General features: G+C 39.3%; 1 protein-coding gene across 2 annotated transcripts; it reads left to right on the top strand.

The window, feature by feature from the left end:
- Positions 1 to 20,834: 20,834 nt before the first annotated feature.
- On the top strand, positions 20,835 to 71,332 carry CPEB2 (cytoplasmic polyadenylation element binding protein 2). Of its 2 annotated transcripts, XM_086463981.1 has the most exons (11): positions 20,835 to 22,256; positions 25,020 to 25,298; positions 35,985 to 36,075; positions 44,979 to 45,029; positions 51,943 to 51,966; positions 55,712 to 55,882; positions 57,525 to 57,614; positions 63,813 to 63,931; positions 64,228 to 64,342; positions 66,213 to 66,394; positions 71,053 to 71,332. In XM_086463981.1, exons 1-11 carry the CDS (start codon positions 20,835 to 20,837, stop codon positions 71,278 to 71,280), a joined length of 2,772 nt encoding a protein of 923 aa, XP_086320107.1. In that variant the 3' UTR covers positions 71,281 to 71,332. The 2 variants fall into 2 exon arrangements, with proteins under 2 accessions (XP_086320107.1, XP_086320108.1); XM_086463982.1 differs by lacking the exon at positions 51,943 to 51,966.
- Positions 71,333 to 72,089: the final 757 nt, after the last annotated feature.

The raw sequence follows: 72,089 nt of genomic DNA, 5'->3' as shown, positions 1-72,089 counted from the left end.
GAAATATTTTTTTCCATACAATTCACAGCTACACTGTACAGTTTATTGTTACAGGAACATTGTGGCTAACAAAAATATAAGTGGTTTTAATAAATAATTATTACAATCTTTAGAGAAAGGATTCAGCAAGGGCTAATAAATATATAATGCGCTTAAATCTACAGTTTAAGTAGTGTGTGCATTGCACACAGCTGGAAATTGGGGGATGTATGACTCCATGCTTGTCCTATTCTCACCCCTAAGAAACAGTTAAGAGACCATAACCTCTTCTGATTTAGTGTGGCCATTCTTATCCTATTATTTAGGCCCAAAAGCCAGCAGTTTCATGATCTAATTATATCTGCCTTCAAGAAACAACTTATATTTGGCTTCTATTTTCAGCACGAGGCAGGAAAGCCATTAATTCTTTCTTGCAATAAATAGGGGCTGAACATTGCTGGCACAATTATTAACTCCTTCCTCTGTACTGCTGCAGCAATCCCTTCTGACTTCAGAACAAACTCTGCTCCCTGCTTACTCTTCTTCATCTGACTGTGTACCAAATTGATCTCTCATCTTGTTCTTCATTATATTTATCATATTGTACTCTACTGATTCTTGCATATAGAGGAAGCTTTTGTGTTCTGTTAGACATCTGAGAGTATATTGCATATAACCTTTAGTAACATTGCATTGCATTTAAAAGCAATATATCCAATTCTTTTACATTCTGCAGTACGATTTTATTTTCTGAACTGACTTTTATTCAGCTTTGTCTCCCTGAACATTTCAGAGAGTGAAAAAGTACAAATCATTCCCAGGATGTCATATGCACATACAGGTAATATATATCCAATATCATAGTCACCAAAATATTTCTATCAACAGTTTTATTGATCAGGTACTTACATTTATTTCTAAGGTTATGAAAAGAAGGTTTTAATTATAAAATCAGCAGTCAGATGGATACATGAAGCTGCAGTTAAAAATGGAAGAGGGAAGAGAGCTGCAGTGTGCTCAAGCTCTAAGGCAGGGTTGCGCCTTAGCACTAATGAGAAGGCAAGGTGTGCAAAACCAGCCCCGTCCACTTCTCTCCCCTAAGCAAGCTTATGCACAAATTAAACTGGAAGAAAAACAAGAGTTATAGATAATGACTAAGCTTTTTAATAGAGTTTATATGCTTCACTTCCACAGCATTTTAATGAAATTTGAATGCCTTATTCTTCTGGGTTCTTTTAAAAAACCCCAGTCTGCATCGCCAGATGTATACTGAATGCTTTCTTTTAACGTTTCCTAGTCACAGGACAGATGAACCTGCAATGGGTCTGCATGGCAAGGTTTTGGTGGGGGGGGTTACAGGGGTGGCTTCTGTGAGAAGATGTTAGAAGCTTCCCCTGTGACCAATGCAGCCAATGCCAGCCGGCTCTAAGGTGGACCTGCCACTGGCCAAGGCTGAGCCCATCAGCGATGGTGGTTGCGCCTCTGCAATGATGTGTATAAGACAGGGAAAAAGCGACTGTGCAGGAGCCATTGCAGCTGGAGAAAGGAGTGAGAATATGTGAGAGAAACAACTGCAGATGCCAAGTCAGTGAAGAAGGAGGGGGAGGAGGTGCCCCAGGTGCTGGAGCAGAGATTACCCTGCAGCTTGTAGTGAAGACCACGGTGAGGCAGGCTGTCCCCCAACAGCCCATGGAGGTTAACAGTGGTGCAGATATCCACCTGCAGCCTGTGGAGAATCTCACGCTGAAGCAGATGGATGCCTGAAGGAGGCTGTGACCCCATGGGAAGCACACACTGGAGCAAGCTCCTGGCAGGACCTGTGGACCCATGAAGAGAGGAGCCCACGCTGGAGCAGGTCTGCTAGCAGGACTTGTGAACCCATGAGGGATCCACGCTGGACCAGTCTGCTCCTGAGGGACTGCATCCCATGGAAAGGACCAACGGTGGAGCAGTTTGTCAAGAGGACTATCTCCCATGGGAGGGACCCCATGCTGGAGCAGGGGAAGAGTGTGAGGATTCCTCCCCCTGAGGAGGAAGGAGCAACAGAAACAATGTGTGATGAACTGACCACAACCACCATTCCCCATCCCTCTGCACCTCTTGGCGGAAGGAAGAAGTAGAGAAATCAGGAATAAAGTTAAGCCTGGAAAGAAGGGAGGGGTGGGGGGAAGGTGTTTTTAAAATTTGGGTTTGTTTCTATTACGCTTCTCTGATTTGATTGGTAATAAATTAATTTCCCCAAGTCAAGTCTGCTTTGCCCATGATGGTAATTGCTGAGTGGTCTCCTTGTCCTTATCTTGACCCATTTTCTCTCCCCTGTCCAGCTGAGGACGGGGAGAGTGATAGAGCAGTTTTGGTGGGCACCTGGCACCCAGCCAGGGTCAGCCCACCACAGAACCACATACTGTATAAATTATAAACTGCATTTACAACAACCGAGTAAAGTGCAGGAAGGCCTGGATTAACGCAAAACACAAGGGATGATTTGTAAAAGCTGTAGTTCCTGACTGGCCTTCAGAAGGCAGACAGCAAGTGAATAAACACCAGAAGGCTGGTTCTCAGAATAAATCAAAAATTCATTTCCAGAAACTTTGAGCCTTTAAAATACTGGCTTTATAGCAATAGAAAGAGTGATACAAGAAACGGGTATTTTACTGCTTCAGTGAGTGCAAACTGCTCTGCAAAGCATGTGTAGATGCATCTGTCACAGGGCAGAAGCGCTGTGAGCAACAAAGGCCAAGAGGAAGGGTTAGCGAGAGACCTTGCAGAGTAGCAGTCCTCCAGAGAGGCTGAGCCCTGTGAACACCAGGAACACGGGCACTCCAAATGACGTCACCCAAATTCAGGCTGACCTAGTTTTGGTTTACTTGCTCTGAATAAACAACCTTCAAGGCAGAGGTTCTCTAACACCTTAAGAATAAAATGCTCCATCTAAATTCTGTACATCCTGTAGAGTTTGGGTAAAGGAGGGTGATTTTTAGGGTTGGAGGCTGTTACAACAAGGCCAGATGCATAAGCCAAAGATGAACATCATGAAACACACAAGTCTGATGCCTTTTATATTTTTTTTCAGCAGGTCTCTATTGAGAGATTGATTCCGATGCTTTGAATAAACACCATGTTAGCATACTCTGCTTCTTCATTTTGATAATTAATGGGAAGCTTCTCAAATGTTGGCTGAAAATTTTCCTAGGCAGATTTTTTTTTCAGCTTGGCTTCCTGAGGAAATGAAGTTTGCGTGCATCGCACTGTCTCTCTGTCATGTCTGTTCAGCTTCAACCAAACTGAACAGCATAGTAATTTTTGAAACAGTAAGATCATACAACAGACCTGTACAACATTCAGCACATCACGGAAGGCAGCTCCCAAAGTCACTAATTTTGTTGCCAGCAGAAGAGAAGGGCAGTCGATTAGGTTCAGCTGGTAGCAGCTGCTGACCATCCTGGGCACGTACAGGTTGCCCACCTTGCATGCATGCATCTCCAGAACAGCATCTGCTGGGTCATTCCCAGTCATTAGGCCAAGCAATAGTAGCTAAAAACCAAGGAAAAAACTAAAAGTGCAACACCGTGGCAGAGGAGCTAAGGAGAAGTGAGGCATCTCACTATGGGGAGACAGAAAGATTAGAAGGTACCACAGCAGAGGGCACTTCAATGTGACAACATGAGCGTATTACACCTCAGAAGTTTCAAAGCCAGAGCAAACCAGTCCTCATTAGTTCTGCCATTCAAGGAATGATCTGGATCTGTTGGGGTTTTCCCCTCATCTGTCTCAATCCACCTATCTCAAATTTTCCAGCCAGAGTCACCTTAGCTTGCCGCTTCTGTGTACAAGCACCCCTGTACAAGCACACAGAGCTACAGATAGGTAGTCACTTGTTAGATGATGGCACAGGATAAGCCCATGATTAAACACATATATATATATATCTCACATGCCAATGTTATATGTGATGCAAACTGACGACATATGATAAACCATACTGTAGATCATGTGTAAGGTGACTCATGCAATAAGCCAATATGATTACTTACACAAGCAAGGGCTAGCTCCACTTGCACACAAGTAGCAATTGAAAATGTGTCCCTCCATTGGACCCACAAAAAGAATACATAGGGGCTCATGTAAGATGGAGGCTGCTTTTTCTTCACATCCTTAAGAACAAAACACGCTGATGTTGATGAAACAGTAGGTCTCTATTCACAACTTCACGGGACGATAACAGGTGTCTGTTGACAGCTTCCTGTGCGGAAAGCAGGATTATCATCAAGCATGCAAGGACTTTCACAAGTGTGCAACAGAGAGTAGTGTAAGACCAGAGCTACCTGCCATCACAGCCACCAGGCAGAATTCTGGCAGACCCATTTACCTCTTAGGAGATGACGATAACGTATTGGAACATTACTGGAAGCCTGGCTTCCAGTAACTCCTGACAGCTCTCTTTCCGCTCACTGTCATTTGCAGTTCAACAGAACAAAACAATAAGAAAAGCCACTGCATCCTCCCTCTCTGGTACTGCAATATTAGTAAGGCTTCTTATTTTTACTTTGGAGGGGCAGGTTTTTTAAACAAAAGGCAGGTCGGGCTGCAGAAGGAAAGCGAGACTCGGAGGCCACACTGCTGCAAGCACAGCAACCTCTTTGTTAGCTGCTGCACGCAGCCAGTAAAGTGGCACTCGAGCAGCCTGCATGGCAGCTCTGCAACTCCATCAAGCATCACGACTGGCATCAGCCCATTTTGAAAAAAAACCCCAGTATTTATCATCTATAACTCTTACTGCAACAAAAATAAGCCAGCAGGATCTGCATAAATCAGTAGAATTTAAACCAGAACAGTCAACCTGCTGTCTTGTACGTGACATAACACTTCACCCGTTTACCACTGCTTTCCAGAGTGAGTAGGTTATGCAAAAAAAAAATAAATTCAATCTTGAAGAAATTAAGCTAATACGAACGCCAAAAAAAGGCTGGGATGCCTCTGCCCCAGGCTCCAGTAATGATACTGAGTTGATTATATGAGATATGCCCAAATGATCATAATTATGATCTCAGATATGCCTAGATGTCATACTGAAGAGGAAAGCAAAAAGTCCTCAAAGTCCTTGCTACCCTGACTTAGGGAGGAAACTGTCAGCTGGAAGACAGCAGCTATCTAAAAGAGAGGACTCCTCTTGACTGCAGAGAACTCACCCCGTCTCTCCAAGGTTTTATAACCAGCCATGCCTGTCCCTAAGGCTTCAGATAAAAATGAAATTTAAAAATCCAGAATTAACCTAGGGAATCAGCCTTTCGTCTTCTGCAGGCTGCCAGCTGTAGCCCTGAAGCATGAGACTTTTTTTCTTTAGTCATTGTCTTAACATAGAGCTGAGCGTGTGGAACATGTTGAGGGCAATGAGAGCTCTCTGTTCTCCTCAACAGTTTATAAAAGAAGGGAGTGACAAAGAACAAATATAAATTCGCAGATGTACAGATTGCACAGAAGATATGACCTCCACAGCCATCCACAGAGATGCTCACAAGCCTGTTCCCAGAGTCAGATTAAAGTGTATCCAATTGGATTAAATTCCTAGCAATGGCAAGCTTACCACCTACCTACACTGGGAAATTATTGCTATGTGTAATCACCCTCACTGCATCTTTATAGTGATTGAATTTTTCAAGCTTTGATTTCCAGCCGTTGGATCTTTTCTGTTTTTTTCTGCAAGACTGAAATCTATACTTGATTTAGCTGTTCTTTTGTTCCTAACACATGGGTAATACCTTCTTATTGTCTTAAACTCTACTGGCCAGTAATAATTCCTTATTACCTTTATCTTCTCTAAAAGCCATTTACATTTTGCAGATTCAATTTTTATTCCCAGTTATGCCCCCCTTTTCCATACTTAACATTGATTTCGTGTTTAATTATCACCTTTGTGCCTTCTTTACTAGGCTAGCTTTCCTCTCCAAGGTAACTTACTTGTGTGCTCATTAAAACGTAGCCTTTAGAATACCCAGCAGGATTTCCTTGAGAAGTCCCATTTTCCATTAAAACTTCCCCTTTTAGCACTCAGTTAGGGAAACAAGTTGTTCTGATGAACTGGTTGATTTTATGTTTCACATAATAGTGCCTGGTGCCAGAGTTTGTTTCCACAAAACAGAGGACACTGCAGTACCCGTGAGATTTTGGCGATCAGTGGCTGATGCTGCTTGGTGCAGTAACACTGATTTATTTCACGCTTGATGCAGACATTTCCGTCTCAAAATATCCTTGAGATTTTGCTGAGATTAGATCTTTGGAAAATGTAAGGCTCTCTTTTCCCTAACGATGTTCAAAAGAAGTCCTCATTCTGGATTTACCAGTGGCAATACATCTTCTCTTCGCACATTCTGGACAAGTCCTAGAAAGCGCTGCTCTCCATTGCGACAGAATTTGGCCCCTGCATGCTTGTAACAAACACCCAACCGCCCTGTGTTCTGCCTTGCTGTTAGTGAAATGGATGGAAATTTGTGCCATTTCCATGCTACACTAGAAATTCCAAATTAATTATCCTCACTTAAAATTTTGAAATTATTAATTTTTTAATCTTTAAAAAGTACTATGGAAATATTATTTTCCTTTAACATACTAATAAAATTAAAATTATCATTGTTCTTCATACTTTGATATCTGCAAGTGCAATATAATGCAAAGAAGTCAACTGCACAATTTTTATTGTGCAAGTAAACTGCCAGTCTTAATGGTGGTGGTTTTGTTTGTTTGGGTTTTTTTTTCATTCTGGCACTTGGATTCCAAAATAAAACAAGAGCAGCAATGAATATTGATCAACTTTTTATTATGCAGTACATCAAACATTATACCCAAGTTGCTTTTGTTAAAAATCTGTGGTACTTGAAAATATTTTCTAGGTATTTCCTGGCTCCTAGGAGATAGATTTCTTATCCCACCACAAGTTACTATACTTATACACAAAGCTACATGAGGTACTAAAAGAATAAAAAGGCCCAAGTGCCTTTAGGATAAATACCTTTTTTTTTAAAAAAAAATCAAATTTAGGTAGCCCCACTTACTCACCAGCACTACCAAGATGAAGCCATTCAAAACATGACTAATCACTTAACTCCAGGCAAGTTCATTCACATCAAAGGAAAGAAACAAAACACAAAGACCTAGTATGTCATAAGGATCACACCGGAGCTGGGCAAACAGAGTTTCTTCTCAAAAGTTCTGGGGAATTTCTCCGGACTTTTGTATTTCTGAAGCAAAGCAAGAAGAGAAGAGAGTGCACAAATGACAAATAATCCCCGAGGAGGTATGACACCTGTAGTCCCTAATCAAAGAAACATCAAAAGTATATTAAACAAAACTATCGCTGTGGCAACAGGGCAGTCTGAAGGAACCTCAGAATATGTTGTGGCTTGTTACAGCCTCCTCCTGAGGGCACCGCTCAGGGTTGTGAGCAACACAGGTCCAACTCTTCAAAGGAAGAACTGAACCCAGGTCTCCAGTACTACAGGTGAAGGCTGAAGTCATTGGGCTTTAGGGTAAAATAAGGAGAGCACCTCCCTTTTCTTCCAGAAGCTTTGTGAACTTCTGTGCTTCGCTTTCTTTATATGCAGTCAAAAATGAAATGGTATTATTGGGCGTAAAAGGACGCAGGACTGCTGATGGATCGCAAGCTGAACATCAGCCAGCCTGGTACTCTTGCATCAGTGAAGGTAGATGGCGCAATGGGTTGCCTCAGTAAGTGTGCAGCCAGCAGACCAAGGGATGGGGTAATTTAACTCTCCTCAGCACTTATTAGGCCACATCTGGAATACTCTGTCCAGTCTTGGTCCTTCTAGCTCAAAAGGGACATTTAAAAATTGGAGAGTGTCTAGCAGAGGGCCGTCAAAATGATTAGAGGACTGGAGAACTTGACAGATGAAGAAAGCTTGAAAGAATCAGGTTTGTTCAGCATGGAGGAGAGACAGCTGGGTGTTGAACACAGTCTTCCAACACTCAAATGGTTGTTACAGAGATCCTCTTCAGAAAGATTCCCAGTGACAAGAAGCAATAGGCACAAGCTGCTTCAGGGGAAACCCATCTGGGTACAAAACTAAATTCTTCGCCATGAGAGCAACCAAACTTTGACCAGGTTGCCCAGAGAAGTGTGGAGACTCCCTGGAAATCACTGGGCTTGGCCAGCCCCTGATCATCTCATCTAAGGTCCTGCTTTCAACAGGAGCTTGGGGCAGATTATCTCCAGAGCTCCCTTCCAACCCTATATGATTCTATATGATTCCATAACTACCAAGGTTTTGTTCTGACTAGAAAACACAAAACAAACAAAAATATTCAGTACTACTAGAAATACATAATTTTCAGTTAGGACTCCAGACTGAAAAGCAGACTTATCATGTAGTTTTAGTTTCGTTTCATCAACGCGTGCTCTCTCCATTCACCTTCACTGAAGACTTCTGCTATAAACTTTGTCAGTAAACACAGAAAGAAAAAATTAGCTGACTTTTAACGTCTTGTATGTTATGTCTCGAATTGTTGATAGGCATTTATTCAATGAAATCCTACTTATTTACAAACCATGTACAGTATATGCTGTTTCCCTGAACACAGTAGGAAGCAAACAGCAGGAGTTTCTTTACTCACAATTTCAAGGACCTCTTTCTCAGGGTCATGTTGCAAGCAGTCCTCAAGCTGATGGGCTTTCTTGCTCCCTTTTCTGTGCATTTCTGTAGTACTCCTGCTCCTTGCACACATCCACACATCCACACAACCACAATAAAATTGATTCCATTATTTTCAAGACATCAAAAAAATTCCTGAGATGTTCTAGCTAAGGCTTTACCATGACTAGCAAACAGCCTGCTCTGAGAGACAGTTGAAAACTGGAAACTATTGCTAAGAAAAAGGAAATTTAAATATTTTTTCAGGCACAGCAGTCCTGAAACATCTTCCAAGTGACAGGGTACAACTGCAAAGCCATATACTTACAGGCTTGTAAAACACATACCAAACCATTGCACGATGGTGATTACATGCTATGCAAAAAACTCTGTATTCTACACTAATTACAATATAGCTAACTTACACAGTTCTACTGGTAGCCAAAACCAGACTCATCTTCCATTTGCAACATTAGACTTTTTGGACTAATTCTACTCACTATCTTGAATATATTGGGTGAATATACAGGGCCATGCTTTGATGAAAACAAAAAATCAGTACCAGAAAATTTTACAGGTGAAAAATTGGCACAGCCACGCTACCTTGTAACTTGCTTCACTTTAATTCATGTCCACATGACAAATGTATACTTCATTAATGATAAAAATATTGGTTATACATGTTGGAACAATAAGTAAACAATATTTACAAACTTGGAGACTGTATTTTCACGTCTAAAAGAAATCTTAGCAGATAAAAAGAACATGAAGCAGGAAAGAAGCCTACCATTGTATGCAACATTATCCAGGGCAAACCCAAATGTTCTGATTATCACAGCAATATCACCTTGCTATACCCATCTAATAAGCCTGCCTTGGAAAAGCATGATATCCAATGGAAGCCCTTATAAGGCATCCCTCATAACAGGCTTGTGACAAGAAATATGACAAACTAAAATTTTGGTAGAGGCAATGTATTTGCCCTTACGTCTTCCTCCATGCTTCAAAACAGAAAGGCCAGAGCACGCTTTCATTCAGCTCGTAATTCTCTTATTAGAAATACCACTGCTGACAGCCCTGATGTCCTTACTTAAGCAGGATGTTTGAAAACTTGAAAGAAACTACAGGAAAAACTGGTGATACAGAAATCTTGCCTTATGGTTAGAAACTAAAGCACCTCAATGAGATTTTTTTAACAACAAAAGAGGGCTGAGATCACAGCTTTTAAGTATTTTCATTGAATGATGTCCAGTGCTAAAGGCTTTTTTAATCCAGCAAAGATTCAACAAGTTAAGTCAAAGCTAAATTCAGACCACAAATAAAACACTTCACCTGAACAGTGAGTGTTGGTATAGATGTGGTGGACTCTTTGTTCTTTGAACTTTTTAAATATGAACCAGACATCTTTCTAATGAAGTTCACCTTGAAACAATGATCTTCAAGCAAGACTTACAGAGTGATGCTCTGTGGTCAATGCTAAGGTCATTTACATTACATCACCAAAACGATTGGGCTCTTCTTCTCTTAAAGTCTATGCAGCAATTACATTGAGACATGCTTGTAATTCACTCTAAGCACATTTTGTAAATAATTATTAAAGTGCTACTACAGCCTTACAGATATATTGAAAGTTATTTTCATGTAAATGGGTTACTTTTGTAGAGAACATTTTGACTACTGTCCGAGGACTCACATATTTAAGGAATTACAATTTACCTGCCATATAGGAAAAATTCGCGTATAAAAATTCAATGGCTGATCTGCTCAGTGCTAGCTGTAGAGGTCCTAGAGAGACTAAAAAGTATTCAAGTAATTCTCCAGTGTCACATTTGCTTTAAACCCAAGCTGCTTTTTTATGAGAGCTAAGAATCTCTAATATTCTACCAGTGTTTAGCTATTGGGTATATTAGTTTATGAGGCTCAGCAAAGAACAGACCTTGTTTATTAACCTTTCACTAAACCCCTCACAAACTCAAACACCGGTGAGAAAATGAGAACGAAAATGCACATGAATGTTATCAGGAAACGTATATATTTATTACTTTCTGATTTCCCCAGCACTTGACAGTCTGCTTGACAACCATTGAATTTTCATTACTTTCATTGATTTGATCAACTCCTTTTAGTTCAGAACATGAATAAGCTGAAAAGTGAAGAGCTAAAATAAAGTTGCCTTTCATAAACCATTTGTCTTTGCACAGAATTCACCAGCATAATTACGCCCCTATAGTTCTGATGGTATAACTCCCCATGTGGATGCTTGAATTCTACAAGCATTCATGCGAGATTAAAAAGCATCCACAAGGCATAATTATATGACTACAGTCTCTGGTAAATTTCCTCGTATAAAGAAGACCTTTCATTGAAAAGAGAGGTTATTTGGGAGGAAAAAAAAAAAAAAGAAAAGAAAAAGCCCTCTGGTTTCCTAATGTAGAAATTTTACGAGGTTTTCTGCTCTTCAGTTACAACATACTATATATGCACGCATGAAAAAAAGATTACAAATATGAAAACAAAGATTCCTCAGATGATTCATTTTGACTGACCTCCAGCCAAAGCACATTGACCCAAAATGATATCACAATTACTTAAGGATATTTACCAAGGTTTGGGAATTTTTAAAGATCTAGGTAATTTTCCCTTTTAATATCATGGGTACAATTGATTTGTGGCATATGTGATCATCAATTCTGCAAAGTACCTTCTGTAAGCTATACTTAAGCAGCAAACTGTTTTGTGCCACTGCATAAAAATGGATCTGAGCTCTGAATACCATAATGAGAGAGAAAATGACAGAATTACAGTAGGTTTTGTGTTCTCTGTATAAAAGATTAACATAATAGGTCTGATCTTACCTTAGTTCCTTCACCTTGTAGCTATGTGGTTAGAGAGCCTGACTTCCAGTGCTCAGAGTTAGATTAAACTTAGAAAAAGCTAAAGGTAGTAATGAAGGTAGAGCTAACAATTAAGGCATCCAACCAACCATAATTCTTTTAAGTAAAACTGTGTATAAAGGGTTAAAAAAATCAGAGTCTGCAGAAATAAACTAAATTTAACTCCACATTTCCCTCAGGTTCTCATTACAGAAGAAAATTCAGGTTGTCTGGATGACTTTAACTGCGTGCTTTCGCTTTTAATATGTTTCATTTTATTAAAGTGCAATATTTTCATGACATTTCCTAGGTTTCAATTATTTTTTTGTATAGCTAATGGACTTCTAAAATATTTTAACATGAATATTCTAATACATTCAGCTTTTACGTAGTTTCTTGGCAGGGATTTTTCTTGGATTTCTTTTCTTTAACAGTTATTCAAATATGTTATACACGAGCACTAAGAAAGAGCCACACAGATAATACGGTTTTAGCAATCAAAATATACAGAGTGAAACCAGCATATTGCTTTTCAGTGTCTTCGTATCATCATAATAGCATGAATGGTCAAATGAGATGAAGCTTAACATTGATTTACAATTGATCATTAGATCAGAGACGTAAATTATTATGAGATGACTCAAGATTTCTTGTTTCTGAGTCCGCACTAGAGCTAGGTGTATTTAGAAGGAAGGGGGAGAACAGCAGGAAAAGAAGTGAAAGCTGCAGCATTGGTCACCCTGCACTTTTCAGAAATGTAACTTAGTAAGTTTAAAAAAAAAAAAAAAAAAAGCCAGGCTGAGGAAGGTGGCTGGGACACGACTGAGAAACAGCCAAGTGTGGAGAGAGCAGTCATCTGCTGTACGGCGGAGCTAAGTTCAACTCTGCGCTGCATCCAGGCCTGCCTCTTCTACCTCCCAGAGGCACAGCCTCATCGCCGGGCCAGTCTCATCATTACTGCCATGGGCGCTGGAATATTTCTTAGAAGATGCTGCATGCCCCCAGCAAATGGGAAGGAGAGCATCCTACCCTGGAGCAACCTAGCTACTCCTGACTAGCTGGGCTCCAACATGGCAATGGCCAGCCTCAGCACTGTTGATCCCACCTTGGTTACTGGATATATAGTCATAATTAGTCACAATGATATGGTTAATGGTTTTCTTAATTATAATCTGTATTTCTTCAATTCTAGCCTGTACATAAAAGTTTGATTAATTTTAGTTCTATGGTGAATCTGAAGGGTCTGTACTGCTGATTTCTGAGATAATTCCATATTAATTAAAGCAGCAAATTTCTTACAGAATCTGTTGAAAATAATTTTATTGAAACAGTGGGTGGTGGTGTAAAATTAAGCAACATCCATCTTACACTCAAAGAGGAAATAAGGTCAAGTACAAGAGAATATATTTTCACATATAAATCAGATATGTTGTCTTTGCTTTTAGTACAACACAGATGCTGTGGCTCAGAAGGGGAACCTGCTCCTCTATCATCTTTCAGAGGTTTAATAAGTAAACTTTAATAAATCTTCTTGTAGCAATCTAAAGCACTTACTTTAACAGCCTGCTGAGGTGCAAACATACACTCCTTCTGTTTAACTTGCTCTGTGGTCTGCACACTCCCGCAGAGGGGCAGACCTAGCTACAGACACATGCTCGCTCCCTCCTGCTGCATCTGTGATAAGGGCTACCTACGGGATTCAATGAACACTACTTCAAAGACTCTTTCCTCAAAAATTTCCAGAGTCTCCTTGAGTCTCCTACCTCATCTCCTAAATACGGTCAGACTACAGTACACAACCCTTCAGAACAGATTATTCCAACGCTGGAAGCATCACACAGTTATTCTTAGCACAAGTCAGTTACACGAGTTTCTGGACACCTATTGAATGATCACTGAGATCATTCCTTAACATTTCCGGGAGCCTCCTACATGACAATATTCAGGTACATAAATACCACTGAACATTCATGCAATTAGTAGAGATGTCTCATGCATTCTTTAAAGCAGAACCCGAACTTACCCCCAGAGCTGTGAACAACACCTTCATGTTTGGTAAACAGTGGCAGCTGCATCTGTGCTGTACACAGAAAAGAAGATGAGAAAATACTGTGCTCTGACTATAGCGGCACACACTGCTGGACAAACTCTTCTTCTGCACACAGCACATAGGAAAAAATCAGCAGTAAAACGTTAGTAGTTTTTATCTCGGAACTATCCTCGGAATAATTTTGGTTTATGTCCTAGTAACAGAAACAAATTAACCAGCCATATTGTAAGGACTGTTAAAAACACTGATAACATGAGTGCACCAGCAACAGCACAAGCTTTATAATTCCTACAAGCCATTTTGAGAAGTAAACAGAGATTGACAGTATCTTTATTTTGTAGTGCCAACTTTTGGAACACTTTGCATTTGTCATGAAACATATGATGGTGTTGACAGCAGTTCCCAGTTAGCACAGGTCCCCTTTGTGAAATCTACTGCCTAGATATGGTCTCATCCTCAACAAATTTGAAGTGTATTTGCTCCACTGGTGAATTATTGCTATCCTAGACAGGAGGTGGAAAGTATGCAGGATTCTGCGGCACACAGAAAATAAGCTCTTCACAGTTTTGTAGGCTGCACACACGGAGCCATTCTATCACTTTTCAGCAACTCCAGCTTACATTATATCTACAGACTTAAAGTAAGATGAGATAGTCACAGTATTTAAACCTTCAAACAATCTACGCTGCAAATCTGCCAGCCTCCTGTTCCTCAGAATGTTTCATCTCAGCTAAAAATTATCAGTTCAGAGGGATAAGAGCACAGAGGTATACAGCTGACTGTAATGCATTCCACCAGACAGCCTTTATGAATTTTTTAGCTGAACTTTCTTCTGTCCTTGTTGTTCTTGCCAACCACATGCAGAACATTTCAGAGACAATAGCAGTTCCCCAGAGGTTTACATGCACTATTCAATTCCCAACAATAAAAAAAAAATATATCTTTTTTCTAAACAGAGTTTCATCTCATATTTTCCTTCACCCTAAATTACAACTAACATCCAGAACTTGTACTGCATAGCTGAGAAACTAGCAGAAATTGCCACATTCAATTAGCACAGCAGAAGCAGCAAACTAGAAATAGGATTTCATTCACTTTAATTCACTAGTTGGTTGCCATAAATACTCGTCTGTAAAACATGGAATTCTGAATACTCCACAGACATTATTTTCCTTTCATGAAGATGTTTGTTTACTTTGGCAGCGATTCTCTTGGGAGAAACTCTAATGACTTCCACTACCAAAAAAAAACCCAAAACAAAAAAGAAACAGAAACTGCCACTAGCAAGCAAGAAAATATTAGTCTAATGTGCTGGTTAAACTCCAGGGCAAAAAGGAGAAAACACAGAGTAAACCACTGCTTTGCATTCTTGTGACCAGAACCCATAACCTTCAAGTCCAGCAGGCAGAATAGCTCTCGTGATGGAAGTCGGGCTTTGAATAAAGGAAGAAAGCTGCCCATCTCCTGTGAATTTTAAGATTTTAAGATCTTTACCTTTAAAATCAAACAAACAAAACCATAACATGGGCATGGGAAGAATAGAATAAAGCAAACTATCTCAGTCCCTGGAGTTAAATTTTCACCACTGCTTTTAATTTCATTCCAACACACAGTGATCTAACAAAGGTTTCTTTCCCGACTTTGTTATATCTGGACAATTAATATTTTTTTCTTTTAATAAGAAAAAACACCAGGAAAAACTATAACCTACTGTGACTCAACAGACTGCTCACTGCTGAAAAAAAATTTGCCTACCTCCTTCCTAAGAATGCATGATTACTATTTTCAGAATTTAAAAAAGTCAAGAACAGAAAAACAGTACACGAAACACATTGACATAAATCCTCAGACCTCTTTTCCTGTGAAATGTCCAACCTCATCATCTGCTTTTCTATATGAATAACCTGCTGTCCCAGACTGTTTTCCACGTTTCCATGGGAGGAAAAAGTCATTAACAAAAATCAGCTTTAAGGTGAAGAGGAAGCAGCTCTAGCAAAAGTACGTGAATCGTATACTTCTGTTACCAGCTAGAACAATGCCTGGAATGCATACACAAGCCCGTTTCAAAGCTTAAACTGGGGAACGAAGCAGACACGTGTCATAGACCACAGGCCAGCAGACTGTGTACTGCCCTCAACAGCCTGATCACAGGGCAGATCAACCCAGACCTCTTAGCAGAGCCCTTGTGGCCAGTGCGGGACAGCCAGAGCTACCTACAGAGTGCTGACAAAGAGCCCAGGAAGAGGAGAAGATGTGGAAAGGGAGAAGGAAAGGTAGAATAGTAAAGAGAAAACAACCGAACCAACCCCCCTGATTTTCTTGTAGCTGTAGAGCCTTGGAAGAGGGGTCAAATGGAGCAGTAAATCACTGTAAATTGTGAAAGGCCTACAAATATTGTGGGCCAAGGAAAGAACAATTTGTTTCATTACAAGCAGCCGATGAGTCTCTATGCTGAGCCACTCCGAAAGAAAAAGTCAGTACTGTCTGTAGTCATGTTTACTTTTAACTGTAACATGCAAAAATTCATCAGGAAAGCTGCTTTTAGTATTGGAATGAAAGCAAAGATAATTTTCATGTGTATGTGTTATTTGCAGCCCATATTCAAAATCACAGCCATGGTGGTTTTCAAGCTAGCCAATAGGAGGGAAAGAGCAGATTCTAGCAGCAATCAGAACTATTTTCTTTTTTATACGTTAGGCTCCTGATATTCTGGTGTTCATGTTAATTTACAGAATGAGGAAGCACAGAAGTAACTCTGCATGCACATGAAAGTCTACATACTGTATCTAAATTTTTTATCAGTTTCATGGTTTATTATATGTTCCCCAAAACAGTAACACTTGTTCAGCGGTGCCTGATTAGGAAAAAGTATGGACCCTACCCCCAAGAGCGTGCACTTTTTAAAGAAGCTAAACTCACAGAATGCTCTGAAGTGGGCAGCATCTTGGCCCAATCCCTTTCAATTCTTCTAACTGCTAAAAGTTTTTTTGTTCAAGCCAAAATCCTTTCTCATAGAATAATATCCTGTCGCTAACACTGGCCAATAGCAGTTGTACTCTCCTGGGTTTGTGAAAAGGAAGGCACTGAAGCTGTGCATGGTAATTTCTAGAAGAGACGATAACCACTCAGGGGCAAAATTCAGAAGGCACTGCCTTGATGATCCCTTTCATGTCACCGAATTGGCAGCCAGAAGAGCTGCTTTGTAATCCTTACAGTTATTTGATTTGTCTTTATATAGTGCTATTTTATATAATCTATTGTGATTTGTCTTTACGTTTTCTCTTCTGTAGCATCGCTGGCTCAATTCACCGCAGAGTTTAGCACACAGTGGATGATACAGAGCACCAGCCAAATAAGATGGTCTTTGTCTTCCAGGCGCTGACAAACCCAGGAGAGTTGTCAGCCCCAGCTCCGCCACAGGCTTCCCAGGTGAACTTGATGCCTGGCACGTTTGTTGCAATGAAAACACAGAAGTAGGTTGATTAACAGCTGAGAGAACCATAACTTAGGTGTATTTGGGGTTACCATTCTGACAGCTTGTTTTGCAACATCTGGTTTTATCAATTTGCATATTATGTACAGCGATATTGCATATGGCTTGGCATTCACTTCTCGTACCGTTTGCTGCCTAGTCTAAGCAACTCATCCCAGCTCCGTGACTCTGTAGCTTCCCCAAGTCATTCAGATGGGGGTGAGCTCTGCCAGCGTGCTCTCTTCTTCAGGCCCAAGCACATAGTTGCTTTCCAATAACAATCAGGGAACGTGGAGTCCAAGCATCCCAGTATCCCCTAAAGTCCGGAAAGGTAAATCTAGGAAGTTCCTGAGTTGGAAACGGTTGCGGTAACTGAAGGAAGCATTATATATGCTTAGCCTGTTCTTACACATTCATTCAGGCATCTGTTTTCAGACACTATTACCTTCCCACTAGCCCAATCCAAAAAAGCTCTCAAACCTTCTCTGGAAAGGGGCAACTAAGATACAAGAAAACAGGAAGGAATCAATGGATTACAAGGGAGAATAAAACATTGAAGCAAGCAGGTGTGAAGGCCAAATGGTCAAAAATCAAGAAACTGGGAACTGGAGAAAGAAAATGAACAGTGCCAAGGACAGGACTCAGCACTTCTGGATGGCACCAAGGTGCCAGTTAAGAGATCTGATTTGGTGGAGGGGAAGCCAGAATTTGTGGCCCCAATGTATACCAAGGGGTCTTGTATCAGAGGCAGAAGAGACAAGGATACACAGGCCAAAGCATTCTGGTTTGACTCAATACAGCTGTTCTTGCTTGTATCAGGGTCCAGAAGCATATGCTGCAAGACCAAGGAGCACCAAAGACCTCCTGGATTCTGCAACAAGGTATAGCCAGAAGTTTTCCTCATAATCAGCAAAGAGAAAGATCAGGTTTCTCACTCTAAAGGTACTTGCATTAGGGTAGGATGAATCATCCTTTGATAGCACCTCTCTTGTGTTTGTAGAAGATTAGGCAGCTAATACAGAGTGGATGCTTACTTTTTATATGGTTAAAATGAGATGAGATTCCCCCCATGAAAGTTGTTTTAATAAACACGCATGATTTGAGTAGGTAACAACCATGGTAGGTAAGCTGTCATGGACTATCTGAGTATTCTATGTAAAAGGCCTACTCATAGACACCACAATAGCTGTTTTGAAAGACCTCTTACCAAAAAAAAATAGCCAACTAAATGAGTTCCTACACACATTGTAGAAGTAGGCAGCTGGTTATAGGAGAGCCACAGTGCAGCATTGCTTCTGCCCTTGCTAGGTGCCTGAGAACGCCTCAGGTAGAGGATAGCTTCTGTTCAGGCTTGCACATAACCTATTGTCAGGCGTATGACACGAACGCAAAGGGAAGCCAGATGCTACCAGTTCTGCAGCTCACAAAACTACTGTTTATGGGGACTGCGCCATGAAGCAACTCACTATTCAGAGAAGAACCATTATTCAGCCGGCAAGATTTACTCAGCATGTGATCATGTGTAGGGCCTTGGTCCACACTCTTATTTTTTACCACGTCTATGACAGCAGCCACAGAGTTCTTGAAACAGATGCCAACGTAATGAATAATTGAGTACTATGCTGCAATACAGCAAAGATAAATACGTATCAATTATTCTCCTATGGTGCAAATGTATCTTCATCTTAACTCTGCAAGATGGCGTGGGTACCTGAATATAGACACCCACACAGGTTCACGATCACATCAGAAATAACTGCAGACGCCAAACTGGTATTTATTCTTCTACATTTTATATCCATGTAACAAACACATACAGATTTAACAAATAAGAATCATTACACTGGGTCAGACCAAAGGTCCATCGGCCAAATGGAAAGCAGCCATGCAGCCTTTGACAGTGGCCACTAATGGGTGCCTAGAGAAAAGTACAATAGGTCAAGCATATAATGACACTTCCACGAAGTACTCTCACATTCAATAGTCACGTATTAATGCTCCCACTGCTCAACTACTGCTTTTGCAGAGCGCAAAGGGAGCTCACTTATTTTCGTCTTTTCAGGGATCCCTACACGTGTAGTTGCCAAACTATGTATTTGTTTGCATTAAACTGTTGCCAAGAGCTGTGCTTCCACTAGACGGGAAGGGTAAAACCCCACCTCTAACACTGTCTGTCCAAGAACTACCTCAAAAGGCAGCACCGCATGCCACCACACCCCAGCACAGGCTGGGCCTGAGCTCCTGCGGCTCTCCGGGGAGCCCGCCGGGTGAGCGGCACGGTTGGACGGCAGGCTCTGGGTGCAGAGGAGGGGGCGAGCGGAGGGACCCAGCCTCACCCGGGAGCTCTCACACGTTCCACGGCGCCACAGGGCCAGTGCTGCCGCAGTCGGGCGGAGAGCCCGCCGCAGAGGGCACAGAGGGCCACGGGTGTGTCACCCGAGGCCCGCCCCTGCCGGGCCGAGACACCGACCGCAGCCCCCGGCGACCCCCGCCGCGGGGTGAGGGCGGGGCACGGCGGGCGGGGCGCCCGCTGAGGGAACACCGCGAGGAGGGGGCGGGGCCCGGCGCGGGGCGGGGCTCCTCCGGCTGGGCCTCGACACCCGCCCGTCTCGTGCCAGCGCGCTCGCGCCCCACCCCCTCCGCCTGTCCGTGGCGCCCGGCCCTGCGTCAATGCAAATGACCGCCGCGCGAGGCGAGGGGGCGGGGCGCCCCTCCTCCCCGAACGAGTGCCTGACGGGATCGCAGGCAGCGGAAGAAACCACCGTCCCAGCCTCCCCCCGCCCTGTCTGAGAACGTAAAAGCCGGGCGCACCCGTTGCCGCAAAACGAAATAAAATCATTTTGTGTCCGGTGTTTCCCGCTTCAGGGTAGATACGTCGTCGAAGCCCAGTGAGTGCCTTCCACACTCAAAAGGCCCGCAGGTCTTCAGGGCGTTACTTAAAGTCTGCCATATCCCACCCCGCTTCAGTGGTAGCGCCCAGCCGGCTCGCCGCCGCCGTGCGCGCGGGCGTTGGTCAGCGCGAGCGCCCCCCGCTCCCCCGCCCCGAGCGGCGCCAGGGACGGGGAAATGGGGCGGGGTTCCGCGAAATGTATTATTCATAAGGGGGCGGCTCAGTACGAAGGTCGGCCAGGCGGGCAAGGGGGCGGGAGTTATGGCGTAAGTATGACGAATGTTCCGGCCTTCTTAAGGGCGTTGCAGCCGGCTCCGAGCCGGCAGTGGGGGCGGGGGAGGTGGCTGCGGGGTTCAGCGGAGCCCGGCTGCGGAAACCGGGGCCGCCTGCTGTGCGGGGGTACCGGCGGCCGGCCGGCCTCCCTCCCGGCCAGTGCCACGGCTGGACACGCCCCGCTTTCCCCCCGCGTCACGGTGTAGCGGCTGGGGGGGGGGTGGGGGGTGGGGGTGTGTCGGACGGAGGAGTTACCGGGGAGCGGGGGGGCTGTCAGGGGGGGAACGACCTGTCCGGGGGTGTTGATGAGGCTCTAGCCGGTGACTGTGGGTGCGGCTGTAGGCGGGAAGGGAGGGCCTAAGGGGGTCCCGACAGATTAGAAGGAAAAAAAAAAAAAAAAAGCCCAGATAAAAATAGGATAATTTATTATCAAAAGGCTTTGATATTTTTAAAAGCAGTGTAGTGCAGATTACGGCAAGGAAGAGGGCTTTATTCTAGAAAGTGGCTATTTTGGGACTTATGTAGTGGTTTGCGATAGGCGGGTGTTTAACCCCCCTCCCCCCGAAGGTTATTAATTATCTTTGTCTCCCCAGACTCCCGGGGTGGGGAGCTCGCCCCTCCGCCGAGCCGGTGTCCGGGGACCCCCCTCCATTGCATGGGGGACCACAGCCTCGGGCTCCCGCAGACGGCGACCTCCAGCCCCAGCCCACCGTTGGGTGTAGGAGGCGCTGGCTCCGCCGGGTCCTTCCCCTCCCCGGCAGCCGCCTCTCATTCCTCCTCCTCCTCCTGCCCCTTCTCACCCCCTGTAACCGGTTCCTCCGGCAGCGTGTCCGGTGGGTCGCCGCCGCCCTCCCTGTTCCCCTCGGCGGCCGCTGCTGCGCATCATCAAAACATGCAGGATGAGCTGCTCCTGGGGGTGACACAGCAGCAGTCAGGCAGCGAGAGGCTGGGCAGCAGCCCCGCATCAGGACACCCCCCTCTCGGCCACCCCTCCTCTGACTTTAAACCCAGTCTCAGCCCCCACCAGGATTTAAACAAGCAGCAACCGCAGCAGCAACAGCCGCCGCCTCCTCAGCTGAGCCAGAAGAGGAAAGAGTTTAAGCAGCAGCAGCAGCTCAGCAGCCCAGCCCAGCTCGGCAGCAGCCACCCCCTGAATAACCACCACCCCCCAGACTATCATCACCACCCCCCTCAGCAGCAGCAGCAGCAGTTCAGCCACCCCACTGACAAGTACCAGCAGCAGGAGCACAGGCAACAGCAGCAGCTCCAGCTCCTCGGCGCTCACCCCCCGGAGCCGCCGCGGACGGGGGACTTCTCGCACCACCGGCCCCTCAGCCCCGCCGAGCACAAGGGCGGCGCGGACAGGGGGGGTTCGGAGCGGCTCGCCCCTTCCTGCCCGGGGGGATCGGTGTCCGCCGACCCCAATGTGGGGGTGGCCGCCGCCTCCTGCGTGAATCCGCCTCCGTCTCCTCCTCATCTGCAGGCGAGAGCCAAGCTGCCCCCCATGGAGTCCCCCCCGAACAGCCACTTGCTGGGCAGCCCCGGGAACCTCCTGCCCGGCGGGCTAGGCTCTGGCTTCAGCAGCCTGCAGAGCCCGGAGATCCCCAGCCCCCATCACCAGAGCGGGGGCGGCTCCTCCTCGGCGGCTTCCCCTCCTCCTCCGCCGCTGCCCGGCTTCGGCACCCCTTGGTCGGTGCAGACCTCGTCGCCGCCTCCGCAGCAGACGCAGCAGCCTCCGGTCTCCAGCGGCGGCGGCGGCGGGCAGATCAGCGCGATGCCGCCCCCGAGCCCGGAATCCGAGACCAGCTTCTACCCGGGGATCCCGTCATCGATCAACCCCGCTTTCTTCCAGAGCTTCTCGCCGGTGTCTCCTCACAACCCCTGCGCCGGGCCCTTCAGCAGCCCCTTCTCGGCCGCCGCCCCCCCGCCGCCGCCGCAGATGAATTTACCTCAGCAGCAGCAGCAGCAACAGCAGAACCGGAGATCCCCTGTGAGCCCCCAGCTCCAGCACCAACACCAGGCGGCGGCCGCCGCCGCCGCCTTCCTGCAGCAGAGAAACTCCTACAACCACCACCAGGTACCGGGCGGCGGCGGGAGGGCCGGGCAGCCGCGGCGGGGCGGCAGGGAGCCCGGGCGAGCCGGCTCCGGAAGGGAGCCCGGGGGCGAGGGGGAGCCCCGGGGCGGGAAAGGGACGTGGAGGGCGGGGGGGGGCTCCCCTCCCCTCGTTTCGCTAGTCGCGGGAGCCGGGAGGTTTCTCTCTCCCCGCTGCCGGCGCCGGGCGAGGCTCCACGGCGGTGACAGCCCGGCGAGACGGCGGAGGCAGGGCGGGGCGCGGCCCGGCCGCTCTCGCCTCGCCGCGCTCGGCGGGCTGAGGGCCGCCGGCGGGTGGGCACCTGCGCCCCCCGCCCTGTGCGGGGCCAGCCTGGAGGGCGGCCGTAGGGCTCGGGCCGGGAGGCTCTTGGCAACGGCCCGCCCCGAGCCCGGCCGGTGCTCCCCGCCCGTTCCGGGTGGCAGGTGGCGGGGCGGCCGGTTCGGCCGCGTTCCCCGGGCTGTGGCCGCCTTCCTCGGTGCGCCGGCGGCTTCCGAGGGACGTCGTTTCTTTTCGGGATGAGAGGAGGGGGGTTCCTCTTATAAAAGAGGGTAAACCCTTCTTTTCATGTCGAAAAGGAGTCTCACCGTGAAAATATCCCCCTTGCCCCCCCGCAGTCGCCCGTAGCGAGCACGGCGTCCCCGGAACAATGAGCCTGACAGCTCCGGCCGGCGCCGCCGGTGCCTCCTCCCCGGGAAGCCCCTTCCCCTCCCTCGAACCTGCTCTCGCACCCCCCGGCGTGCTCGATTGGATGGGCGCGGGCCACCGAAAGCAGACTCAGGTGGAAAGGTGTCAACGTTGTTGCCTTTATAGGGGTTTTGCCCGAAATTACTTGAATTCGCGTCCAAGGACAGCGCTGTGTTTCGGGTTACCGTAGTTCTGCTGCCGGCTTGTATCAAGTGGCGTAACGATCCCGTGTTAAAATGGAAGTTTACCTTTCTTCCTGGAACGAAATATTCAGTAAGAAATTGGAGAAAAGCAGGTCCACGTTAATATTACTTGCTAGTGCGTTATAGCCACTTGCTATATCTTACTCCCATTATCTGCTCGGTTATGAAAAAAACAAAGTTATATAGGCCTCATCTTAATTTTTTCTTCCATTGTAGTATTCGATCCTGTCAGTTTTAATCAGTAGAGCTGGATTTGTGAAGCGTTTCTATCGGAACTGGAATCTCATGTTATGTGTGCCTGTCCAAGAACTGATTTGGGGACATCATGATTAGGAACTAGTTGTCCTTAACATTTGTAATAACACTCTTCAAACAAATTCCAAAGCGATTCCCCAACAGTGAGGTGTACAGGAATTTTCTCTCAATTACAAGCTGTAGGTAAACTTCAATAGTGCCATGACAGCATAGCTAGCAATATTAGAGGCTTGCGTTTGGCATTATCTCTTAAGGTTTATTTCACAATAGAGTGCCTGCCTCTCCCAAAAGTCCAACCAAAGTATTCAAGTTTTACAACATAATTATCTATAATTATATAGAATGGGATGTTTTCCTGATTACTTGACCAAAAATGGCTTGGGGGGGGGGGGGTGTTGTTATAATTTTATCTTTCTGTCAATATGTATTAGAACTTTCTGAAGACATGCTTTGAATTTTTAAGTTACTAGAACTACAAGCTGAGGGTTGCTTGCAGCTAAGCTTAGAGATAAGAGTACTGTGTTTTGACTTCACAGAAGCACTGAATTTAGAATATACACACATGCACACGCACTGTTTCTGTGTTTGAGAAAAAGCCTTTCCAAGAACAGATTTGAGAACACTAAAGATAGTTACTGTCCATCCCTGTCAGTCAGGCTCAGTGGGTCCACCTCTTGGTAGTATGACTACTACTATAGGTCACTTTTTAGCACAAGTTGTGGTTTAGAAATAAAACCTTATCATCCTGTAAAATCTTCACTCTAAAGACCGCTTATGTTTTCTTATTGAGGAAGTGACTTGTTAGATACAGAAGTACCTTATACCGCATCTAAATAGGAAAAAAACCCAACAAACCCAGATTCCACCCTGCAGAATTCCACAGATAGTCCTGTTCATTAGTCCAGAAATACTTCAGTGGCTTCAAAATAATGCATTTTAATGTGGAAATGTTAAGATAACTCCTTCAAACAGATTCTCTGTACAGTATTCAGTGCTCTTCTTGCTCTTATTTGGTAGCACTGAGACAATGATACTCAAAATACTGAGGGGGGTGGAATCAGTCTATCTGAATTTTAATTTTCCAATTTCTACTCACTGTAGTGAAATACTAATACTCACTGAGTAGAAATAACTATCATTAGTATAGTAATTATTATTTTAATAATAGTTTTAAAAATGGACCGCTGACATTTTTGTGTTATTTTTGCAGAGACTCACTATATAATACCAAGTAATGTATGATAAAGTGGTCTCAGGGGGTTTTGTCAGATGGTTTTACACCCTAGAATTTTTCTACTGCATAGCTTTAAAGAATGCTACCACTTACCAAAATGATGATCTAAATTTCTCGCACAAATACTGTGAGTTTTTTTGGGAGGACGTATGGGGAGTGGGAATTACAGTTCTGTTATGATGCTGTGTTTTCTTCCTTGCCTCAGTAATTATTTTACATGTTATCAGGAAAGAGTGGTTTATAGAAATCTCTGCACATTGATTACTTGGTGGTTGGTTGACATTTTTTTGGGTTTTTTGTGTTTGTGTTTTTTTTAAGTAGAAAAACATTTCAAGTATTTCCAAAATAATATAAATGAATCTTTCTTTTTAGCCTCTTCTGAAGCAGTCACCCTGGAGCAATCAGAGTAGCGGCTGGAGCACAGGAAATATATCCTGGGGAGGAATGCATGGCAGAGACCATCGCAGAACTGGAAACATGGGAATTCCAGGAACTATGAACCAGATCTCTCCTTTAAAGAAGCCCTTTTCTGGTAATGTCATAGCTCCTCCTAAATTTACTCGCTCCACTCCATCACTGACACCAAAATCGTGGATTGAAGATAATGTTTTCCGAACTGACAACAACAGTAATACTCTCCTTCCTTTGCAGGTAAGGATGGTATGTAACTGGTGTGTTCGTACTCTTGCATAGCATTTTGGCTTCATTCATTTTAAGAGAGAATTAAACAGTGGTTACAGCCCTGTGACTTGGTTTGAAAATTTGATATGTCTATATTATTTAGTCCTAAGTTGCAACTAACCCCAACATTTTCAGTGTGTTCAGCAATGTATGATTCTCATAGTTAAGAATATTCACTGTGAAGGAAGGTAGAAACTGTAAGCACTGATGCAGCATTAGAGCAAAATATGTTTAGTCCACAAAGTATTTTCTGCCTGTGGTAATGCTTGTATTCTTATAAATCCCTTTAGAACTCAGGATTTTTTTGTTCGCTTGGCCTTGTACATAGGTTTTCTTACTTTTGTAGATGGCTCTGAGTCTTTGTCCTGTTCATCTTTTAGTGCTATTCTGGGCTGACATTTGCATGTTAGTGAGATTTGGGGTTTTGTCCACATTCTAGCATCTTTTGTATTATGTTTTGGCTGGAAGCCCTGTGATTTAGAAGTGTTAAACAGGAGGATGTGTCTTAGAACTAAAGATTCACCTTCTGAATTTTGACAGTGACATCTTATGTGACTTTAGGCAACTCACCTCCAGCCTCAGTTACCTCTTGGTAAAGTGCTTGGGGGTTTTTTTCCATTCCTGCCTATGTTCATTTAGTCATAACATTTCTTGTTAGCAGAGACCTCTGTTATTTTGGATCCCAATCTCAGATGCCATTTTAACAACTTACAGGTGTTGCATTCTTCTGTTTTTATTACAGAAAAAGCTTGGCCAACTTATTTTAGAAATGATGCATTTGAAAATAGAAAGCAGATTATTCCACTAATTCTTTACTTTTTGTCACACCTGTCAGCTTCATTTTTTGTCTCACACTGAGCTAACTATATTCCCGCAAAAGTAAAAAAGCTAATATGCAGAGAAAAAAAATAGAATGTTTCTTTATCTCCACATAACGCTCTTATAGTTGTTTTTTGTTAGGTTTCACGCAGAGTAACTTAGAGTTTCATTTGTCATAATTGTGACCACTTTTGCGTTTGTACAGCTGTATTTGCATCAATTAGCAAGCTAATCCTTATGTAGCTGTAATAGTGGCAAAAAGATGCTCCCTGGGACCAGATTTTTCCCACTGGAGTTCCTATATTTCTTACCGTTTTGCTGGTGGAGTTCCATTTGGCACAAGAGGCCATGTCCCGGCTCTGTCCAGGTGAGCTCTGATACTTGCAGTATACTTGAGGCTAATGATGACTCTTGGACATACCTAAATTCTGCTCCAAGTGTATGCATTGGACCTGAAAACTTAAAAGAGGATTTGCTTGTACGGTGAAGACCCGTTCCATTAAGTAGCCTTGTTAGCTGGGGTATCATAGTTGAGTAATTTTTGTGGTGGATGGAAAGATGGGGAAGAAAGGTGCTGTTCTTCATTCAGCTGATCTGTTAAGGCAGACTACAGATGAGTGATACTTTGTGGTGGAGGGCTCCAAGAACAGTTGAAAGTAAACACTGAAGTGTCTCCCAAAGATGTTAGCCTAAGGAACAGGGTTAAAAGTATTAATGATGTCATGCGTTGAAACTGCAGTGACGTATACATTGGAATTCATATGCAGCTAAGCACAAGTTGTGAATATATTTACCCACTCAATACGCCTTGCAAGTCAGTATGACTAGTGCTTTGAACTTTAAGAAGCTTCTGCAGTGGTCATCTAATACAAATGAACTCATTCTATGTCTAAACGAGAATCTTATGCATTCAAACTACAAGTAATTTCTAAGTAGAATAGGAAAAAAATACTTGCAAATCACATTAATGTTTCTGTTTGGGGGTTGTTTTTTTTGAAGAGATATGTCATAGTGAGAAGGTGGGCACACTTAATTCCTATAAGCACCAGAGCCACCAGTTAAATAGACCTGTTTGCCTATAGTTATGCTGTATATCAATCTGTGCTTAAATCTTCCTTACATGTATAAAATCATAGTTACAGAACACAGTAAAAATAATCCTCTTTGAAGGGTTGCGGTGTTATGCACTGCTGTTGTGGAAATGCTGTATGTTTCCATAAATTACTTTGCTACACTGAATCATGTTCTTTTTTTTTCAGTTATTATACTATTGTTATATGGTTAATTCCTTGTGATGACTGTAGCATTTTGGAAGTCATAATGAAAAAGTTAAATAGAGCTTGGAGCTCGTGCTTCTTTTCATCAGGACTTGTGTTGGCAATTGCAATGCTGTCAAACACCCATCTTGCTAATTTGTACTGAGCCTGTCTCCTTCCATAAAAGGCTGAGGTATTTAGATTGAAGAGTCTTAAAGATACAGTAGCAATTTCAGAAGATACTAAAAAAATAGCAGTAATCTAATTTTGTACCGTTTGGAAGATCTTGCACAAAACCATTTACGTGTACATAAAAGTTAACTATTTCTCCAAGCTTCCACAGAGCGACCACATCGTAGCATGCATGTTGCATACATACTGCAGCATTCACAGATTTGCAGAATACCTTTCCGCATGATCACGCGTCTTTGTTTTAACTGCAGTAATAATTTTGTATGGCAGGGGACAAAGCACCTCTCCTCCAAACTTTAGCTAGCTCAAGCTTAGCGGATGAAAACAGCTTAGAAAAGCCACTGTCTTCACTGAATAACTCTCTGTAGATCATTAATGTTCTGCTACCGTATTTTTAAAATGCTGTATATTTTTTTGCCAAGTCCCAACGGTGTTCAGCAGTGTCAGCTGCTCGTGCAGTTTCTGTAAAACATGTACCTGGTGCAAACAAGAAAAGTCACAGAGGAATCTTGCACAAATTCAAAGCTTTTCTTTTCCATGAAACTTCTTTATTCTTTGGTGTTTGCATTGGTGGATGGTCCCCAGTATAGAACTGACATAAATCCTGTTGAAAATAATGTTTCTTGGCATTAAACTAACATACCAGTGACAATGAATGTCATTACTGATAACTGAATAAGTAATTATGTGTATTACTTAAAGGGATGGAAGAAGATTTTCTGTACTTCATGGTTAAAATTGAAACATATCCTATGTGAAGTTGAATTTGCAGTGGCCACATTAGTTACAGCAAAGCTGCTTTTTTGTTTTGTTTTTAAATAAAAGTAGTTAAACATCATGGCAACACTGATTTAAACGTGAGCAAATTAAGCCAATAGGCAAGATTTTCTTAGACTCACTGCAAGAAGCTCAGGTTTTTAAGATAACACAAACTACATCAATTGAAGTTCTTTCATAGACAAAATTATGTCTACAAGTTTAAGTTCTTCCAGGCTGCTTGCACAATTATAGGTATTTCATATAGGGAAGGGATTGTTGCCTTGTACTGGAATCAGTAAGGAACAATTAGAAATCTTGTCAGGTATTCACACCATCTAACTTAAGCATTTAATTGAGGAGCCTATTTCTCTCTCCTTAGAGAGAATCTAGGCTCCTTACTTAGATAATCTAATTCTCTAGAAGAACATACCTGGCACCACTGACCTTAAACAGCCCCTGGGATTCCAGCTCAGGCACTTAGATTGCATGTTGAAAAGTTAAACAATATGAATATTCTCTTTTATTCCCTAATCTAAAGTACAAAAATAAATTAATATAGGGTGCAAAGCTGAAAATGTATTTCTAACCCCAGATACTGTGGGGGTTTTTTCCCCCACAAAATATGCTTTAGGCATTTCTGTGGCCAAAATGAAAGCACAGAAATCAGTGTTTTGTATGTTCATTTTTTTTCTTTTAAGTTCCTTGGATGAGGAAGAAATTAGCCATTTCTACATTTTTTTTTTAAATTGCACTGTTTGCTAACCCTATTTTGATTGCAAGCTTAACATTTTTTAATATCTTGCAAGTAAGCTAATTAAAAACTATTAAAACAGTTTAATAATACACTTCAGTGTTATAAATTTCAGAGTTTGACTATTTTCATTTTAATAAAACCCACTGCATTCTATAAATATGAATTTAGTTTCTGTGTCTCTTTTGAGTTAAGGAAATAAACTGCATGTCTGGGTGTTTTTCACCTTGATTTGTCCTTCCTGTTTGTTCAAACAAACCGTACGTGCAGTGTTTGTGGTCCCAAAAGCCGAGCTTTATTCTACGTTTGAATATAGCTCGCTAGCTGGGGTTTTGTATGGTAAGGTACCATCTCTCACAAATGCAGATTTTTCTTTTTCTATTCATTTTTTAAATGTGCTAAAGTTCTCAAAGAAAACAAAACACTTGCAAAGCAAAATGAGTTTTAAGATTGTACATCACAACAGGTGTAAGTTTTAGATATCTAATTTAAACTGCTGTCATGTTCCTTCTGTCTTACAGTCCCTTCCATTCGGAGATTTCAGATTTTCAACATGACAGTTTTAGTACAGTTTAATAAATGTACCTTAACAGTTTAAACGGCTAATCCAGATGATACACATACCAGTCAATATTAGATGAACAGCAAGTTGCTAAAGATGGGTTCTTAATGCCATATTTAGACTCCTAAATACGTGGCCTGTTTCTTCAGAACTGTTGAGTGTTTGGCAGCTCTTGTTAAACTTGAAGGCACTGGGAGTATCTAGCTGCTAGGTTCTTTTTTTGTTTTCACACTAGTGTGATTGTGCAAACACTGATTTATAAGCCAGGCTTCACCAGTTTATTTTTACTAAGGCAATACTTGCAGCAGAACAGTGTCTTCGGGATTTTTAATGCAGTAGATTGATTACCTGGGGCTGAGTAAATAACATACAAAATGAGATATTTGTGTCTGAGGACTGTACGGGGATATCTCTAAGAGGATAAAGCAGTCTACTGCTGTACTTTTAATTTCAGGATCAAGACCTCTGGATAAGTAGTATTGGGAGCTGCACAGGTATATGATTCAAAGGATTCAGTTAGCGGAAAGTTTGTGGGTCTTACCATGCAAATGTTTTTATGACTCTTCATGAACAGAGAATTCTCTCCCACTGTTAAAATTTGCTTCAGTTATACAGCTCATTCTTCTAATACAAGTCAAAAATCAGAGTTAGGAAAATTCAACAAAATACTTAGCAGCTGTGATAAATAGCAATGATGTGTATGTTAAGTAACATATCTCACCTCATTTAGTCTGCCAAAGCACAGTTGTTCTCTAAGTTAGAATGAATACGTTCTCACCTCAGATCTATCCAAAAGTATGTTTACCGTATGGTCTGATGTATTTGCATTTAAGTACTCAAGACTGTATAGATATTTCTAGACGGAGGATGCAAAGAGTGTTTAAAAAAAAAAAAGGCACAAAACCCAAACCAAACAAACCCCAAAAGTACCCAAAGCTTTAATAACTTCCCCTTCAAATGTCTAACTGTTCCTTTAGTTATTTTGTTGAAGCTGTTAATATACAAATCTTCTAGATTTGCCTTCAGTCAATCTTGACAAGCCTTTAATCATCTCCATAATGTGTCTGGTTTGTTTCCAGTTTATGAATGTATATTCTTGAGCTGAAGTACTCCAGTGTTGATACAGTATGTGCTGTTGGGATCTTTTTTGTTTGTTTTAAAATGCTTATGTAGTTGGGAAGTAGGTGTGTCTTTGCCACAGGACCTGTTCTTCGTGCGTTTTAGGCTCAGTTTAGCCAGCTTATAGCTGATTATGTCATTTTAACTTCAAACACTTTTGTTGTCAGATTGACTGTTCACAGATGTCTACCAGATATTATAGTTCATCTTTACCACTAATGACACCATGAAAATAACCAAGCAATTTCATGTGTCTACTTTAAGCCTTCCTCCTTGTTTTTTTACAGAGCTAAAATTGTGGTTGTCATAGGTTTTCATATTAAGTTTCTCATTTACACTAGTTATGGTTTCAACAAGGGGCTTATGATTATAGTATGTCTTTACTAAAATGAGAATGACTTGAAGTTTAGATGGTAGCAAAGTTGATTTTTAGAATATATAATGTACTTAATTGTTAGGTTATTACTGCTAACATTAACACTGAATGCTATATTCAGGTACTTTTTTAAGTTTGTGAATACTTCATTATTGTCAGCTGTCACGTTCTAGTCTTAGAACACATTTTTATTCAGGTCAGTTTTAAGGTGAAAAAAATGGAACTTGTTAACATTTTAGTTTGAGAAATTTATTTTTTTAAAGCTTCTTTAATTGAGCTTTTGAAAAATAACGTAATTCAGCAAGGTCAAAGCTGCAGTCTTTTTTGCAGCCAGCTAAGACCATACTGACTAGAAGCTTTATGACTTTTGTTTCCAGCGCCCATCAGATGGTGCTACATTTCTTTGGAATACAAAGCGACATGTAAAGGAGCATATTTTAAAGATACTTGCATTTACTGAATTTAATACCTATGTTAGAAGTCTAATTTTTTACTTCAAGTAGTCCTACAGATCAGTAGTTTAAAGCATGTGTCCAAAATTCAAAGTTGTTTAAATTCTTAACTACGAACATCTATCTTTAGTGTGTGTAGTTAAAGATTACCAAAATTGTATTCACTTTTTTAATAGCTTCTGGCCTTGTATTTGCTTATGCATAAATGACAATATATAAGCTTTGAGATCTGACTGCACTGAGTTTTTGCAAATGCTCCAACAGGATAACCTTTTCATAAATTGCATAGATATATTTAGAAGTCCTAAATAGATTGTGCCAAGAAGAATGATTTCTCCAGAAATTTAGTGTTGAAACTTCTCTTCGGAGAAAACTGCCCTCCTCCCATTCATTCCACATTTAGATGCATGGGGGAAGGACTTTGGAAATGCTCACTCTCTAGATGTATTTTGCATGACATTGTCAAAAAGTCCTTCTAGCACTCACTGTATTGTTCTATGGGTAAGATACTTCATGCTTTTCCTATAGTGTATAAATATGTAAAATTCAGAAATAATTATCACTTTTCTGTAAACTTTCTTACGTAGTCTTAACTTTTAAGCTGATGTGACACTTTGTCACTTAGCCATATACCTCTGAATCTGTAGGCAGTTATACCAAAACCATGTTTTCAGTTCTGCTATGTATGAATGCAGTTGGCATTCTGGTATTGGAAAGGTAGGTCAAGCAGTATTCAAATGTTTATACAGTTAAAAGAAACAAAAAGCTAGTGTGAAAATTTGTAGTGCTTGAGAGAAGTTAACTGTCGGCTCTGGGGAACAAACTGGCGTTAGGTTGTGACATTCCACTGAAAGATGGACCTTCTGACACAGCAAGAGTTCACTTGCTTCTTAGCACAGGACTGTGACACACAGCAGCGAGGGAAATGCAAAATATTTTACAGGAATTCTGCCTTGACAAAAGGAGCTTTTGGAGTCAGGATGGTACAATACCTGTATTAACATATACGCTTATGTATCAATGCTTTTGTACTACTGATTCTCTTTAGTTTCATTATTTCAACACGGTTGATAAGCAGTTATCTTCTAAAACAACCTGGAACTACTTCTAGAACAACATGGAAATAGTCCCAAGAATTAGAACTATTTCCATGTTGTTTTAAGGGTAGTTCCAGGTTGTTTTAGAAGATAATGGCTTACCGGCCGTGTTGAAATAGTGAAACTGAAGATAGTCACAACAATTAGGACTATTTCCATGTGCATAGAAATCTGTAAACCAGTCATGTTCTATGGTAGTACTCTTTGTGCTTATCCCAAAGATCACAGAAAATCATGGTGGAATTTTTCTGATCAAGTAGAGCAGGCTGTAGTAGAACTGTCCTCTTTCAAACCATTGTGGATTTTTTTTTTCTACACCAGAGCTTTCTAGAAAATGTGACGTACATTATTGAAATACTTCAAAATTCTTCTTTGAAATGAAAGCTTCATTTTTGCGTAGATGGTAACTGTGCTTTTTAAAGATGAGATGTACATATTTGGGGAGCACAAAGCAGTGTTTTAGCGTTATAAAGCGTAGTTATACAAAGGTTTAAAATTTTTGTACCCAAAGAATTACTTTACTCCTTTGGAGATAATTAAATTTCAGATAATGTTGCTTTATAGTATGTAATTCGTCAGTGTGAGTTGGAACAGATGTTAAAACTTTGAAGCACTGATTACCTAGATATTACCCAAACTCACAAGTGGGTAGTGTGACATGGGTAGTGAGGTAGCAGAATACAATTCCCATATTTAAATCCTGCTTTACTTCAGTGTATTCACAACGTTTTTATATTGTACAGTGCCTGCCTATTGCATGTTTCCACTGCCAGAAATGAATTAAATCAATTCAAGGAAACAAACTGCCTTTTTTAGCTTTATAGACATGAACTTTCTAAGGTGTGAAGAGGATGGGAAAAGTTTATTTCTTCTGCTTCCAGCAGGGCAAGACCTTTCACTTTGGATACACAGAACTTGCAAAACAGAAGGATGCGAGGTTGACGTTACAATCACTGCACCGTGTCAGCCAGTTTACAAATGAACCACAGACATATGTTGTTTTAATTTTCCATTTCCCTGTAAGATCCATGACTAAGTGGGCCAGTTTTAGGAGTTCACCATGATGAAGCCCTTCCTTACAGGATTTGGCTCTTCAGAGCAAAGTTAAGTGTACAATAATAACCATTTGCCAGATAGATATGTGTTATCTTAACATACATGTATATAGCAATGATCAATAAATAAATAAAATCTTACTTAGTGAGCCTGTACCAAAGATAAAGTGTCACACATACAGTTCAGTCCACTTGTTACCAATACTAGTTCATGTCCCCTATCAGCTACGGAGGTAGCAAAGCATCTTTTCTGTTTATTCAGCATTGGTTTTTGCAAGAGCACTTACTAGCTATCAAATATTGACTTCAGCTGAATTTAAGACTTCATTAAAAATCCTGATGAGATACCTTCTGAATGCTGGGGGACAGCAGGGAACAGATCCAGCTTTGTCACTGCTCGCATCTTCTATATAAAGGCAGTGTGCTATGCTAAGGTAAGCAGGTTGGTTTTGTCGTGCTATTGAGAAACAAACCTGCAAGGGCATGGAAGCAGATTAGTCACTTCAGTTTCATTCTGCTGCTTCTTTCTTCTGCTTACTCCTTCTCAGGAAAGCTAGAGAACTGAATGAAAGCCATCCAGTGCCAAAACAAGGCTGCTGCGAACTAAAATAGTACTGGTGACTTGTTGGCACTTAAACTGGGTTGAAGATCACCTCACAAAGTGTCAATGGCATTTGGTCTTGGGGCATGGCAGGAGACAAGAGAAACCTACTTTTTAAATTTATCAGTACAATTATCTAAGGGCTTCCAAAAAGAAAATAAAGGATCAGGTCAAATGAACACAGCAACTTGCTTCCCCAATGGGAAGCTATTACTCTCTATAGTTGTTTGACAAAGAGAGATGAAAAAAAGACTTCTCTCTCTTCATCTCAATGTTGGATCAAGATGACTGAACTTTCTAAGAAAGATGAAAGTAAAATCTTAGTTTCATCACGGCTTGTTTTGCAAAGGTGTTGGTAAGTCAGTCTCTTGACTCATAGAAAACCTCTATTTCAAAGCTTGCTTTTTCACTCCCCAAACGTGAAGAATACCTGCTTGCTGAGGGGCATAGTTTGAAATTAATCTATGTCATGAACCATCAAGAAAAGTCACAGTGAGCGTGGGTCAGATACCTTCTGTCCCCATTATATGTGTATTAAGTGGATGGCTGCATCTTTAGTGAGTTTTAATGGTCATGGGATGTGTGGTGTATTTCATCCTACTCTGTTGAATTACTACTGTGCAACCAAGGAGAAGATAACAGTAAAATTAAGGCATGATTACAGAATTCCTTTAAATGCAATATAGCCCAGCCAGAAGCCTTGCAAGTAGAAGAGATTGAGGTTTTACACAAACTATTTTTGGTTTCTGAACGTATCCCAGAAAGACCAAAGAAGTTAGAAGTCATCTTTTTTTCTGTTTCTGGTACTTGGGTGTATTAGAAAACATGGGAGAAAATGTCATAATTGAGTGTAAAATCAGGGAACACATTTATGATTTATTACAGTAACTTTTATTATCGTCAGTGAAAATATTGATAAGGCAAGGTAACTCTTCATCTTCATATACCAAAAAATTGTTCTCTATAAGGCTGATAATCTATTGGTAAGCTTTGTGACACTTTCTTTTCATGGTTTAGCTTTAATTTTCCAACCTTTAACTGTGTGGTGCTGACCATTTGTAACTCAAGTCTTTGTATGCGAAGGGTCTTAGATTAATTGCCCAGGAGCCAGGAAGTGCAGTCTGAGCAGGGGGCTGAGGGCCTGTGCAAGGTACTTAGCCAAGCACCAAGAAGACACTTTCATATGAGGTGACTGTCCCTGTCCTGTAGTTCCCTACTGTACTCACTATTTAACTTCTGCATGAAATGAAATTGAGCTCTTACAGACATTAGTCTCCTTCATTAAACAGCCTAATGCTTAACTCTGCTGTGGATCACTAGAACGGATTCAAGCAGTTCTTTTGAAGGGAACAGGCGATCACAGGCTATCAAAGTGCAATACACAGAGTTCTTCACAGTGCATCTCGAGTTTTATATTTGGATGCTATTAAACTTGCTGTTAATAAAATGAGGTCTTACTGTTAATAAATTCAGGTATCTTAAGCTTTTGTATCGTTGTCCATCTCCAGAGTGTCTCAGCATACAGCCTTTAGAAAGGCACCTTTGTCTTCCTCTCAAGTTTCCTGTTAAAAAGTACAGAATTTGTATTCCAATACTAAGGATTTTGTTCTCTTTTAGGACCGAAATAGAATGTATGACAGTCTGAATATGCACTCTTTGGAAAACTCCCTTATTGACATTATGAGAGCAGAGCATGATCCACTTAAAGGTATGTTGTTACGCTAAATAAACAAAAAAGGGTCATCCATTCTGCATATTTGAATTAATACTTATTGGTAATTAAAATAGCAAATGAACTATTTTCTCAACTCACATGAAGGGTGAATCTCAAGCTGTATTTCATTGAAAACATTGGTTTACAGTTGTATAAAACTTAAGCTTTAGGGTTTTCATAGGTTTTTCTTCCTCTCCCCCCCATCCTTCCCTCCTTTCCCCCCAAGAAATTCATAGTTAGTTTTACTTGAAATTTACTTGGCTGCTGTAGGAAGTTCTGCCTCAGTTTGTGAAGGTCCACTGTTCCATTAGTGGTAGCCAAAAGCGGGTGGGAGGGGAATCAAACCGCTACCAGTGTTAGCCGGTTAATTTTCCCTTTCTTTGCAGTGGAAGCTGAAAAGAAAATCAAGTTCAGTGATAAATTTAGTTGTAGTCCTTTCCGATATTTATTTCAAAGCTCCTGGAGAATAATAATGCATGTAATTGTCCAGTTTCTGTTTGTCTGAAGAAGTCCAGGAATATACTTGCCTTTAGAATGCTGATTCCTCTTACCCTTCTGGGCTCGGTTCAAATTATTTGGCTGCAGCAGTGAGCATACAACTAGTATTTGTGGGCTCCAATTTTAACTCCTCTATTCAATGTACATTAACTCACTCTTTTGACTTCTGTTTTTGTGTACTTATTCTCAGGTGGCATTTACCATTGAAGTTTGGGGCAGGGAGCCCAAGCCATTTGCTCAACTTTTACTTCATTTGTGGTGCTATAATTAGACTAACACAATCTAACTTTGAGATTATCCCAGACTTCAGGCTTGTTTTGCAGAAATTAAGTTTCAGTATTGAAGCAATTGAGGGGAAAAAAAAAAATTCTTTCTTTTGCGATTGTTACTTACTCCCATCCATTCTCCATTTCCAGAGGCACCCAGGCTTAATATATATTACATTAATATGTAAGGGCCTATGTTCTCCTAATCTGAAAGACACTTTGCTAGAGTTTGCTCATGGTTCTCTTAAGATATGTAATCAATTGGAAGACCTGTAATATTCAGATAGCATGTAATAGTATTGTGAGACTTACAATGTAAAGTCAAAAGTTTGGGGTTTTTTTCAAGCTGAAAATCTCTACAAAGCATCAGTAAGTAGGTAGCATTCAGTTAGCCAGTTATTTTTCCTCCTCTTTAGAGTAGAAGCTAAAATTAAATTTTCTTAGATGTTCTTAAATCTCATCTCTAGTTTCTTACTGGCTACAGAGAATTCATTCCAGTTTTAACAATTTTATCATTTAAGTCCATTATTGAATTCGGTTTCTGTCTATTCTGCGTGTTTACAAAACATTACTAAGGAACACAAAGGGGTTGAAACCTGTGAAGTTACCCCAGTGGTAACTGCTGTGGACTAAAAGCACACATATGTCATCAAAGACAAGGTAACTAGTTAGATCACCACTGTTTCAAAGCGTTGTTGCTCCAGTTTGCCACACTAAGGTGGTGGCTAAAATTTCTCTGGTTATCTGAACCCAAATCTACCATCAGGAAGGATATTGAAAGGTATAACTACTGTAAGGTGTAAAATTAAAGAATGCAGATCTTCTATTGCAATATACTGTCACTGGCACATCTCGCATTCCTGAAAACCAAGCAGTTTCTTCTCTTTTTTTCTATGCACGCTGGCATGACAAATGGAAGTGGTTGCTCTGTTCCCCCTGCCATCTTACTCATCTTATTTTGGCTTTAGAATGCAGAAGAGTTTTTAGAGGCTCAGCAAGCACAGAAAAGGGCCATTATTATTTTTATTCATCTCTTCATATTTCATTGTGAAACAATAGATGAAAATGGTGTGTTTTCAATAATATTTTTTCAGAGAGAATAAGACAAGACAAAGCTTTAAGATTTTAAAGTGAATTGGGTTCATACATAGACACATTCGAAAAACTCAGTAAATTTTCCATAGTTATTCTGTGCTTTCTAGGGACATAAGTATATAGTTTCAGTGTACACTTAAGAGATTTTAACAGTTTCTCTTGCAGTGAGAATTCTGCTAAGTTTTATGTTTGAACTAAAACAGATGGAAGCCATAGATAGTGATGAATTCAAAGGAAATCCTTTTTTTTTTTTTTTTTTTGTTCGAGTGCCAGAGAACAATGCATACACCAACTGAATTTAAATAGAGCAATTGTCTGCCGTTATTTAAACTGGTTAAGATATTTTTTCTCTTTGGAAGTTATTATTTCAGCTGAGGCAGCTACGTTATTAACAGTAAGACACAAGAAATACTCCTTACTGACTGAAAATGGGAAGAAGAAATCGCATCCTAGAATAGCCTTTTAGTTTCTCTCTGCCACTCTTCTGTGTAGTCACCATTAGTTGGCATTTCTGTAATTTCCTAGCAACTTCAGTTATTTTTTTTCCAGCAAACCATGAAACACTAATTTTGTTACTTCAGTCTCTGTGGCTTTTCTTTTCACCACAGAAAATCTGACATTTACTTAAGAACCCATCATATTTGCTTGCAGAATGCACAGGATTTAGAATATTATTGTTATTTATTTGTTGTTCTTATTAATGTATAACGTACTTTGTTTTAACTAAAGAATATTTTCTAACTAGTGAATATTTTTATGACAAGTTTTCAAGTAAATCTAAGCACGCTGAAACAATTAATCTTTTATATCTGAGCACAGCAGTAAAATGAAAGTCCCTGGAATTTTAAGCACGTGTTTCAGATTTAGCTGCTTACAATATCTGGAGTATGACTAAGCAACTTGTCTCAGATTTTGCACAATGCAGAACAGACACTGTGTGTACTAGCTCACAGCTTTAAGTTTGTATTTCAAGATCCATTTTAGAAGAAAGTCAAATTTCACCACTTTTGCTTTAATGAACTTGAAAAAAAATTATTTCAAATACGATTAACTGAAAGCTAAGTTTATGCCTGCCAAAAATTGTTTCTAGATGCATAGTTTTGGCTTCACTTAGACAAAGTTTACTCATTACTACAGACATGATCAAAAGAAAGAAGCAATTTTTAGCTTTCAATAAGACTTTTTTTTTTAAGGTAGGTTAATAGGGAATAGATGCTTAACTTCACTAGTCATTGCAGCAGAAATTGATCATATTAAAACTAATCTTTCCCATGCAGCTTTCTTGAAATGGATTTCATAAGACGCAAAGTAATGTTTAAGATGACCCCATCCAATCAATGGCATATAAACTGAAGTTAAGATTAATAAAAGTTAAATTAATTCATTTTTACATCATTGTTCTTAAATACCATTTTTATTCTTCTAATAGACTTTAATCTATTTGGAGAGAAGAATTACAATATTGATAGCCTGAAATACATGGGTATTGGTAGTATAACTATTTTCCAGACATACACCTCTTGTGTACTTGCATTGCTTTTCCTTTCTCCTCCCTCAAATACCAATGCTTCTTGATGTCAAGGTGTAGAAAACTTGGGTTCTAGACATTTCAGAAATAGGAAAGAAAATACATTTTGGCAAAAACAGATTATGGAAAAAACTTAGAAGAAATGGTTATATTTTGTGTGGAATATGTATTAGAATTGAGGAGCAAGTGCTTTAATGGAATTTTATTATCTACTGTTTTAACCATCTTTCTAGTAAAGACTGTGGTATTTTCCATGTAATTTAAGGGCTTGTCTTTTGTAACGCAAGAGTTCAACTTGCAGTTCGTTTCCTGACCAACTCCTACAGCTTTGCAAGCTAGACATAAGGTACTTGAATTAGCCGTAGCTATATTAGTGGGAGTAACAAGAAAGAATATTAACTTAATGTTGAATTTTTCTTCTTTTTCTTTGTGAGGGCAAATTTTTTAGGAAAGTGACACCAATATGTTTTTTGTGTAGCTAGTAATAAATAAATAAAAGTAAACCACTGTTATTTGGCTTATCTGTGGGGAAAAATAACTTCATGCACTTAGAAGTCTGTCTTGCTTTTTCTTGGTTTTATTTTCCCTCTAAATTGGTTTAGCTGAGCTTGTCAGCTGTTAGACGTCTTTCTTTTTAAAGGCGACCTGCTGGCGCATGCTCAGTGAAGGAAAAAGAAAAGCGTTGGTGACTCAGCAACACAGTAGAGAACATTTTCTTTCTTTGTATATGGTAACTTTTGTTCCCAAATAAATTTGTTTTATATTTTGTGTTACGAAGCTCTAAGGTTTGAAGTTACACAGTTGCTTACTAGAGTTACTCAAATTGTGTTCAGAAAAGAGTTTCTGAGGCTGAACAAAAAAAGTAGGGAAAGAAAAAAGTTGCTCTTAGTCCTATAAAAGGCTTTGAAATTGTACATACAGATTGTTTCCCCTTTCTCTCATAGAAACTTTTTGTGATAAAAGAATATATTGAAGACTGATAGACTGATTTGTCTAAATAGAGACAACACATTTGGCCTTATTATGACTTACGTAATTCTTACACAAGCATTTGAAAGTGTAGTATCCAGGCTTTCTGTAACCAGGTGTTGTCCAAACATGGTTTTGTGCTGTTGTCTTAACAACGCTGATTCAAAAATTGAGCTTTCTGAAACTGCTGCAATCCTCAGCTGTTCACTGGCCTGTTAAAGTAGTTCGGGGAAAGCTTAACTTGGAAGCTTTTTCTCTTCTAGTCAGATTTCTTGAAAAAGGAAGATTGGAGAGGAATTTGTGATTCTCAGTCTCTTCATTCAACCACTTAAGACTTTTTAAAGAAAAATGGGAGGCAGGGGAGTAGACATGAAATATCAAACTTGTGAAACTGTGAGTCAGCAATGTTTAAAGTGGTCGTTATACTTAAATCTATCCCAAACGTTTTAATATATTGGGGGGATTCCTCCAACAGTTCAGTTAAATCGGAATAGAAAGCATGCATTTCCAAAAGTAGATATGAATTTGCCTTGAAATGAAAAGTGAGTAAGCACAACTACATCTGTATGCTTGGAGGGGAAAAAAAAAATTGCCCATATTAGTAACATGAGATTACAGAAATGTAGCTAAAACTAAGTTTGTTACTCTTTCCTTCATGGTTTGGATTAGCAAGACTTTTAACTGGATTTGGTGGATAAACTGGACCACTAAAATTTATTGGCAAGCTGTTGGTTTTTTTTTTTCCTGTCCTTACAGAAGAATACATTGCGAAAAATACATACCAGGCAGTTCAGTTAACATTAATCACATTTAGATGCGGAAGGGGGAGCTAGATTTAATAGAACTCTGGTTGCATAAGAAATGTCAAACATACCTGCTTCTCCTTAGCAATACTATTTTGAATTTAGCCATGATACATGATATTAATTATCAGTAACGTGATGAAGTTGCAAGTTCAGGTTTGCACAGAGAAAATTTCTGTAACATGGTACTTCATGATACGGTACTGTAATATTAGGCATTGTATTTGTTCCAGATAGCAGCACGTTACTAATTTTTGGATGCTGTAGAGCTAAGTTTTGTAGACAGTCAGTAAAGTGATTACTTCTCATTTCTCAAGAACAGAATTCTCTGACTCGTAGTTGATTTTAAACTAGTAAAACTTCTTTATATATTATTAAAATTTATTTTTTAAGCAGGTGGAGGCCACTGGAATTGCTAGAACATCTATTGAACAGTTTATATGATTCTAGATTACTGATATTGAAGTAAGACAGGATTAGATAGGATTTGTGTTGAGGGCAGTTCTTAAAATGTTTTGTTTTTTTTAAGTACATCGAACATCATGCAGTGAAAATAGCTGACTAGAAAGAAATATGTGACAGAAGCAAAGTAAATTGTTACAAGATGGTGTTCCTATCTTCTGTATTTTATATACTGGTATTTTAAGTGACATTTGATATTGTATGTGTCCATTTAACTAGAATAATCTTTTTTAAAATAGTGTAATCTGAGCTCTGTAAGACTGATCTTGCACCCAGTTCCATGTATGAAATGTTCTGAATTTATGTATATCATTAAATTCAGGTGGACGCCTTAGAAACACTGCATTTTGCTTCAGTAGATTAATCTGAGGGATAAAAACCTAAGTTCACATATCAAATAGCAATGATTGTACTTTGAAAAAAATTTTAAGGTTGTAAGTCCAGGTACTAGACAAGGTAGTAACGCGAGTATTAAGTTCACCACAATGCAATAATACAAAGTATGTTTTCATTGAAATAACCAGGTAAATAAGACCGAAAAGAAGTGTCAGTACAGCTCTACATGTAGTGAATACTGTGTTGCTCATTTTCTCACCCTCAAATCATTCATTATCTGAGCTAGCGAGTTCATCTCCGTGACACAGCAAGGTTGGATTTCTTTGTGTTCGCATGATCACGCAGCAGCAGTGGGCCCAGCTCCCCGGTGTGCTTTCTCCCTGGCACTGAAGGAGGAGTGCTTTATTATTTCAACTTTTGCAGCTTGGCACCTATGTTTTAGATGCAGCTTTTTTTGTGAAGCTATAGGGGGAAAAAGGCAAAACCAGAGATATAACCCCAAATTTACTATCTTCTAAACCAGTTTTTTCTCCAGATGTTGACACTGGTGGGCTCCTCTCTCCTGCTAGGCCTTCAATCTGACCTCTTTTTCTATAGTAATTATAGGAAAAAAACGTGTCTTGTCTCCCTTGCTGCATAGGAAAAGATAAATGTATACAGGCAGGGAGAAAGACTGTCACCACAGACTCGAGGAGGTTCAAGATGAGATGATAATTTCTCACAGTTTCCATTGTTATTCTAGATAGATACAGCACTCTGATTTGCAAGAACCAGCTCATTGTTGCAGGTGTTTCTGTAGCACCCTATATAAACATGATTGTGACAGTAAGTAATCTTGTAAAATCCTTGCTGTTAGGCAAATGGGTATTACCTTTACAGAGTAAAGAACTAAGTAAAGCAAAGTGACTTGTTATACAGTAGGCTGAGCAAACCAGTGGCAGCTCCCAGATCGCAGTTTAAGGATACCTTGTTCCTAATTCTTTTCCTGTTATACCAGCATGCATTGCTAGAGGGGCAGAATGTTTATAATTCCAAGAAACATTAGCTATAGCTGTAAATGTTCAACATGACAGAAAAAATGGCTTGTGTGTTAAAACTGGACATCTTGAGTATAAAGAACATGAAGACAGAGACTCCTACGAAGATTTTTGATTAGTAGCCTGATCAAAAATTCTGTAGAAGTTAGCAAAGAAAGCAGAGTCCTTTTGGGTGTCATTCATCTGCCCTTTTCCAGGAGGCTGCCTTTGCCCTTCGCTACTTTCTCCGTACTTAGAAATTCCAAAGCAAGTAGTTCCTGCCTAATCTGCAGGTGTCCAGATACCATCCGTTCTTATAATAATCAAATCTGTGGGAAGAGAAATAGTACATAGCTATATAAAACTTCTTGCCACAATACCTGTAAATAATAAGGCTGAATAAAATATCCTAAAATATCTTAATCTTGCTATTTTGAAGTTTTGAGTGGTGTTAAGAGTTCGTAAAGTATATTTGTTCTGTATTTTTGGTAGAAAATTATCATGTTGGTTTCCTAAAGGGGAAGAGCAAAACTTAATCCTTATTACTTACAGATTTTCAGTGAAAAGATACTTTTTTTAACCCCAGAGGTGTCCCTTGGGACACAGAACTACTATTTTGAGAAATTTCCAGTCTTGCTGCTAGTCACATGGGTTTACCAACAGTAGTGGAAAAAAAACCCAGTGTATGATAGGAATTGTTAGATGACCTTAATACATGGATTGCTGATTTGTTTTTCTTTTTTTTTTTTTTTTTTCCTTTTTTTCCTTTGTGTTTCTTTTTAAAAGGTGTGAGCCTTATTAGGGCTTGGCAGTGTCTTACTAATACATCTTGCAAGCCATCTCGATAGATATTCCCCTTTAAACCTGTGTGAGTTCTAAACACCCCTTGCTTTCAGACTGGATTCTTTTTTATGCCTCCACAAACATTATCGTTTCCTCCAAAAGATTTAAATGTTTAAGTTACAGTATTTTTTTATATATGCTTACGGATTATAAGCGAGGAAATATGTTTGAATAGGACGATAGATGGAAATGTAGATTTTTGCATATTAAAGCACACTTCTTCCAAACACAGCAGCTATTGTAAAGGTCTCTCTAGGTCAGTGTGCACTACTGGTATGTTTGCAGCTTCCTGTAAGCAGAAAACGTCTCTTTTAATAAAAAGGAATTTGTAGTGAACAGACACTTCAGCTGTGCATTTTAAACCATTCATTTAACTATGAAAGTATAACATTCCATAAATGTAGTAAAATGCAATACTTGAAAAATTCTAATATAAGGATATGAGGTTTTCATGTAACTTTTATTCAATATGAAAAGTTGAAAATGTTATCTGTCATACTCTTTAATTTTGTTAATTATGTAGATAAACCAGTTTACCTGTAGATAAACTGTAGTTTTGCCAGGCTTACTGAAAGATATTACATACAATGGGTATATGTCATACACCAAGATACAGTCATAAATTGGTTAATAAAATTTTCATGGCTTAATTTCTATTGACAGGATTTTTCTTAAATTGATTCAGTAGAGAAGCACTAAACTGGAAATGTCGCTCTGTTAAGCAATGTGCATAGTACAGTTATTCACAGAGAAGACTAAAGCAGTCAGCACTATTTCTGGGTGTCATGAAACAAAAAGTGGCTTTATCCTATTGGAGCTGATCCCAAAGCACATTGCAGATCTTATGACCAGAGAATTAAGGTTAAGAAGTCTGTTCTTGTCAGCTTTAACTTGGGTCAAGGGTATTGTTGGTTAATGTGCTTGGAGTTAAATATTAGCTCTTTATTTCCCTTAGGCAAACTGGAAATATAGTTTATATTTAAATTCTAAGCAGTGATTTTTCATTATTTTTTTTCTAGTATAATAACTAAAACCTTTGCATTTGTTTTGTTTTGTTCTTTGGTTTTTGTTTTCTTTTAAGGTCGCTTGAGTTATCCGCATCCAGGGACTGACAATCTTCTGATGTTAAATGGTAAGTGCTAATCTTATAACAGTTTCTAATTATCTCTAGCTTAGCTTAAATCTGACATGTTGGTATAAAATTATACTGTTACATTCTGTTATTGAATTACTTGCCTCTAGTCTTCAACACTGGTGGGACTGTTGCCATTTTTCAGAGTTGAATGGCAAGGGCTAATCTTGCAACAGCCTTTCATTATATCTGGCTTATTTGAAATCTGAAATGCTTGTAATGAAGCACTGTTCTTTTTTGTTCTCAAGCAAACTGGTGGTATGTTCTCCAAAGATCTGCTAGAAATCTATTATACAGAAATAGGAATTAGAAAAATAAGAAGGCCAGAAAGGCATGATTTTCTGTCTTGTGTAAATAATGGATGAACTAGATACTTTCTATTACACTTATGTGAAATAACGTTTTATTTTTGTTGGAGTCTTTGGAACTGGCTTTATCAAATGTGTTTCTAACTGTGAAATTCGCTGAAGTTAGCGTTCATGTTCACGTTCCTCTCCCAGTAGGTCAAACTTCATGAACATCTGCTACTCAGTGAAGGCATGAACTTTAGCCTTTGTTCAAGGCTAAAGAAGGAAGCAGAGCTTGGTAATCCATCTAAGTCAATAATAAATCAGGGGTTTTGCACACAACTGTTTTCTACATTGGGAAAAATTAGAGCTATAATGCCACGGCTTCTCTAGATTAGAAAATGTGGAAGCTGTTGTACACAAGGGAAGTACACTTTCATCATTGACGTGTTTGGTCTAAACATTACCGGTAAAGACCTAATTATTAAAAAATACAGTCAGAATAGTTATTTCAGGTTTGTGGTTCTGTGGAGCTCTTAATTGTCTTGCCTTTCTGCACAGTGATTTACACTTGTGCAAATGGATATAAAATGTAAAAAATGCCCAATTTCCCTTGTGTAACACTGAGTAAATGTTTAAAAATGTAAGGAAATTCAGGTTTAGCTTTATACCCAGTAAAGGAAAATATTGCACAATGGACATTTGAAGAATTAGATCCTTTGGTATTGAATAGTTCTTTTAGATAATGGAGTATCTTGAAAAGCGAAAATAGCTACTTAGCTATTGAAATAAAATTGGTGTTTAGCCCACACAGACCATAATCCTGATTCCTGTACATATCCTGTCCTGCAAGCTGGTTTGTTCAGGTGGTGTATGTGCAATTCTCATTATCTGCTGATTTATAAGGAAGTGTTAGGTGGGAAGGTATTAAAAAGTAAGCAATATTATGAGCAACTGTAATATGTTTCAATGCAATCAGTGTAAGAAATTAATATAATTTTAACTAATTTTTTTAATACTTAGAATGGTGACCTTCTCTTTTTATAGTCTGCATGCTAAAAGAGCACGCAAAAGGATTTTTACTTTAGGGAATATCTGGGAAAAAAGGTTTTTGCTATTACCATGGGCATTGGAAAAATGCATCAATGGTACCAGTCTATCCTGAAAAGCTTACCACAGAGCTAGGGTATGTACTGAATAATATCTTCTTTGTTAATGCTGGTGGGGTTTTTGTTGTAGTTTAGAAATTAGCACTGAATGTGACTGCCATCCTCTTTAAAAGCTGCACTGTTGTTTCCATCCTTCAATAGGTGAGCTAAAAATAACAATTTGAGTGTCTAGAGGACAGATGCTGCAACACCTAATTTTTAGGTGTGCCCTTTGGAATTTAATTCAGAGCCTAGGTTTAGACACCTAAGCTCTTTACCACGTAGCTGGAGAGTCTGATGTACCCATCAGTGCAGTCCAGTGCAATCACATGCACCGCTCAGAGCCACCTTGAGTTGGAGTGTCTGAGCTGCAGCTCCTTACAGCTCCAGAACAGAAGCACTGGGGAACAGCTTTTGGAAAGCTCCAGCTGCTCAGGCTCTGCGCAACCTTTCTTTTTTAGCAGGAATTGAGAGAGTTCCTCCAAATGTGCATTAATGAGAGTTACAGCTTGAACACTTGCTGATGAATTTGTAGGCTTCAGTTTCCTTCTCTGCTCAGGTGGATTCAAGCAAACATTTCACTGTATTCCTGTAACTGGTGCCTTGGAGGGAGGAATAGGGAAGAGGAGAGTTGGTAATCTACAGACTCGCATTTGTCCCTTACTTTATTAGTAAGTGTTGTAGTTCCTACAAGAAGGAGTAGGAACACCAGACCTTCATGAAAGAAAACACCAACATTTTTAGGGATTCTGGGCCTGTCTGCGTGTGTGCTAATGCTTAACACTAGATCATGACCGTCACTGGATTTTACTTTGCTTGATTTTGGTGGACTGGTGTCTTTAGCTCCCAGTAAGGTTCCGACATGAGCCAAGCTAGAATTCCTCAACCCTTTTAAGACTAAGCACTTCTAGATAAAACTTATTTTTAGCTGTTTTCTTCTTCTTAAATGATAGATCTTTTCTAGTTCACTTAAAGTGTACTTACTGAACTGTACTTAATATTAATATTTACAGTTTTCATTATTTAAATTAATGAAATGAACCAAAGGAAAGCTGATTTATCTGTTTCAATAAATTACATAGCTGATAATATATATCTGTTTCAGCTCAAGCTGTAAAAAAGCAATGCATTTTTAATGACTATTATCTCTCAAAAGTCAAAAAGAGCTACTTTGGAATGGGTTTACCTGAGTACATCTTTAATTGTCGACTTAGAGAACCTTTCCGTAGCAAGTACTAGTGCAAGAGTCAAATTTGTTGGGGTGTAGGGTGTTTTTTCCTATTACCCCCCCTTTATAAGTTTTAACACATTGAATTTTTTTAATGACTATTGAAACATAAGTCACCATTTGATTAGTTTAGCAAGGGAGTAGTGGATTTTCCATCTTAAAGATACTATAGCTTGTTGTGCTTCTAAAAAAAGGTGGTTTACTTCAAATAGAAGTTACTAAGGTTCCTAGACAGGAATTGCTAAATGAGTTTCTGTAGTCTGTTAGGCATGCCAAACGGGAATGGTCATAATGACCTCTTTCAGCCTTAAAATCTGTAAAGATGTGATTTCTAAAGAAATCTTAATAGAATTTAGGCATCCAAATCCAATAGAATAAAGTGGGAATTAGGTACCTACCTCCTTTAGTCTGCAGTCTTGGGAAGTTTTTGCCATAGTTGTTTATGGATTTCTTAAATGACAAGTAAGTATTGCTGAAAGACTTCCTTACTTCACTGTCACCATTTGATCATTAAATCAAGGATGTTAGTGAAAAATAGTATTTTATGTTAACTTTCTATCATAAATTTCATAGTTATCTTTAAATACAGGAAGCTTGCCTAGTAGTTTTTCCTGTTACACAACATAATATTTTGAATTCAGCTCAGTTGTTCAGTTGAGTTATTTAAATATATGCATGTTTGATCCCAGGTATATATTGGAAATATATGTCTGAATAAAATAGAAGTGATACATTTACTATCTGTGTGATAGCATTGCTCACATAATGTACGAAGTTATGTTGCCTTGATGTTAGATAAACACGCACGAAAAAGTGTATTTACTTCTGTCTCATATTTCTATCTCTGAGTTGATTTAAGTTGCAGAAAGGGGAGTATTAATTTTTTTGACAGGTTTAAACCTTACTAGTATGCAACTTAGAGGTATAGAAACAGAAGGTTTTAACTAAAGAGAATATCTTTGTTGTATATACAGCACTCTTAATGTTGGAAGGTTCCAACGTTATTTGACGTCATTTTTATTTGGTATCGTTATACTTGCATGCGTTGCCCAATTTTATGTTTTCTGGAATAAAAGTGCATCTCTTGTACTTCCTCACTCATTTGAAATCTTTCAGAGTTTTTGGCTAATTAAGATATCTACCTTTATAGACTAAAAGAGAGAAAAAATATTTCTGTATGAATTACTTTTTAAACAAGTTTAGAAGGGAAAGAAGTTGTTTTAATCTCTCCTGGTTTTGTTGGTGTAAGTCAATGATCTGTGATCGTGTGTCTGGCCTTTCCCAAAGGGCCGCCTCCCCTGCAATTACTTATCTAAAGATATGCACTAATTATGTAGGTGTATATATTAAATACATACATGTATTAAATACATACATGTGTTAAAAACTATATGTATAGCTGAATCTATAATTAAATATATATGTGTATATTTATACAGAGCACATGGTCTGTAATCATATGTGCTCTAAAAGGTGTAAAATATTATGTGCATGTTATTTTAATAAATATAGAAATATTTCTGATTCAGTCTAATATCTTCAGAAAGAATAATCTCATTGCTTACAATGTGCTAAAAGTTTGATTCAGTGGAACTGTTTTCACAAGTAGTATCTGGCCTTTGAAAGAAAGTGTGTATGTGTGCATATATGTATATACGTAACGTGGAGAGATTAAAATACTGAAGTTTTATGAAGACAGGATATGTTTGCTTTAGCATATTTTTAGTAACTGTAAGACTTTGTACTTACTACTACTAAAACAACTTACCTATAATATAACCACTGTGGTATTAAAGTCTGGATAAAAATAGGGAAAAATAACAAGTCTTGCAAAACCATACGTTTTTATGTTAATGTTCACATTTACTGCAGTAGTGCCCACACGTTGTCTAAGAATGGGATCACATTTTTCTAGACACAAAGTGGCAGAAAATCCCTGCACAAACCAGTTTGCAATCTAAAGGGACAAGACAGATAAATATCAGGGAAGGGGGGTTGCCATACAAGTACAGTAAATAACATGACAACATGAAGTAAATTATTTTCCTATTTTTCTCTGATTTCATTGTTTCACTGAAGAAGACAACTTTGGTACATTACAGTAATTTCCATATATATAAAATACTTCAGCAACTACCGGTTTACGTTGAATTGCATTGGGAGTATTTTTTAGCATTTTAATAACCCTTTCATGTTTCTCCTTAAAATTACTGTTGTTTACAGAGGAAAACTGTTCAGATGTTCTGTAGCAAAATATTTTTATGCATATCAGCTTAACTATGGGAATATGAGAAAATAGCTGAGCTGGTTTGGTGAGCAGAAAGGCGCAGAAATGGCAGAAGAGAAGGAAAATTACTGAGACTTGTGCCAAAAGATGCTTATTAATATGCATTCATGTATTATTCTTTGAGAGGGAACATGGCACGGCCGTCATTGCTGTGATACGCTTGAATTTTCCCTGGTTACTCTAGGTTTTATTTGTGGAAGAAAAAAAGGCATATGGGGGTTAGGTGAGGGCTTAGTGACGCTACTGTTAATGCTATGTAGGAGTCACTTTGGCCCAGAGTCAGGAAAGAGTCGTACACGCTGCAAAACTGATAGAACTGCATGTCTTTTAGGTGCCTGACTTCAGAGGAAGACAAGCCTGAAATTCGGCGTTAGCCGGCCTGTGCAGCAGCAGCTAATGAGAGAACTAATCTCACATAGGAGAATACGTTATGTTTTGTGGATTCTATTTTGATATGGGAAATATGAATTTAGGTGTTTCCACTTGCTTAGATACCCAGGTCTCTCTTGGAAAGTGGGCTTTTCTGCTTTGGCTTACTAGTAGAAAGTTGGAGCATCTGAAAAACTTCAAGCGGAAGACTGTTGTCATCAATAGTAATTCTTTCAGATGAAAGAAAATAAAATTGAAAGTGAGTTCAGTGCAAGCTGGATAGGTATATGATGACTGTGGTGTTAAAAAAAAAAAAAAGGGAGAAAAAACAAGGAGAGAGGTTTTCTGAATTCAATAAGCAATCCACTGAATTCCTAGTAGGAAGGGATCAGGATAACAAAGGAAAAAAAGTGTAATACTTGCTTTTTTTTTTTAAAACCCGATGCAAATGAGAGGTACTGGGATATAAGTTTTTAATAATATGAGAACAGAACAGTGAATGACATTTACAAGGCACTGAGCATATGAGGCTGCACGAATTTCAGTGTCCCAGAACCATAGTTGCTTTTTAGGAGAGGTGTATGGATGGAGTCCTAGTTAAATCAAAAGAGACAGGGCAATCTTTGTTCATAAATGTCGCTATAACATTATGGTTTACAGTAATATTTTCTGTTTGGATATTTTAATTACAATGCTGTAATGATTAATCTTTCTCACATACAAAGTCTGTGAAACAGGAATAGAAAATACTTTGTGGAAACGTAACTAAGAAATTACGCATAGCTTAATAGTTTTTATATTAGTAATCTCTCTATTTTTAGTTTCCTAACCTTCAGGCAGAGTAGTAATCAGCATGGTCTTCTGAACTGTAGCTATAAGTATGATCTCTTCAAGAATCTTGCAAAACTCAAAAGTTATGAAAATCTTGGATTTACTTGCAGTCTGTCAGAACTTACTGCTTTGCCTTTGTGCAGTGTTTTTGATACAATGCTATTTCTTGTGACTTGTGCCCTGATTTTGTTTGCTACCACAAGGAGTCTTTTGTTTCAAACAAAACCTTGCGGTTAATTTTCTGCTAGGTCTTTTCATGAAAAAGGAAGGTCATGGTTTATAGCATTTGTATTGTCACTGCAAAGGACTGTACAAACTGTTCCATGGATCAGGATGTTTCTGTGATTAATTTATCGCATACTACATGCTTTTTAAAGTAATATTTTCCTATTTTACAATTTCAGAACCTATGTTATTTAGACACTTGTGTAAGATATGAATCACATTTATGAGGATGAACTGCAAACTATAATTTATGCATCCATAATTAAGATGAAGTTAAGATCAAGTATAAAGACACGTTGAAATATTTTAAAGTTTGTTCTTTACAGCTGGTGCTAACGTCAATTTAATAGTAAAGTAGTATGGTATTTAAGTGAGACTTCAGCGTAACGCATTCTTGTCTACAATTATCAGTAGCAAGTACCGATGCAGATTTTTACTTATCGCTTACCCACATAGTTCTTTGTATCTTAAATATTTTCGTGTGTGGGCATGATACAGTTATTTGACATTTTACAATTTGTCCTTTGTTTGCATGCAGCGAGGAGTTATGGGCGAAGACGAGGTAATTCACTTCTGTTTGTTACAGTGCAATTAATTCTGATTGAGCTGTTACTGATCATTACGATTAATTAATTCAGATTGTTGATTATAAATGCTTATCTGCATGTTGTCTTAGTTTGGGGAAGATGGAGGGTGTGAGGGAAGAAGGGGTGCTGTCTGGATTGTTATGATCATTGATCTCTCTTTAGAGTTTGAACTACAAATCCTTTAATCAGTTAAAGCACTAGTTCTAACCGTAACATAGTTCATGATAATGGCTACTGCTTGCAGTCATTGCCCCTTTAAAAGTATACAGTTTGCTAGTTGTTCTTCTAACTCATCTTCTTTTGCTTCTGTAGAAGTGGTAGTGTACAGAGTAAAATCTAAAAGCCTTTCATAAACTTAGCAAGAAATCTAGTAGACAACCCTTAGTAAACAGATTTTTGTAGTATAAGCCAATATGTGCTCACTGACCTTGGAAAAGCTATGCTGTTTCACCTATATGAGGATGTGACCTGCGGTTGTTAGAAAGACCGTGTAAATTGTGCAGAAAAACATCAAGATAGCTTCCAGTATTCACAACGTAGACATAAGTTCATGTGTGTCTCTCTGTGTTGGTTTGTGAGTGAGTGCTTGGTAGCCCTAATGTAGAGATTACAGTCAACGTATGTAACAGTACAATCGTGTTTTGACAATTCCTGTCACATTCTGCTTAATTCTTTTCACTGTCATAAAACAAAAATAAACAAGTGCTTAAAAGGACTTGCCTTTTCAGTCATCGGGGGAAATGTGAAAGCCTAGCAAATTACCTTTGTGCTCTTTTCATCTGAGAGACATTTAGAAGTGAAGAGGAGGGGGAAATATTAGGACTCACATAGAGCATGTTACTCTGTGTTAATCCATTGTCCTCTATGGCATCTTAGTTGTCTGAGGAGCTACAGTGCTTTTGGCAAACCATTAGCCACCTTTACCTTTATCTCTCCAGTATCACTTCAGAACGTGTTCGGATGGTTGAATTTGTTACTGGCAAGAGAGCCTTAGATTCTTGCTGTTCTTAGATTTTAACATTGGTGGGTAAAAAATAAATTGCTCTGAGGATTATTCTTTGATTATTTTTCCCCTTATATATTTCTATATATTGTAATTGTCTAACAAGTACTTTTAGAGAAACATAAAAACAGTTTTCATGGTCTGAGGAGACATCTTCCTTAAGTAGAAATTGTGTCTTGGGGCCTTTTTTAAAAAAAAAGGACAAAAAAATGGAAAAAAAAAATAATCCCCCACACTTAAATGTGGCAATATTCTAATACCAACAAGTTTATTAAAATTAGCAAGTTACTTAAGTTTCTTTTTTCCTGCAGTATAGAGACTTGCAGAAGTAAAGAGCAAATCTGTGTGCTTTTTATAAAGATATGCCAGCTAAATTACAGTCATTTCAGATTTAAGATGTGAAGAATAACTCTTACGTATTAGTGAAGATTCTTTAAATTTCCACTTTTGCAGTTTCGTGTGAGTTCTTCCAATTTGAGTGTTACTTCTTCATTTAGCCACTTTCCTTTCACTGTCACTATGGTAACAGCTCCATTTTCTCCATCATTAACATCAGTAATTCAGAAATCTGTTGTTATATCCTCCTTTCTTGGTTGTTTAACCAAATCTTACCACTGCTTTGTATACATCCGTAAGACCTGATCATTCTTATTAATCTTCATAACTGAAACTTATATCCACATTTCGCTACTGCTACAGTCTTCATAGCATGGTCTTGCCTCTCTTATGTCTAAACGTATGATTTACAAGAAGAATCTACGTGGCTGCTTCTTCCAACTGTGTTAACTTTCTGTTTCCTCGCTTTTCTGCCCCATTGAGCGCCAGCTACATGCTTCCCCTATTAAAGGCGCTCTATTGAGCTGTGTACCTAGCTGTTGAATGCATCCTTATGATAGCAAGCAAGGAGGCCATCACTTGCTCCCCACTAGTCACATTCTCAAACATGTGTATCACCATTCTTAGTGGAGAGGAGAAGCCTGCAACAGCTTTCTGCATTGGCTGTGCCCCATCGGATGCCTGCTTACGACATAAGTGTGAAATGCCACCATAAAGATGATGTAGTTGCAGTCTCTGTTACTTAGTACAGTCCTGTGGTCCTGCTTTTATTTTGTGATCATTGTTACATTTTATTATGTTTGGTTGTTTTCTCACGTCTTGTGTTTTCATTTGATATTTTTGATGTACTATATTTTTATTATGGATTTAGATACCAAATCAGGGTCATGAGGCATTACCACAACATGGGTCATTGGTCATGATGCTTGCTGTCTGTTCTCCAGCCTTGTCTTTAAGAACTTGATTCTCAGGTTGTCTTCTGGAAATGAATGACTTTCATACTGCTTTCACTCCTAGCTGATCAGCACAGTGTCTGCAGGGCTTTCTGGTAGTATTCCCCTGAGAGGGGATAAAAGTTACAGGCTGCAATATGGCTCCCAGCTAAGCTACTGCAGACTCAGCTGCGAGGGAGCTATTCTCCTGCATATGGATTTGCAGTGGGGAAATCTGGAAGAAGTTGCCTCTTTGAGATGGAAAATTAACTTGTTTCCCAAAAGTGTGCTTAGGTTATTTTTTTTGGTTTTGCTTGCTTGCTTGTTTTTGGAGAGCAGTTGAATTAATTAATTATTTTTAAAATGACTGACAGAGAAACAGGAAAAATTGCACTTCAGAAGAAATGGTGATGTGGGGTATTTATTTTGCTTCTCAAAAGTGTTTCTTTTGGGGCTTTTTGTGGCTAAAAGACTTGACTTCTGAATTTGGAACTGTCATTAAACTTTATGTTGCTAATGTAAAGAAGGGAAAGTTTGAATATGCCAAGATGCGTATTCTGGCCCTTCCAAGTCTTTTCATTTTGGAGTCCTCTAAAATTTGTAAATGTGAAGAAGAGGGGGAATAAGCGGGGCAGAATTACTATGTTTTCACTCCCCCCTACCATCTATACATCTGTTTTGATCAGTTTGCATTTGCAAAGCCGTCCTGTGAACTTCTTAGATTTTACACTTGCTTTTCAGGGTGACTATAATCTTACTGCAGATTGCTACATGTTAGGAACCACCACAAGGCTTCCCTCCAAAACTGTGGTAAATTTGAGAGCGAGAAGCATAAATCAGTACTGTGACTCATTTTTCAAGTGTTACATTTTGCACATTTATTAAAATTATCTTCTGCTTTCTTAGAAACTAAATCTGTTGTTAATGTTATCAGCATCAGATACCTCTAAAAGAGAAGAAAAGGCATACCTGTTTGAAACTTCTTACTGTGTACACGTTTTTTCTGTTTCACTCTGTTTAATTAAAGTGTAAGATTTAGACATGCAGTAGTCATTTAGGTCATGGAAGCTATAATTTTAACTTGAAGTTAAACCAGAGGTAGACTAATGAAACTCATTTAAGCAGTCCTTAATATGATCTCTTCATAAATAAGACCCTTTATTTAAAAACAAATTACTAGTTTTCTACTGGATGCAGCAGAGTAACTACAATATAATGTATGCAGTATTATGCTTACAGTGATGTCAGCTTGCAGTCGTGGATTTCCTTTTTGAATTTTAATACATTATTCATTTTCTTAATTTTTCTTTAAACTAATACGTACTTTTCTAATATCTTGATATTTTCGGTTTTGCTTTCCAGACAGCTATTCCCCCATTCCCTACAATTATATAACCATGTACTGCCACAAAATTATTTTAATGTATGTAATTATCTTTTCTTTTTAAGGCCGTTCTTCCCTCTTCCCAATAGATGATGGTTTGCTGGACGATGGTCATAGTGATCAAGTTGGAGTCTTGAATTCACCTACCTGCTACTCAGCTCATCAGAATGGAGAACGAATTGAGCGTTTTTCTCGGAAGGTGTTTGTTGGAGGACTTCCACCAGATATTGATGAAGGTGAGCTGTCTGAAAACAAAGCAAACTCAGTTTGGAGGGAGAGAGAAAAAGATTTTGAAAAACCTAAATGAAGTAGAAGAAAGAAGCCACCGAGCAAAATAATGTTGTGTTGTAAAAGTCTACAACTATATATGTGTTGGGTTTTTTTAATGGGAGTTGATGGATATGTTGAGCTTAATATAATTTGATGTCATCCATCTCTTTTGGTTTTGAGATGATTCAGTTGCCTCTGATGCTGCACTTGCAGATTGTAGAGTTGCATGTGATGCCTGGAACTTGCGTTTCCTGCTTGCCTTGCATATTCCTTTCAAATAAATCTTAGCCCTTCATAGTGTCCTCTACCTGTGCCTTCTTTATTCTCTATTCATAGAAAACTTCTACTCATAATTGAATTTCAAATTCCATTTTGCTATTACCTGACGATCTCAGAAGTGGTTTAGAAAGGTTAATATTATTCCTGTTCATAAACAGAGAAACTAAGGCAGAGGAAGGTCAAGTGGCAAAAGCACTCTGTGATGCAGTGAACATAGAAAGTACCACAGAAGTTCAGATTGTTATGTGATGCAGTTGGAATTGCTTTGTACAACAGTACATGATTTGAAGTAATCGTGCTGTTTAAGTTTCTCCTGTGCGGATAAATGTAAATTACATGCCAGCTTTGTAATGTAAACAGAAGTCCCTTTAAAGGTTCACTGTTATCCTAGAGTGACTTGCAAACCAAATAAGCTGACTGTGGTTAATTAACTTTCAGACATGGAAAGATTGTATTTTGGTTTCATCTTCATTGTGATGCTCTTCTGAAATATACTGAGGGATTTATTTTAATATACTTCGGCTTTTTTGGGTGCTCTTTAGCTTCTAATTCAAATGTGCACTGTTGCCTTTAATACAACTGCTAAACAAAGACACATGGAAATATATTTTCTTTTCTTTTATGCCTCTTTACATGCTAATGGTAGGATGTGACTGAAAGGAATGGAGCATATTTGTGTTTGCTGAGTTATTGCTCTTGTAGAGTTTAGGGCGATTTAATTTTTTTTTCTTTCCTCCTGGCCAAGGTTCTTATAGTCCATGACAGGGAGGAGTGGCTGGGATAGAAAGACATCACGAAGTTGTGCAGGGAGCATAGTAGATTTTGCAACAGGAGTATTTATGGTTATGTTAGAAGCACCCCTAAATGGGCAATTTTAAGTTTCTGTGCCTGATCTGTGCATGGTGTCTGCTGGAAATTGCTAGCGTGCCAATTGTGGTGGTACTTATATGAGTATCTACCTGCAAAGCTCTGAACTGTACATCACTAAACAGTAAATTGTTTCGATTGCATTCAAACCAGATTTTGAGTTTAAGGAGGTACCACACCAGTTTTCACCCACTGCATTTAGTTGCCCATATGCTTCTGAAATGCTACTGTAATTAAGCAATAAAAAACAAACTTAAGCTTAAAAGCACTAGAAATACATTTCATAAATATTAATGATTTGGAAGATGTGTCTGTTTTTTTGTTCATGAAAGCTGGAAATGTTGTTCCATTTTTTTCCCATGAAACGTTAACCTTTGCTGGAAACAAAGATCTGTGCTTGATTGTACTTTTTCATTGAGTCATGTAATTTATTTCAATTGCAACTATTATTCCTGGTTTTAGATGAAATTACCGCTAGCTTCAGACGATTTGGGCCTTTGGTAGTAGACTGGCCACACAAAGCAGAAAGCAAGTCCTATTTTCCACCAAAAGGTAAGAGAGTTGGAAGGGTTTTGACCTGTCACTAAGTGCAAATCTTATTCTGGGAAGCTGTCTCATCTTTTTCCAATGGATATAATTTACAGCCCCTCTGAACAGTTCATTCTACAGTTTCAATGGAGCTTCAGACGGTGCTTTTACATACCAAGTCTAAAACCTGAGAGTGTTGTTTTAGTATTGTCTGATTTGGTGCTGGACTCCTGAAGGATCTTCCATATTCTGATTTCCCATATATCACATCAGCATTAGATAGTTATATGTGTCATTAACTCTAAATTCTGTATTTGCCTTTCTATCCGGTTTCCAAAACTGAAATTTGGTCAAATTTTTAAGACTAAATCTTAGATAAAAATTTTCATAGGAAGTTACAGGCAGGAAGTATGCATTTGGGTATCTGATTGAGTTAATCAATGTTATGTTTATTTTAGGTTTAGGATGTGAACTTCCTATTGAAGCATAATTATCTTTTTGAATAAATGACTAAATACTGATTTTTAACTATTGGTTGTGTTGCTGTTGGCGTAGATTTTCTAGTATCACAAACTGTTGGAAAAAGCATTCTGTACGTTAAGTAAATTATGCGGCATATCTCTATACATCTACAATCATGTATTGGTACATATAAAATAAATGCAGAAGTCTGATCCAGATGTGAAAGCAATGGAGGAATTACTCATTTTTTAGAGAATGCAGCAATTCATTCCTTCCCTGGAAGTGACAAAAGGCAGGTATAGTGCCTTTGTAAACTGATTCTTTGGTTTTTTTGTCTGACCATATATGCTGGGGAGAAGACAGGTTTTTTATCTCAGACACACATTTAAAATACAGTGTAGGTTTCTTTTTGTAGATGCTCTGGAAATACAGCTTACTATTAACTGCTGAATATTGCTGTGCTTGTATCTGTTTTTTCCAGTGCGATATGGACCATGATTATTTTGTAGAAGGATTTCTTAAAAATTTGTCTGTCTTAAGTATTACTCGTGAGTGCAGGCCAGAACCATGTATACATATATTTAATAAGATGTCTGAAACTGCTAAAGATAGGCTAAATACTAAGAAAGCTTTGAGATTGATCAGTAATTAGCAAAATTAGAAATATATACTATATTAGCCCAAGGAGTTATTTTTGGTTTTTACTTTTAACCTCCAATTTCTAATCTGTTACTCTGCGTGAAGTCATTTCAGTGTATATATTTTTGTTCGTTCAGTCTCATTAGATATGTGACATAGTATTACTTTCCAAATACATCTCAGAATTATCCAGTTCTGGTCTGATTTATGTAATAGTCTTCCCTGTGGTGAAGAGATACAGCCTGCCTTTTTTTTTTTTTTAATGCCTGTTCAGTTTTCCAGGCTGTGGTTCCTTCTAGGCTTTCTGCTTACAGAAAGTCCCGAGGGAAGGACAAGTTCATAATAAGTATTTCCTTGCTTGAAGAAATGCAAAAACTGTCCTGATCCATCAAGGCTGGCTGCCTTCTGAAAAACACCAACTGCTTGTTCTTAACTAATTACATTTTGTATTGGTTCACCACAAAATTAGGCCCAAAGAAAACAAGAATTTTTTCAAAACTTCACACTAATCTTACAAGGAAACTGTTCTGAAGCAGAAAAAAAATATTCTGTTGAGATCAAAGTACAAAGTCTGTAAGTGATCTGCCAACTGTAACGGAGAATTTCTTCCTTTCTGACTTGTCACTGTTTATCATTACTCCTGTTACTACATAGTTGGCAAATAGGCTTATTTATGAAACAATACACGTGTCCAGAGCAACTTGCTGAGGTGAGGACTCCTTCTTATGACAGTGAAGCTGTCAAAAAAATGGTGCCGTGAGGATATGCAAATCCGAATAAGACCTTTCAAAACATGCCTGGTTGTTTGTGTGCTCTGTACTATTTATAGTCCGTATCAAACAGAGGATAATCTGATTTAAACAGGACAGTATCCGCAGCCGTTTCTAATTGTCTGGGTGTTTCTGTTGCCTCCTATCTCAGCGGTTGTGCAGTAGCTTCATTTATTCAAGGTTCTTAACTGCTAATTTAGAACTGATTGGAAAAAATCAGGTGGAAAATTTTCTGTTTCTCATTTAAAAAGCAAAACCCCAGGTCCATCCAAGTTCTGTTTAACTTCTTACCAGCTTATTTGATCACACTGGGTAGGATTGAACTCTGGATTCAGGCAAGTAACTGTAGGTGTCTGCGTGTGTGATTAGAGTCTAAGCTTCATTTAATCAATGGGAATCTGGCCAGTGCAGTCAGTGGAGTATAGAGGGCTATTCAGGTCACTGTAACATGAGCACATGGAGCTTGATTCATTTACCCAAACCGAGGATATCAAAAAGGTTTACATGGGTCTTGCAAATGTGCCATGGCACCTATTCAAGCCTCAGACCGTTCTGGAGCACCAGCTGAAGGTTACACAAAGTCCTGTAGAGGATAAATGGGCCTAGACACCTCCGTGTCCCACTTGGTCAGCTGAGTAACTGTCCAGTCACCAATGACTACCCTGACTGGATCTCTGTACTACAGTCAGAGCTTAAACACACTCACTGCAGAAATACAGAAATAGGTGTTTAGATCTTGAAGTGAATCCTGCTCCCCCTTGCTCAAAAGTGCCTCAGCTAATAGCTACATTACAATTGTGTCAGCCTGCATTTTTTCACTTCAAGTGTAGTTTGGAGTTAGTTCTTCATCAAAGATGACTAAACTCAAGAAGTGAAAGCTTTATGTTTTAAAGATTAAATTTATATGATGATGAGATCTCTTTAAAGAGAAATAGATTAAATGCTGTGTGCCCTTCCCAAAGGTGAATTACTCCCATCATCAAATATTTGTATTAACCTGCAGTTTACACTGATTCTTTCTGATTTAAGCTAAGGCGCAGCATTCTGTGGGCAAGAATTGCATGACACTGAGGCCATTTAGTGTCCTTGGGGGAGAGTCTGTCAGGACTCACTGGTGAGACCATACCTTGAGTACTGTGTGCAGTTTTGGGTGCCACAGTATAGGAAAGATGTTGGGGTCCTGGAGCGGGTCTAGAAAGGGGCAGTGAAGCTGGTGAGGGGTCTGGAGAACAGGTGTTATGGGGAGCGCCTGAGGGAACTGGACGCGCTTAGCCTAGTGAAGAGGAGGCTGAGGGGAGGCCTTGTTGCTCTCTACAGCCACCTGAGAGGATGATATAGTGAGGCCGGTGTTGGTCTGTTCTCCCAAGTAACTAATGACAGGACAAGAGGAAACAGCCTCAAGCTGTGCCAGGGGAGGTTTAGATTGGATATTAGGAAAAATTTCTTTACGGAAAGAGTGGTTAGACGTTGGAGCAGAGGCTGTCCAGGGAGATGGTGAAATCACCATCCCTGGAGGTGTTCAAAAGACGTGCTTAGGGGCATGGTCTAGTGGTGGGCTTGGCACTGTTAGAGTAATGGTTGGACCTGATGATCTTAAAGGTCTTTTCCAACCAAAATGATTCTATGATTCTATGTTTCTAGGACAGTAGAGGAGCCAGCCCCAAAACAAAATACAGCTATACTGACTGGCATGGGCAGTGCCATGCTGGCTTGCACTGATTTTCTTGACTCCTTCTCTAAGCCACTAGTGATAGGAGTTAACTGGAGCTGCTCTCTGATTTCTACACAGAGAGTGCATAGCAGGAGAAGTGTCCTTTCTCCTTCCGGTAAACTTCCATATTACTGTGAAATAAAGAAAATATACCTTGCTCAGAAAATCATGTTGGCTACCAGTGTGGATCTAGTCTAGAATGCTTTGCTTTTGATTTGTTCTTTGTGTAAAAAATTGAAAAAATGAAAAGGTTTGATTTGGTAATACAGATAGGACTCTTCAAACTTACCTGATGGGTTTTCTGTTTTCAGTGCTGACCCAAAACATTAAAAATAAAAAAATAATTTCTTGGCCTTGTTTCATTAAGACAGATGTCAGCTCAGAGTAAGGATGACTATAATCAGTGCAGTATCTTTAGATATCAGGGAACATAGTTCTAAAGCCTGTTATCTCCAGAAAGATTTGTTTATTATTTGAAGTAACTTTCTGAGGACAAGAATTATCAAAGTCACCCACACTGGTTGCCTTTGAAAATAGAGTATTATTAGTAATAGTTCCAGTCTTACAAAGAGGAATTTAGACAAGTGATAAACACTAACAGGGGTCACCTAAACATTGTCTCCCTCAGGAGGCATAAATTCTGGTAGAGGTGCACATGAACAAGAAATTTTTATAAGACTGTGTTTCATCTAATGCTTTTCATCTTGTGAAATATGTACAAAACATACAAGCTTTGTCTCTTGGCAAGTAATACCTGATCATGACCTGCTACTGTTGGTGTACATACGGCCCAAAGGTATGTGCTTCCTTCAAAGAAAACTTCCTTTCAAAGAAAACTATTAGAGTAACTTTGCTTTTCCGTTGTAAACAGACTTGAATTGCTATAGGGTGTGAAGCTGTACCACTGATGTGGTACACCAAAAATCCAAGAAACTAAGGAGTTAAGCTGATCTGTAGTACAGTAAAACACCTCCTACTCTTCATCCTCCCTCCCCATCATGTTTCACTGTGACATGTACTTTCTAGCACACTTGGTAATTGCAGTTCAGTAATACTCCAAAAAGACTAGTTAGGCAGTTGAAATCTTTTTCATCATACTTATGCACGTGACTTACAATCACCGCACTAGCTTTGTAGACACTAAACATCTACAATAGTTCAGGAGTTATGGATGTTGAGGTGAAAATTAATCCAATAAAAGCATATATTGAGAAAGCAGAAGGGGATAGGAATAGTTTGTGCCATGTGGTAGGTGTAATAACAAGAGGAGTCCTAATTTATGATGCCTAAATGAAATAGGTGAGAGTGTAATTTCCCTTTGCAGGTACTTAATAGCTAATGAATATAGGCTGATTGCCTATGCAGCTAGTGTTCTTTGGAGAAGTCTGTGGCTAATGTAGAACATTTGTGCCAGGAAATGCACCCTGGTCCAGGGCATGTGTTGGAGAGTGGTTTGTATGCAGGCTGTGCAAGTCTAGCATTCTTTGGAAGGGATTGGCTGTCTCTGTATATGACTATAAAATGTGGGACCTGAGCAAATTATCTTCTCTAGCCAGTTTTCTTCACCAAGAGAACTAGTGATTTTTCTCCAAGCTGAACTTGGGGAGCAAACTAAAATGCATTATAAATCACTGAAGGACTAGAGCTGTGGAGCAAAACTATAGCCTGACCAATTTGATAGTACAGACTGTACCCTAACTTTCACTGTGTCTTCAGAGGGTAGTACAGCTAAGCTCATGACACAAGCCTGTCTCATGCTTAAAACGAAGTGGGTTGAACCCAGGCACGAGTACGTGTTTTGCAGATAACATTGAGAAAGCCTTGATGATGCCTACACTGTCTGCTTGCAATAAGAAATAGCCAGTGGTTAACAAGATTCTCTCAGAAATACAGTGTCATTTCCAAAAGGCTTGGTAAAGCAGCCACGCTCGCTCTTGCCAAGCCCACTCTAGAGCAGCTGCTTCAGAATTTATTTTTCCATCCAAGTAATAAAACATAACTTCGTCTGAAAATTCCACACTTGGTATTAATCTCAGAAAGAAATGTGGATTTATGGTCCTTTTAAAGTTCATTTTAGACTATAACCCTGCTTGCGCTATCGGGCACCTGTCCAGTAACAAATTTTGTATATATCATTACACTGTAACTGTTAAAGTATTCTAACGTGTGAGGTTCTTTGCTTGTCTGACTGTCTGCTTTTACTGTAGCATTAAATAAGCATTTTAATTCCTATTTTTGTAGTGTTTGGGAGGTTTGCTGGGTCACTTACGTAACAAAGTACTTTGATCTAATCTCTAGAATAGAGATTAGTCCCTTGTGCCAAGTCGGATTTTCATTGTATAATGTCCATTGCTGCCAATGAATTATGCTCAGCCTGGACTTCCAGTACATGATAGAGCAGACGTGTTTGCTTTTATTTGATTATTAGTCTCTTTTGACCATTATTGTAAGGATAGAAGTTCTGTTGATCATGGCAAGTTAGTACGTAGTTAAAGATGATGACTAAGAACAAAGAATTGGTTTGACTTCCTTTTACTTTTGGAGTAAACACATTTGTATGGAGAAGTCACTGGCAAAGATGATTAAGAAAAATAAAGATAAGAGAAGAAATGTCAGTTGGTTTGGCTTTTTTTTTTCCAGGTTACGCGTTCCTCCTGTTCCAAGAAGAGAGTTCTGTTCAGGCTCTGATTGACGCCTGCATTGAAGAAGATGGAAAGCTCTATCTATGTGTTTCCAGTCCTACTATCAAGGACAAACCAGTGAGTAAACAGTAGATGGCCTGCAGGCTATATCTGCCATCTGTCTAAAGCTGCATTTGAAATGATGATGATGAAAATAATCAAAAGCAAACTACTGTTGGCAGAGCTCAACATCTGGAACAGTTGGATGATTTTAAAATGGTAGCGTTTTGAATTAATAGGATTAAAACAGAGCACCTAGACATGCTAAGCTAATGGTGTTATGACTGTTTGACGGTTTACATAGGCTGATGAACATATATTCACAATGTAGTGAAACTTAAAGTAGCATGCTATTTCATTTCCCAATTTAACAGGTTCAGATTCGTCCCTGGAATCTAAGTGATAGTGACTTTGTGATGGATGGTTCCCAGCCGCTTGATCCTCGAAAAACAATTTTTGTTGGAGGAGTCCCTAGACCATTAAGAGCTGGTAAGTGTGATCTGTGGCTAATTTTAAAAGTAGAAGATTATTGTAAATAACTTGAACTATGCATACTTTTGTATAGTTATGTATGGATACAGATAGATAGATAAAAAAGAATAGAAGTCGGTCATGACAGTTATAACCACAGTAAATATTCATATATTCTTACATTTCTCTAGTAACTGTTTTCATCTGGATTCGGCCATAATTCACGAGTTGTCATTGACATTTACTGGAAACTACTAGATGTCTAAAGCTGTAGAAAAGATTTTGATCATATTAGCAAAACTGTAGTGTAAACTATGTCACAAAAGAGTTTGTTTTTAAAATTGTGCTATGAAAACCTCTCTGCCATGCTCCATGAGCACGTGGAGCTCTATTTGTACTTGCTTGTCATTGTGCATTAGCTACTCTTCTGCTGCTATCAGGTTGCAGTTACTCTTGCAAATATGGGCAAAGCAGAAACAGAGGTGATGAAGGGATACTTGGAGGATTAGGAACATAGGAAAAAAGGAAGTTCGGAGAGCCAGTACAGTCTGTGTGGCACAGCACTGTATGAGATTGCAGGACTCTTTCGCCACTGTTGTCAGAGTGCTTGAAGGAAAAATTAAATGTTTCTGTAGCTGTGGAATGGTTGATCTGGAACCTGGGCAGTCTGCTTTGTGTGACTGCAGTAGCCTTTTACAATATTTTATGGTGGCCTTCTAGTAAGTAGGTTGAAGTGAATGTTGGAAGTGAAAGTATAACATAGAGCGGTTCAGATCCTCTTTTCTATTAGAATGACTCCTGGACTTAATTGTTACTATTATGGGAAGATGAGCTTTCAGATGAAAGATGTAGGAGAAACAAGAATTGATAATTAGTTCAAATTTGGTGTATAAAGAATGTTAATTTTTCTGTCATCTCAGACCTGCAGTGCTCAAGCTCTTCTGTTATTTTGCTTTTAAGACCGTACTTTTCACTGTAGTACAAGCTCTGTAAATGAGCATAAGCACAGTATGTTCCAACTGCAGATTATTTTTTCTTTAAATTCAGTCCAAATACTCCAGATTACTGTGCTGACTGTCTGTGATAAATTTAATGGATGCATTCTTATGTTTAGCTTTCAAATGCCCTGTATGTGTGAAAACAAAACTTTTATGGCATCGTGAAGTAAGAATCATGGCTTCAGAAAAGCAATAAAACTTTGGGAGACTTTTCAAACAACTTCTGAAAATCAGTGAACCTGCTGACACCTTTGTACCCTAAAACAGAGGATACTAATTCTAAAAAAAAATTAGTATTTTCCACCTAAATAAATTGCAAAACTGAATTCATTGTAAAACATTACTAGAGGATTGCTAAAATACTTGATCTGAAAAATTTTAGATTTTTGTTTCTATGAACTTCAGTATCTGTGGTACGTGTAACACTAGTCATAATCAAGCTCTGTGTGGCTGATGAAGAGATGCTACCTACATCTTTAAATTCAAGTAGCACATAGAGTATCAGGACAGCCAGAGAACGTGTACCAAGGAATTTGAGGCATGTGGATCTATTTTATACAGCGTACATTCCATGCCTGCCCAAAAAGTCTTTTGCTGTAATCCCCTGAAGAAAACTGCCCTGGAATTTCAGTTCCAGGTTATCAAGGACTGCAGGGACTTACAATTCTATTGTTCCTTGGGTGTATGTACCCACAGTGTGAAAGATCTGTCTGCTGAGTATTTCATTGCTTATTTGATATGCTTCTGTATTTCTTGTCATCACTGTTACATTGGCTGTTGCAAAATTAATTATTAAAATTAACTTTTCTAGTATTTTTAAATACAAGCATATTATATAAAGGTTCTACTGTAAGAACAATTTAAATGAACATTATTTTGTTTCTTAATAGTGGAATTGGCTATGATCATGGACCGTCTCTATGGTGGAGTCTGTTACGCAGGAATTGATACTGACCCTGAGCTGAAATACCCAAAAGGTGCTGGACGTGTTGCTTTTTCCAATCAGCAGAGTTATATTGCTGCCATCAGTGCTCGGTTTGTTCAACTTCAGCATGGCGATATTGATAAACGAGTAAGTTAAACAGAAATTAATTAAAGATGAGAGTGAGGATCTATAAAGGAATTTCTCAGGGTGTGGTAATGCTGCATTTGATTGGCTTTCATGCCAGCTTCTACATTTCTTTTCGTATTCCTGTAACTCCACTAGTTCCAAGAGTTAAGCCATGAATGCCCCCAAACGAATGACGTGCATTCCACAGAGCAGCTCTTTGTTCCTTGGACATATGTTAAACCATATGTTCTTTCCATTCTGGAGTTCCTGGTTTTGTTGTGTATGGGCAAAGGGCTTGAAAATCTTTTTCTCTCCCTTGTTCTAATGAAACCAAATACTGACATAATTCCTCTGTCATTCATAGGAAACTAGTGTTCATTGGTTTCAGATTAGCTTTATATTTGCAGCCGCCTTTAGTTTCAGCTGTAATTGTCAGTGCTCAGCACTTCAGAAAATCAAGCAAGCTCAGCACCTAAACCACAAAATGTCTTGTCTTTTGTTCGAGAATCTTCTTGTATTTACCAGTGTACATTTATGACTGCTAAAGATGCTTATTGCTAGCTAAAGCAAAACTATCTTTTATTATAAGACTAGATAACTTCATTACTCCTAATTAGAAATATAAGAGTAGCACAGAAAACTGGCATCTAAATTATGTGATTTTTAGTGTCACTAGTTTTGATGTCAAGAGCTGCAGAGGTAGTCACTGTATTAATAGATGTTCTTTTTTTAAAAAAAAAAAAAAGCTCTTGAAGAAGGGTTGAGTAAGTAAAGTAGTTCAAGGTCCAGTCTCCTCTACAGATCAAAGACATGGGAAAAAGAAAGTAGTGCAGTTATAAAAGTCTGCTGTAGGGAGGTAGCATGTGCTTCTCTCCTTTCAAATAGAGTAGTACAGCTTTACATTTGTCTCTCAGATACCAGTTGCCTAGTGAGCTGAAATCCCCAAACATGGTCCTTTCCAGAGGCTGAGTGGGTCTTGTTGTGGGTAGTGAGCTACGCTTCACATTAAGATGCGACAGCTACGTTTTGCTGGTGGTATTGCTGTCCCGGTGACTTGCAGCTGACTTTGACTTATAGCTCTGTCTTTTGGCTGATTACGTAAGAGGAAAAACGGCCTTGACACTGTGACTGTGTGAGGGGAAATAAAACTTAATGATCTTGCATTTGAGTATGTGGACAAAATGGCCGTAAGGACCGGATTTCAGAACTCCTTCTGAAGAAATGCTAGATGGGTCATTTAGCTTCAGAATTGGGTGTAGCCTAGTGCATTTCAGGAACCATCTGTAGTGTATTTGGCTGTGAAGTGACCTAACTTTAAAATTAGAGATGGACATTTGGGTCCCATTCAAACTAGTTCTCCCTCAAAGGTGGGAGACATGGACTTGAACCCTGTAAACTAGGGGACACTTTTATCTTGGTCTTCCTGTTCCCGTGGGAATGTCCTTTGCAGTAGTGGAGTATATGATGGACTGGCGGTGCCATCTCGTAATAGGAAGGCAGGCACAAACCTGCCTTGAAGGCTGTACTTCCAAGTAGGTTTGCTTGTTGTTTCGGTTTGGTTTTTTTATGATAGGGCACCAGAGATTTTAAGGGCTTTTTGGATGCCAAGCAGGCGTCTGAAATGGCAGTGCTTGCTGTTTGCAGGGAAAGGGATGTACGTTGTTCAAGTGTGATAAAACACTGAAATACCGGGGGGGGGGGGGGGGCGGGCAGTAAATCTCCAGTTTTACAGTGGGTGTGTGCTGCCACCCTCCTCAGCTTGGACAAGGAGGGGGGGGGGGGGAAAAATCTGCTCCAAATATTACATTTCAGAAGCAGAGTATTTGAGTTATATCCATGAGACTTAATTTATAAAAACAGGAGTCAAATGATTTCTTCAATCACTATTACAGGGAAGGAGGAAAAAAAAAAAGGAAGGAACAAGTATAATTAGTACCTGTAGATAGCTGTTCATGGGCTGGAGAAATTGGAGGGGAGAGGGAAGGAAGATCTAGGCTTTTTCTTTATGTATTTGAATTTTCACAATTTCTTTTTTGATTGTTACAATTTTTGTTCTTAGTGTTGCTTTTCTAATTCTTGAAAAGTAGTTTTTTGACTCCAGTGTTCTCTTAGATCTGGAATTTTGGGATTTTTATTAGCATCCTTGTTTTTTCTTGTTTTTAAAAATGTGTGCTACTTCTCAGGTGTTTCACTTGCAAAATATAGCAATGCCAAATCTAAATATTTTAATAAATTTGTCTTTAAACCATGTGATGGGGAGGGTTTATGAACTTCTTTGTTTATTTCAGCAGGTTTTTAATCTTTATTTTTAAAATCATCTTCTCAAATTATGTGGTCAGTCATTATTTATGTAATTATATATATTTATACAATCTAGTTATCTGCGTTACTGAGGAGTAATAGAGAACAGCCTATTTTTAGGGAACACCTTAACTCTTAGCTGTTTCTGAAAGTATGAAAAAAGCTATTTTCATAAATATTTTTTTGCTCCATGGATTTTATACACTAATGCCTTTTCAGGCTCTGAGAATATTCTGAAGTCAGCGTTGCTGCTGATTATAGATGAGCACACAATTTGTATAGGTCTGTAAAGCGCTGCTCTTTGTAAATGAGGAAGATAGTCCTACTTTGGGTACTGCCTTCATCTGAGATGTGCACGTATGCTGGCCAACAAAGCAATATATTACATTTTTCACTGAAATCTTAGAGGCAGGCTGTTCCCCTACCCTTTACCTTAGCATAGCCTTTCTATACCAGTTATAACCAGTTTCAGTCAGTCTACTGGCCTTTCACATTCTTTTCATAACCAGTTTTGTCTGTGTAAAAGTCTTTTTGCATTGTTAAATTTTGCAGTTCACCTGTTTATCCTCCTGAACTTTAGTTTAAAGTATTTATAGCATTTTTTTGCACATACCTTTTCCTACCTTAATTGGAAATCTTAGTGTCACAGTTGCTTAACAAACATTGTCTGTGATATTAACTTCTTCCTTGCCGAAGTACTCTGCAGCTTCTCTCCAGTTCTTTTGATGTGTAGATATGTGTAGTTTCTCTAACAGATGTTTTTCTTCAGTAAAGTGCTCCTCATCCTGTTTTATCATATATGAAAACTCAGCTCCAAATGTTTCTTTAAAACTCATTTGGAGTTTCAGCTCCAAACAATTCCTTAAAATGTTGTTAACTTTCATATGCCAGCCGTCTGCATCCACTTCGTGTGATACATCCATTCCCCAAAGTGTTTCTCTAATACGTTTGAAATAGTCTTCATACCGATCTTGGTGCATTAATGCACTGAAGCTTGAAATATATGCTGCTTCATGTTTTCAGTAATTTTGAACCTCAAACACAGATACTGCAGAAGGTACCTGTTTATTGGAAAGTTTGAGTGTAATTTGTGATAAGGCAGGTCATTGTAGTGAAATAAGAAGCAGAGCTTGTACTGAATATAGATTACTGGAAGAAGCATACTCTATTTCAAACATAGATGCGTTTGACATGTCAAGGATGACCTCTACTTGTGAAGCTAAGAACATGAAGGCTATTCTACTGTAAACTTTGGGGTGGGTAGCTGTAGGTGTAAGTTTTTTCCTCTGAAGACACAATGGAAAAAAAATAGCATTTTAAAGTTCTTACTATTTCAAACATGTCTATATGTAGCATTCTTCTCGGGTAATAGTATATCAGAAAAAAATCTTTTAAAGTAGTGAGTCTTAGTATCAACTGGAATAGCTCTTTTTGACAAGGCAGAAAATACCGTCTTTAAAAGTAAGGAAAATGTGGAAGACAACAATACATTCCTTAATGATGGAGTCAACTGATTTTGTGTATTATTATGAAGTTCTTCCTGTCTGATCGCAGTCTGTAACAGTTCAGTTATGCAAAGACATAACACAAATTTACTGCTGGACTCCTGCCACTTTTCCACCCTGGCAGTCAGAGGTGTTTGGGAGAAAGGAGCTGTGTAAGACAGGTGCTTCTAGCAGTCTGTAGACTTGCAAAATGGTCTTTTAAAAATATTTCCAGAAATACATTGAATACAAATTTCTGTACAGCTCAAAGCCACAAAAAGGGAAAGTAATAGATGACCAAAATCTGTAGCTCTAAATTTGTCCACATTTTAGAAATAGGGAGTGCATTTACAGGGAACAGCAGTGCTAAAAGATCTGTATTCCAGCCTGCAGAGAGTACTTTTAATTTGCACACAAAAGTAGTCCATGTAGAGACTTACACTTATTTTTTTAAACAAGGTTAATGCATAAATGGTTACATTCTTTTGTATTCAGTTATTTTTTGCTAAACAGTATAGAACTGGCTGTCATGTTGGGGTACATTTGGGAGCTGATGAGATTAGTTGGGAGACCTTTGGGCTTGTTTGCTTGTTTTCTACACATAACTTCCATATTATCATTTGTCAAGAACATCCTTCCAGAATAAATTAAGGGGAGGTTATGATGTAGCTATTACATATTGTGTACTTCCAAAGATCTGCCACGAAGTGTGCTGCTTACTGTATGGATAGATCTGCAGCTGATAAATGATAGAGTAATAACTGATCACTTACCTAAAGGCATTAATATGTCTTCTGTGTTTGGGTTTTTTAAATCAGAAAAAACTGAATGTCCTCATAGAACTTGAAGTAGGAATAGGTATGAACTAGGATTGTTTCTGTTTTACTCCAACAGGTGGAGGTAAAGCCATATGTGTTGGATGACCAGATGTGTGACGAATGCCAGGGCGCACGATGCGGTGGAAAGTTTGCTCCTTTCTTTTGTGCCAATGTCACTTGCCTGCAGTATTACTGTGAGTTTTGTTGGGCAAATATCCACTCTCGTGCAGGACGTGAATTCCATAAGCCATTGGTAAAGGAGGGGGCTGACCGCCCACGTCAGATCCACTTCCGCTGGAATTAAACATGGTGAACCAGCATCTACATAAGGAAAGAAGGGTGCATGTGGCTTACTGTGTTTGAAGATACTGACATGCAGAAGAAATAAGTGCATTCTTCTGCTTTTCACCCCAGCTATCAATACATGCATCTTTATCAGCAGCCAAAACACTACAAGCCTCTTGTTTTTCACCAAAACCCTACATCTCAGGCTTACTAATTTTTGTGATATTTTCATGTTAAAATAAAATGTTTTTTTGTATTTTCTCCAAGTTATTTTTATATGTAAAGTTAAAACTAGATATGAGAATGTTTTTGCGTAGGGGCACACAGTCTGCTGCTATATTTAGTGGGTGAAGCGTGCACTTATTTCTAAACATGGGTTTTTAACTTCAAGATCTGCCCCAGTAATTTACCAAAGGTAGCAAAATAGTGAAGATGGAATATGTCTGCTACAAAAAGCTTATTTTTATTGTTGTTGCTATTTTCAGTGTATACATAAACTAAAAATTAGGGTTGATTTTTTGCTCTCCATTTTGACTTGCAAGAAATAATACCTCAAGATAATCTGATTTATTAGCTATTTTTAAACATTTTTAATCACAAGCTGTATTAGCTTTGCTGCTATATAGGTGTTATGTGTAATGCCACCTATTAATACGGGATTGAAACGTTTAAGACACACTGCATTACAGATTAAATGCAGGCAGCACAATATGGCCTAAACTGCCATAGTTTTAGAATGTGAAAAAATTGCATGTTTACTTACCTGTATACACCATATGCATGCACTAGAACTATTAATTAACAAGAGGTGAGTTATTGCAAATGTTC

This window comes from Leptosomus discolor, chromosome 4 (genome assembly GCF_034619465.1).
Source record: "Leptosomus discolor isolate bLepDis1 chromosome 4, bLepDis1.hap2, whole genome shotgun sequence".
Classification (NCBI taxonomy): domain Eukaryota; kingdom Metazoa; phylum Chordata; class Aves; order Leptosomiformes; family Leptosomidae; genus Leptosomus; species Leptosomus discolor.
The sequence above is the reverse complement of the archived record's forward strand: the minus strand, read 5'-3'. Positions and strand labels throughout refer to the sequence as shown.

Coding starts and splice junctions, on each gene's coding strand:
- CPEB2 (XM_086463981.1), top strand. CDS start 20,835: ATGGGGGACCACAGCCTCGGGCTCCCGCAGACGGCGACCTCCAGCCCC. Junction 36,076..44,978: donor AGAGCATGATCCACTTAAAG/GTATGTTGTTAC, acceptor TTTTCTTTTAAG/GTCGCTTGAGTTATCCGCAT. Junction 45,030..51,942: donor CAATCTTCTGATGTTAAATG/GTAAGTGCTAAT, acceptor GTTTGCATGCAG/CGAGGAGTTATGGGCGAAGA.